The 72,089-nt window shown below is 42.6% G+C and overlaps 2 protein-coding genes and 1 pseudogene across 2 annotated transcripts; 2 read left to right on the plus strand and 1 right to left on the minus strand.

Annotated features, from left to right (window-relative positions):
* Nucleotides 1–11,266: 11,266 nt before the first annotated feature.
* On the plus strand, nucleotides 11,267–41,420 carry LOC147428579 (symplekin). Its single transcript, XM_086496364.1, has 27 exons — nucleotides 11,267–11,594; nucleotides 30,892–31,051; nucleotides 31,162–31,254; nucleotides 31,346–31,460; nucleotides 31,541–31,703; nucleotides 31,770–31,944; nucleotides 32,468–32,602; nucleotides 32,695–33,213; nucleotides 33,317–34,027; nucleotides 34,111–34,179; nucleotides 34,253–34,360; nucleotides 34,454–34,684; nucleotides 34,812–34,859; nucleotides 34,958–35,116; nucleotides 37,362–37,520; nucleotides 37,604–37,666; nucleotides 38,167–38,277; nucleotides 38,386–38,469; nucleotides 38,891–38,938; nucleotides 39,035–39,109; nucleotides 39,192–39,287; nucleotides 39,792–39,872; nucleotides 39,983–40,054; nucleotides 40,137–40,181; nucleotides 40,325–40,408; nucleotides 40,494–40,597; nucleotides 40,677–41,420. The coding sequence occupies exons 1-27, from the start codon at nucleotides 11,377–11,379 to the stop codon at nucleotides 40,810–40,812; spliced, it is 4,062 nt and encodes a 1,353-aa protein (XP_086352490.1). The 5' UTR covers nucleotides 11,267–11,376; the 3' UTR covers nucleotides 40,813–41,420.
* Nucleotides 41,421–44,887: 3,467 nt separating this feature from the next.
* LOC147428580 (uncharacterized) lies at nucleotides 44,888–45,382 on the minus strand. The gene has a single exon (XM_086496510.1). It carries the CDS (start codon nucleotides 45,380–45,382, stop codon nucleotides 44,888–44,890), a length of 495 nt encoding a protein of 164 aa, XP_086352636.1.
* A 703-nt stretch (nucleotides 45,383–46,085) lies between these two features.
* LOC147428581 (uncharacterized) lies at nucleotides 46,086–46,594 on the plus strand (annotated as a pseudogene).
* Nucleotides 46,595–72,089: the final 25,495 nt, after the last annotated feature.

Consider the following 72,089-nt stretch of genomic DNA (forward strand, 5'->3'; position numbering starts at 1 on the left):
TCAGTCACTTGTGCCAACAACGCCTCTTATCCAGTTCAGGGAGTTGGAAAGATTGTGCTCACTGCTGCTAATGGCAGTTCCTTCACACTTGTTGATGCACTTTATGTACCTGGGATCAAGAAGAATCTCTTGTCTGTATCCGCACTTGCTAGACTTGGACTTGTAGTCAAATTTGTGGATGACAGATGTACAGTTCATGATCTCAGTTTTGGTGATGAAATTGTTGCATCTGGGCTTTTGTGCCGTGGGTTGTATAAGCTCACTTTGTATGACAAGTGTGGACAAAATTTTGTAAATGCTGTTGCAGATTCAAGGGCTATTTCAGATGCAAAACTTTGGCATGCACGTTTTGGTCATCTGAATTTTGCCAGTTTGCTGCGTTTGTAAAAATCTGATATGGTTGCTTCTTTGCCGCCTCTTGAAGCACCTGTCAAACATGTTTGTGAAGGCTTCTGGGTAAAATGCAGCGTTCTAAGTTTCCAAAGGATGGTTCAGTTAGGGCCACATGCAGGTTGCAGCTTGTGCATACTGATGTTTGTAGGCCCATGCAAACTCCGTCCTTGGGCAATTACGTGTACTTCGTGACTTTCATTGATGATTACTCTAGGCATGCATGGGTATTTCCGCTTAAAGCGAAGTCCGAAGTTTTTATGTGCTTCAAACAATTTCTGGCTATGGCTGAAAATGTCTCGAAATGTACTATGGGCACCCTCCGTTCCGATCGAGGGGGGGAGTATATGTCTCATGAATTTAATGCATTTCTGGCTAGTCGTGGGATAAAGCACCAATGTACAGTGCCTTATACACCTCAGCAAAATGGTGTTGCTGAGAGGAAAAACAGGTCACTGACGGAAATGGCACGATGTATGGTCAAAAGTCAAGCTTTGCCACATTCTTTTTGGCTTGAGGCCATCATGTGTGCCACTTATGTACTTAACAGGTGTCCTACGAAAGCTTTGCAGTCTATTACTCCATATGAAGCATGGCATGATAGAAAACCTTCTATTCAGCACATGCGTGTTTTTGGCTGTTTGGCATATGCTTTGGTGCCACAAGTGCAGCGCAGAAAATTGGATGATAAGGCTGTCAAATGTATTTTTGTTGGTTATAGTGCTGAAAGCAAAGGTTACAGGTTGTATCATCCGCAAACAAAACGTATTCTGGTTTCACGGGATGTAGTGTTTGTGGAAGATTCTGTTCAGCCCTTGCTGTCATGTACTAGAGATAGTAATGTAAGCTCACATGACATTTATGACACTTTGTTGTCTCTTTTCAGTGGTGGAAATACGAATGTAAGTTCCAATGAGGCAAATGTACAGCCTATGGGGGTTTCTGAAAATGTTTTAGAACAGCCTATTACTAATGCAGATGTACATGATGTACTTGATGAGGAAAGGGCTGAAAATGAGCAAGCTAGAGGTATGCCAAAATGGCTGGTGCACACTTTGCATGACAGTAAATTGGATGCATCTTTGTCTAGTCGTACTCGTTCAGCCTCTCGCCATGCATCTTATGTATCAGATTGTTATGCTTTGGCTGTGTCTAGTTTACATGATGTTGAGGAGCCTCTGTCTTTTGATGAAGCACAAAATTCAGAAAATTGGATGGCTGCCATGCAATCAGAATATGATGCACTTATAGAAAATGACACATGGACTTTATGTGATTTGCCTCTTGGCAAAAAGGCCATTGGTACGAAGTGGGTTTACAAGTTGAAACGCAAGCCGGATGGTGAAATCGATCGCCATAAGGCTCGACTTGTTGCAAAGGGTTATGCACAACAAAAAGGCATAGATTATGAAGAGGCTTTTGCTCCCACTTGTCGTATGACTACTGTACGTTTTCTATGTGCATTGGCAGCTCATTTTGGTTGGGATGTACATCAATCAGACATTGTTACTGCTTTCTTGAATGGTGACATATTTGAGGAAGTTTATGTAACGCAGCCTCGCGGTTTTGTCATAAAAGGACAAAAGGACAAAGTGTGCAGATGTAAGAAGGCTTTGTATGGGTTGAAGCAATCTCCTTGTGCTTGGTATGAGAAAGCTGACACTCATTTGGTTAAACGAGGCTTTCGTAACAGTCCAACAGAAAGCACATTGTATGTAAAGCGTGAGGATGATGTATTTCTCATTGTGGTTCTTTATGTTGATGATTTGCTGATCACTGGACCAAATGAGAGACATATTGCTGAATTTAAGGCTGATTTGAATGCTACTTTCAAGATGAAAGATTTGGGGCTGTTGCATCATTACTTGGGTATACAGTTTAAGTAGTGTGATGGTGGTATTGCCTTGTGTCAGAAAGGTTACATAGAGACATTGCTATGTAAGTTTGGACTTAAGGATTGCAAACCTATTGCCACTCCCATGGAAACAGGTTTGAAGTTGAGTCTACATGATGCTGGCGATCTTGCTGATGTCACTCTTTACCAAACTGCTGTTGGCTGCCTCATTTATGTATGCAACACGAGGCCGGATATTCAGTTTGCAGTCTCACAGGTCAGCAGATTTATGCATAGCCCAGGATCTAAGCATTGGCAGGTTGTCAAGAGGATTTTCCGCTACCTTAGTGGCACTTTACATCTTGGCTTGTTTTATCCCAAGGGGGGATCATTGCCGCCAAACTTACATGCATTTTCGGACTCAGATTGGGCTGGTTGTTTCGACACGCGAGTGTCCACAAGTGGTTTTTGTTTCATGCTTGGCAGTTCATGTATATCATGGTTGAGCAAGAAGCAACCTACTGTGGCCACTTCGAGTTGTGAGGCTGAGTACAGGGCAGTCTTCACAGCTACGGTTGAGTGTGTATGGCTCAGACGCCTTATGGATGATTTGGGTGTTGGACAGGACACTGCCAACACTATCTACACTGACAGTCAGAGCGCATTGGCAGTTGCGAGGAACCCAGTTTTTCCTGCTCGCACAAAGCACATTGAGGTGCATTACCACTATGTCAGGGAGAGGCTCTCCGCAGGAGAGATCAACTTAGCTTATGTGCCAACACAGGACAACCTTGCAGATCTTTTCACAAAGGCATTGTCTCGTGAGAAGCTTGAAGCTTTCCGCAAAGCTTTGAGCTTACTCCCCTTTGTGGACTGATCATGTCCTCAGGGCATGGCACTTCCCTTTACTCATGTGCAAGCTCTTGTTCACCGCATCACTCCAGGGGGGATTTGTTACCATATACATGTGGTAGTGATGTGTGTGAACACACTAGGACCGCTGGGGCATTTTTTCCCTCTTTAGGAGGTTTTTTCCCCCGTGCATTGTATATACGCCCATCACTCTAGGGCTATCTATCTTTCCATTGCACACTAAGTAACACACTCTCTATTGTGTGCCTTGAGCTTCCTTCGTCTTCTCCAAGCTGTGTGTGTTTCTCTGCAACCCTAATTCCAACACATCTTTTCGGTTTGAGGGAAGCTCCAAGAGCACAAGCTGTGTTGTAATTGAAGCTCTCTTCGAGGGAGAATTATAATACAAAGACCTTTTGAAGGGGGGATTGGCTTCAACCAAATCCCCGATTCTCATCAAGTTGTCAAACTTAATTGTGGTATTCTCTTTGAATTTATGTGCATGGTCTTATGTTCTAATGTTTAAATGTGCAATGAAATCAACCTCGCACAACCTTTACTCTTCTGTACAGAATTCTCTTAAGAAAAACTCTCTCCTTTCATAAGCTAGAATTTCGTTGAATCTAAAGTAGGTATTAGATTCTCTGACATTGGCATTAGAGCTGAGGTTTCTCTTTCTTGCCTAAGAAGAGAGGTCCTAAGTAATCTATGAAAGGTTGGAGTTGTTCTTTTAGGGTAAGTGAGACTAGGATTTATTATCTCAACTGGCATGCTTATTTACAGGGTATGGGGGACACCATCAGGAACTATGACCTTAATAATGGAGTCTTTCGGTTGTGCCTATAGCTTAAACCATTATAGCCACTTGATAGGAACCATTGCCAACTTAGCACTATTAAACTCACTCCACTACTCTTTGCAATTAACAATATTCTAAACCACGGGTGTAGTTACTTGAGTGCTAATTTTTGAGGGCTAAGATGAATAGTAGCCAAAGTTTTGGAAGTGCCAAGGAAAGAGCTAGCATACACATACAATGAAATTTAATCATGGCACAATATAATCAAGAGATTGTAATTAATATTGACAACTTAGATCTGGCTCATGGTTTAACATTTGATGATGGTTGCAAAGTTGTCAGCTATCTTGCTTACAAGCTACAAGAAACGATGGGAAACCCTATTTTGCAAGCGGATATTCAAAGCCAAATTCAAGCCCTTCAAGTTCCCCCAAGTGAAAGGAGAGAGTTCGTGCAAGGCCTCCTAGTGAGACCTCCAAAAGAGGAATCTCTTTGGATAATGAAGAGGAGATATCGGCAAGGCAAACTGTTTGAGAAGAAGAAGTGTGTCCTAAACTTTCAAGGGAGAGGTAAGAAAGCGACACCCCTCCTACCTCTGAAAGTGATGCTGCCCCAAGAAGACGACAAAAATGGAGGTCACTTAATCCTCCCAAAAAGAAGAAGAAGTCATCAAGCACTCCATCCTATGCAAATTCAAAGAATGGAGAAAAAGATCCAAGAAAGAGGGAGCAAAGAAAGCGGTCATCATCCTCGCCTTCTCTTCCTCTACCTCTTCGTCATCATTCACCATCTTTTGACAAGGAGAATAGTCACTTGCCACCCAAGAGAGAAGAGAGAAGGGATAAACGAAGGAGTTATGTAGCATGGAAGAGGTCAGTAAGTTGAAACGTTCAAAGAAGAAGAAAAGAACATCACTTTCCTTACCTAGGAAGAAACCTTTGGAGGACCTGATAAAGTGTTCGTTTTTATCCAACAATTTGACACGGCTTTTGGAGATGAAGATTTCTCGGAATCTTCAAAGCTCCGAAATGTTTCCATGCATTTTCAAAGTCAGCCCATCAATGTTCAAAAAGCCTACATGCTCAAGGTGAAGCTCTAAAGACATGGAAAGCTTTGAGGATTGCTATTATGAAGCAATTCTTTGCAAGTGATGCCAAAGACAAAGTCCTCACGGAATGGCAAAGCTTGAAGATAGCCCTATATGAGTCTATTCAAAAGTATGTGGATAAGTTTTGGGAGTTACATCTCAAAGCCACAGTCTACAAGAAGATAGACTTTGTAGAACAAAAGCAACATCTTTGTGTTGGCCTATTTAAGAAGAAGAGTGAGCATGTCAACTCGCAAAAACCTAAAATTATCTTGACGGTCATACATCACACTATGGTTGCCTTCTTGGGGATCCATTTTCAACAAGGGAGTAACAAGGGCTCAAAGCCAACGAAAGCTAAGGAACCGCTTGAGCCAAAGGGAAAAAACAATGTGATGCAGACTTCTCCCAAGGCTAACAACAAAGGAAAGGCAAAGTAAAGAGGCTACAAAGGTAAAAACAAATTTTCTTCTAAAGAGGTTGAGCGTTATAGTAAAGATAACAAGTATTTCAAGTGTGGGGAGCGCAAGGACATGTTTCTCGGGCATGTCCAAAGAGAAATAAACGTAATGGCGGAAGCTCTAAAAGAGGAAGGCCATTGCAAAGGATCGCCACTCTCTTATGCTTGGGTAAAAGTAAGAGAGCATGATGCTTTCATAATGTTTGATCGTGGCTCTACCCACAACTTTATTTCAATTGAGCTAGCTACTAAGGTAGGAATTTGAGATGGGGGATGTAGTAAAAGCATTTGGAGCTTTCAAAGGGCAAGATACCTCATTTCTCCATTGATTGGGAAACCAAGGCTCCATGTGTAGAGCTATGTCTACCAAGAAGATTTCTTCATCTCTCCACTCGAGCATGAAGATGTTATCCTAGGGACACCATACTTTGATCACATGACTGCCACTATGAAGTTACCTGAGAGAGAAGTCATCTTTTCCTCTAGAGGCAAGGATGTTGCACTTGATGTAAATAGTGTGGGAAACACTATACCACATGTACAAACTCAAAATTTTGACAAAGTAATGAAAATCTCTCTTTCTTGTTACCTGGTTTTTGTCAAGGAGTCTAAAAAATATGCATGTGTTCCTAATGAAGTTAAAAATGAAACTAAAGAGGAGTTAGAATTCTCTAGTTTTTAAGATGAGTTTCAAGATGTGTTTATGGATTACATTCCTAGGGAGCTACCTCCCAAAAGGGAACAAGATTATCATTCCATACACCTTCTGCCTAGTAGATCACCTCCTAATAAGCCTCCTTATCAAGTCTCATTGGCTCAACAAGAGGAGACTATGAGGCAAGTGAATGAGCCTATGGAAAAAGGGATGGTCAAGCCTAGTTCATCGGTATAAAAGAAATTTTGTACAAATTTTGGCCTATTTTACTAGTACTTGAACACTCTCGTGAAGCTTTGATGAGGTCTAAAGAGCCTCTCCATGATTAAAGGAAGCTGGTGCATTGGTAAGTCCAAAAGGAAATACCAAGAATTTATATATGCCAAAATTTGTACAAAAGATTGGTCTTATGAATATCTTCAAGCACAATATCTGATAATAACCAATTTGGGATTTATTTCATAAAAGTAGGTAGACCCTTGTAACTTATCGACTTGATCTTCTATCTTGGGGACATGATATTTATTCTTTATGGTTATCCAATTAAGCGCCCGATAGTCCACACACATTATATAAGTATCATCTTAAAGCACACCACATGTCAACCCTCTTTATCTTACAAGTTAATGCTTTTCATGTGAGCTTCTTGAACCTTATAAGGACGAGCTACCCAAAGAGCTGGTAATTGAAGAAACACCCAAGTTTGAAGGTCAAGAAGAGATCCTGCAACCAGAGAGCATTCTACAATATGAGGGGAAGGTTTTAAGAAGTGGTAAGACTATGCGACGATATCTTGTCAAATTTAAGAACTATCCTTTCGAAGATGCAAGGTTGTTGCAAGACATCGAGCTAAAGAATAATGTAAAACTTGTAAATACTTACACTGACTCTTTTCAAAGGTAAGAAATCAGGTGTAAACAAGGTTGTTTTATAAAGAATTTTGTCTCGTTTTTTACTCTAAGTTTTCTTTTAAATGTTCATAAGTTTTAATTGTATGCATACCATGAATCAAGCTTGCAACAACTTAGTCTTTCAAGCACCTAGTAGACCTTGCTAATCTAACGTGAAAGATGATTAGGGCTAAGTAAAGGCATGCTTGCAATAGATAAGCCTTCCAAGCACCGAGTGGAGCTAGTCACCACTGCAGAAGAATGTCGATGGGTAAAAAGGGATCCTCTACCCAAAGGAGCGAGACTATCGTTGACTTTATTTTCCCTACTCCATAGTCGAGGGCAACTAGGATTTCAAGGGAGAGGTAATGTCATGAAATTTAATTTCTAACCTTCTAAAAGTATTTTCCATCTTAATTTGGCCTCTTAAGTCCGAGGAAAATAAAAAAGAACAAGTGAAGTTGATTTAAGTGCTTATGGATTAGCTCGGTCAAAGGCTTGGGACCAAAAGGGGAGAACATAACAGAGCAAGAGTAATTGTTGTGTAGTTATCTCAATCATAAGTACATGTCAAGGAAGGATGAATATTTCCCGAGCAGCCTGGATCAAAGGTACAAGAGAAAGGAGTAATACCTAGATTAATTATAGGAGTCTAAAAATAGAAAGTAGCTATGCTGATTTTATGCTGATTTCGAGTATTCAAAATAGCTCTTTAGACTCCAAGTATGAAGTCTGGGAAGCCTTAGGGTAAATTTCTAACTTGCCATAAATAATCTAAATTTAGCAAGATTTGAGACCACCTTCTTATCACCTTCGAAAGTATGCACAAGAGGTTAAGCTTTAAATCCCAAGGGCGAATTTCATTTTTATCACAGTCCGTCCTATTTTAGCAGATCCTAAATTAGCAGGTAGGCCCGAATCAGCTTCATAAAGCCTCTAAAGATTCATGCAAAGTCTTGTACCCAAGCTAGTTCAATTAAAGGATAAATTTATGGTTTTCAATAAGCAAAATGAAAAGGCTAAAGTCTAAGGTTAGATTAGTCCTTCTTTATTTAGAAAGTTGACTCTAGTCCTTCTTTTCTAAGCTTGGCTAGGCCACGTGTCCAAAGTAGCACATGCTTTGTGTGAACTCAACAAGTAACTGTGGGTGTGTACACTTGCCAAGAAAAGTCCAAGAGAAGGAGGGGCGAGTTGTTTAAGCTTAGAAAGTGGGGACAAGTGTTTGAGTATGCATAAGTTTCATTTTTGGGAGTTCACTTCTCATTTTTGGGAGTTGTCTTAAGGAAAACTCTCCTCTTTCATAAGCTAAAATTTTGTTGAATCTAAAGTAAGTATTAGATTCTCTGACATCGACTACTTAGTCGAAATTTCACTATCATTAGAGTCTCTCTGTCCCTTATGGCCCCTTTATTTCTTTGCTTGTTGCTTTAGCTTCAGTGCTCTCTAGACCAGATTGTTGAACTTCTTCGTCGATATTGGAACCTCATTTCCCCTAAGCTTTTTACTTTTGAAACCAATGAGGAACCAGACACACATTCTTTTCTCTGATGGAAACTCATTCAATTTTTTGGTGGATTCCTTGATCTTCTCTGCATAGCTCTTGATTGAAAGCTTTCCTTGCTTGATTTTATCTAGCTCACACAAGATATTTTCATCACCTCTATTATCGATATATTTCGAACAAAAAGCTTTGATCAACTTGCTATATGTTCTTAGCTTACATGCCAAATTGTGGCAATACCACTCCGTGTTGCGTCCTTCAAGGTTTGTGGAAAGTGTTCTCCCCACTCATCTTCATCAATGTCTTTCAGCTCAGCATATTGCTCAAATGCTTGGATATGAATGTTAGGATCATCCTTTTTCCCACCCTTGAAGATTGGAAAAGCAATTTTTAGAACAATTGAACGCTTAGTGTGTTTGGTTCGATGATGATGTGTGTCATGGTCTTTATGTCGACCGAGAGCGCCTCTCGCTCGTTCTGAATGCGGTCTCCTGGACTAAGCTGAATGCTGAGAATCCCCAAGTTTCTCAGCTTCCCTCTAGTCAAGTGCGCATCCATGCCATTATATTGGGGTCAGGTTCAATGCAAGAGCCTCAGTCTGACTCCTTAGCCAATGTGGTGACATGATCCTGCTTCTCCATGAACTTCGTGGTCGATCTCCTTCCACGTATGACTCTTCAGGGCAGTATTGTTGATAATAACCCCCTAACTCCAACTAGGAGATAGGTTCTCTGTAATGAGCTTTATCTCACCAATGTGATTGCCAAAATGGAATGAGCTGGTCACTTCTGACAACCATTCCAGGTTAGACTTTGATTTAGTTAGATCAAATTATATATTTAGACTTTTGGTTCATATTTCAAATAGCAGACAAACCACACCAAAACTGAAATGGAAACATGAAGACAAGAGACTAGAACTAATACATATTCAAATATTGGAAAGTATACAAATGGCACTAGATAGAGCTACAAAAGAACTAAGTGATGCTCCAAGAAAATGCTCAATAAGTATAAAAGGGTAACTCTTGACTCCGAAATGACTCACTCTTAAAATGAAATAATAGTCCTATTTGTAGGTACTTGAATTGGGCTCTGCCTAAATGTACACTCTGCACTTATTGTGGTAAATCTATGCGGTAATTGCCAGTTCCTAATGACTATACTGCTATCCGATAAGGACCTGTCCCCATCGTCTATACCTCTGCTCCATTCACACTACCTCATGTGCATGTTTCCAACTATGCCAGACATTTCCCCCCACATAAGAGGCACCTTGGCCGACCTACATACAATCAACCCATAACCTTGATACACCACACATCTGCTCCATTCACACTACCTCACGTGCCCACCACGTTGCTCTTCTATCAAATCTTATGTCACAAACTCCCTGGCCCTTGCATGTTAGGCCATGTGGTCACCACATGCACATGCAATCTTCGCATACCAATGAGCCCGCAAACTTGCCATGGTATGTGTAACTTGATAGCTCTTGAAAGCTCGCTTCAATAGTTTCAACAATGAGCACCTCATATTCCACATATACTAATCACCTTTTGCCTCCTTGACAACATTTTCTTGATCATGACCTCGATCACCCATAACAATAACAATTAGCTCCTGAATAACAATCAGAATAAGATTTGAAAGCATGCTAGAGTATTTGCTCTGATTATACCACACTTGACAACCAAAGCATTGTCCAATGCTCCACATGACGTGTTGTTTCAAGAGCCCCCTTGACTAACAGTTCGAAGCCCAAAAATAGCCAAAGATGCTTGTACATATGTTGGACATTCCTTGTAATAAGTGTAGCATTCCAAGAGATTTGGAAAGCAAGCCGTGTCTGCATAATTATTCACATTAGATCATCATGAGCAAGAAGGATAGAGAGGGAGAGAGGCCCTTGGTCTTAATTGGTTGCTCCCCTCTGCCTGCGGTCTTCGTACTGCAACCCTGCTGTGCCATAGTCCACGAGCCATCTCCCCGCTCTAGGTGCCATTAAACAATACCCATACGTGGAGGACTATCATTGTCCGCCACCTTGCCATGTTGTCTCCATGAGAGGCTTTGAGTGTGTGTGTGTGTGTGAGAGGGAGAGAGAGAGAGAGGGAGAGAGGGAGTTCTGCACCTGCATGTGGAGAGAGTGAATCTTGAAAGGAGGGGAGGGAGACAGGGCACAAAGTGCAACGAACCATAGCTCCAAGTTCCAATGGTAAAAAATTCAAAGTTCATTGGGTAATAACGCCTCGAAATTCATTTCCAGTGGAGCAGTCGCCGGTCACAACAATGAATAGATGGTAGTTGGTCACCTAGGGCGCCTTGTGCTGCGCGAGTCAACGAGACCAAGGTTATGCTAGCGTGCAAGAGGCAAAAATAAAACCCACCTCAAGATGCCGAAACCTACTCGAAAGAAGCAGGATCAAGGAAATTGTACCATGTAGTGCGTCATCTCTCTCTCTCTCTCTCTCTTTTCGTGTCTCACAGACACCCACGGTTTCGCTTGCAAAGAGACCGCTTGGTGAAGTGGCCAGTGCAAGGAGCTATTGACACGTGTGTGTGTGTGGGGATCCCTTGCCCCTTTATATATAGTATACTATAGATAGAGAGATATAGAAGTATAGATGCCCTAGGTTCCTAAAAGGCACCTAGCTAGGCTTGAACTTAAGTCTTGCTCGCCTTATTAAAAGAGGGGATATAAAGGGGGAAATGAAGTAGAAATTTACACCCCAAAAAGTCTTGCTCGCCTTATTAAAAGAGGGGATTTATAAAGGGGAAATGAAGTAGAAATTTACATCCCCAAAAGTTCAACCTCTCTCTCTCTCTCTCTCTCTCTCTCGCCTCCTTCAAAATCAGAAGGGACTCTGCTCGGTGCACTGCGACTCTCGCTTGTATGAGCGAGCTACATGGTGGGCATGATGGGTCCGGGGGGTTACAGGGAGCAGGCCCTGTCGCTCTTCAATGATGCAAAGCTGCAGGACAACATTGCCGCAAAAACAGAGGCGCTTGGCCGCCTGAAGGAGACTGTCTTATACCGCGACACCTCGCTCTTAGCAGAGTTTCTGCCCCATCTCATGGAATTCCACACAGATGCTGCTAGCCCCGTTAGGAGCAACGTTGCCCAGTATGTTTCGTTCTCTATGCTTTTTTTTTTAATGAGTATCAAAAGGTTAACGCGCGGGCGCGCGCACACACACACAGAGAGAGAGAGAGAGAGAGAGAGAGAGAGAGAGAGAGAGAGAGAGAGGCCATTTGAATCGAATCAATCTGGGTTGCTATCCGTCTTGTAAGACACCAAAACAAAAGTTCAAGCACCAATCAAAAGAAAAAACAATGTGTACTCCTATTTCGGCTGACCATGGGTTATGGGTGCACTATATGGGCTCACCTTTTAAGGCAAAAGGCTGACAATGGTTCACCTCCCATCTGTCAAAATGCAGCGGAGGGATGAAGACACGAGAGTACATGCAAAGCAAAAGAGCTGGAAACGAGAACAAAAATCCAAGAGAGAGAATGACATAAGCCCTACGGGCACTCTGTGCATACAAGACAGATAGAATGCTTGCTTGCAAGAGGGTGCCCCTTCCCATAAATAAAAAGGAGCACATGGGCTGCCCGGCTCACCCACAACCAGATAATTAACACCCAAGGCCGGGCACAGCCACAAAGAAATTCTCTCCATGGATCTAAGGACGTGTTGAGAGCTCGTTTCTCTTCTTCGCACTAAAGAGAGCCATGTAATCTAATTTCTCTCAAGGGCCATAATTACAGTCCTCCAAATGAACCATCAATGCAATGTGTCTTTCAATTCCACGGATGCAGTGGAGTATGTGTCAAAGTATGTAGTGGAAGATGGAAGCAAGAGAAGGATGACAAAGAGAGAAAGAAACTCAAGGCTAGAGAGAGAGAGAGAGAGAGAGAGAGAGAGAGAGAGAGAGAGAGAGAGAGAGAGAGAGAGAGAGAGAGAGAGAGAGAGAGGAACCAAGCCCTACATGGGCATTTGTCACAGAAACGGAAGCGTGCACTTCATACTTTTCAAAATTAATCAAGCTTTTTCACATGAGAATACCAAATAAAGATAAAGAAGTTGTGACGCAGAAGATGGACACAACACTAGGGACCAAAAGATGGGCTGGTCCCCCCCTTGAAGGAGATTTCTTATTAATTTTTAGACTTTTACAAGCACGTGAACCTGAAACGGAATTAAACGTCCATATCCCGAATATGTTTTGATGCATTAGAATGCATGGATTCATAAGCTAAATTGCTGAAATTTGTCGTACTTGTAGCCACGAATGACTAATCTGTCTTGCACTGTGATCTTCTGGGCGGGGAAATGTTTCTGGAGCTTGCTTCAACGCAAAAAACTGAGCGGACAACCGGTATTCTTGCCTATCTAGGTGCGGCCTTTCCCTGCAGAGACGCACTCAAGATTCGTGGATCATCTGCGGCCTTCGCTGGGAGCTGGGGATCCTCGCACGGCTCTCACAAGAGCTCTGTGCACGAGTTTGCTATTGCGAGAGAGAACGGGCTGAATTGGATGATGAGAGGGAGGAGGCTCTCTGTACTTGTTTGCTTCTGCAAAACCCCCCCAAGAGGAAGCGCTAGCACTATTGTATGCTTGGGCGAGTGCTCTGGACACTTGGCGTTGCATGATGGAGGGAGAGAGAGTTCGTAAACAAAATTCCACGCTGATCGGAAATTTCCACGTCCCGGCAAGAGCTGGCAGAATTGAGTCGGAAGGGATATAAAATCGACCGGGTTGATAATGTCCCAGAATGGCCAGAAAAGTGGGAATTTATGCCCGTTTATAAGTGCAAAGGTTAAAAAGCCTTATAAATTAAATGGCCGGCCACTTGTGGGAATTTTCACTTGAGATGATAACTTTAACACCCTCTCTTTAGCTCATAGTGGATAAATGCAAGAAGGCCAAGTCATTGAGAAGCTACCATGGACACCCCAATGGTACGTCTACTATCGGATACACCTCGGTATTTGCAACCGTCCATAATGTAGAAGCTATCTTGAGCACCAGTTGCCTTTAAAAAGTTTAAACTATAGACCACACTACGTCCAAGAATCCCCATTCATGTTGTTACATGCTTGGACACTCCAAGCGAGAAATCAGTAGCAACACACGAACAAAATCTGCAAATAAGTAGTACGCCTACTATCGGATACACCTCGAGGTTTGCAACCGTCAACTTGTCACCATAATGAAGATGCTATCTTGAGCACCAGTTGCCTCTTAAAAGTTTGAACAATCGACCACACTACGTCCAAGAATCCCCATTCGTGCTGTCAGCTTGTTACAAGCTTGGACACTACAAGCGAGAAATCAATAGCAACACATGAATAAAATTTGGAAAAAATTGAACTTAGAGAGAGAGAGAGAGAGAGAGAGAGAGAGAGAGAGAGAGAGAGAGAGAGAGAGAGAGAGAGAGAGATGAAATGAAATGAAATGTTATATTAACGTCTTCAAAAGGCCATAATGACCTATAGGCTATGAGACCCGAAAGTTACAAAATGGTGGATCTGATACAAAGTCAGAGTACAAAGTCAGAGAGAGAGAGAGAGAAATGAAATGTTATATTAACGTCTTCAAAAGGCCATAGTGACCTATAAGACCAGAAAGTTACAAGGTGGTGGATCTGAGTCAGAGTAACAAAATAACCTAATCAACAGTACAAAACAAAGATATATATTATGGGATTCTAGATAGGTCGATGTGAGCTAAGCCGAAAAACTAAGCAAAAATGGGCGGCTAGTTGGGATAGCTGAATCACAAAAGATCTAGCATCGATCGTTGGCGAATCTCATCAATTTCCTCCATGGTTAGTAGTCTGATCGGGCGTCGTGCATGCCTGGCCAGCGTGCTCTGAATCTTTTGACGTAGCCTCCGTCGATGCTGTGTAGTCCTGCGCAGTCGTGGGTGCCTGGATTTCCCCAGTTCAATCTCTCGGTCAATCAATGTGCCTCTGGTGTGAGACGGGGGGGAGCTCTGCTGTGGGAGTGGCTCTTGCGGCTGTCCCGTGTCTGCTCTGAAGTAGTCTGTAATCCGTCTTTGAGACTGGTTAGCCTCGCCATTCATCAGGCTCTCTCTGTGTCTGTGCAGCTCGAGCAAGAACAAACCTAGGCATCTTTGATCTTCGTATCCCATTACTCTTGAGAGTAGTCCAAAACCCTCTCTGAACAAGCAATGGAAGCGGCCTCGTATCTCGTAGTAGACGGGGCAGCGGCATGTATAATGCAGCTCTGTCTCAGGTTCCATGTCACACAAGGGGCATGTCCTGGCCTCTGCTGGTACTCCGCTATATCTCCCGGTTTCAATCCGCAGCTGGTGAGACGATGTGCGTAACTGGCCAATAGCACACCGTATCCCATGAGACAGGTGGGTATCCATGTATCTGGGTCTCATCACAAAACCATCTTCGGTAAGCTGGAGAAGGTGGTCTCTGTAGAAAGCCATCTTCGTGCCCAGTTCTTGTGCTGGTTGTATCCATGTCCTCCTGGTGTCTAGCTGGGTCAGGTCTTGGCGGATGAGCTTGGTGATCTCCGACTGTGTAAGAATGAGAGATGGTGCGTCCAATGAGTACTGGAATGGTGGCAGCTTGTCTATGCTGAACCCATGCGCCTGAAACCATGATGTCATCTCCCCATACCAGCATGTTGTATCTCCTTGTATGGCTAACTGTCGGGAGGACTCAAGTGCAATGCGAGCGTATGTGTCTCTGGGAAGTTCCCATGTGCGGTTTATGAAGGAGACTGATCTGGTGAGTGCCTCTACCACTAGTGGGGGGGCCGCCAGCTCTGCTCGGATAATGGTCCGTGGTACTGATGCCTTGGCTCTAATGAGCCGCGAGATCATAGAGACGAAAGGCTTCTCCATGTTCCCCCATCCGTTTGTGCGACCCGGCCTCCCGTGGTGATCCAATGAAGGTCCCCATATCCCAGCCCCATAGAGCAATGCTGAAGCCACCAAGGTGTCAAAGAGCCAGAGTTTCGTCTGGGGTTCCTGAAACTGAACCTATGAACACATCCTCTCCAATCTACCCAATGCTGCGTGGGCTCTAGTCAGTCTGGTCTCTGCTGCTCTTCTGAGTGAGAATGTGGGTCCAGTAAAAACCACTCCAAGGTAAGTGTAAGCGTCTGTGTACTCCACAGTCTCTTGGCCGTATGTGAATGTAGGTGCTGATCTCCTGATCCATTGTGGGGTGGTATTAAACACCATAACCTTGGTTTTACCAAGGTTGACAGACAAACCACTTTCGTGGGCAAACGTATGCAAAGCATCCAATTGGCGTTGCATTCCCTCTGGGGATTCGGAGACCAACACAATATCGTCCGCATATAACAAAAGTGGAATCCATGTCCCTGCCAACTGTGCACCTTTATCCCCGTCCCTGTCAATGTAGTCAGAAACCTCATCCACATACATACCGAAAAGAGTAGGAGAGAGCGGGCAACCCTGCTTCACCCCAATAGTGGAGTGAACGGGTATTGAGAGTCCCTCCGGGGTGCGTACATGCCCTACTACTGATCTGTATAATGCCATGATCCCCCAAATGAGCTCTGTGGGTACTCCCATTTCCTGTAATCTGCGCATCAGTCTAGCTCTGGGTACCGTGTCGAAAGCTTTGCGGAAGTCCACAAAGCTACAATAGATCCGTCTCCAATGAGATCTGCCTTCCTCGATGATGGCCCTGAGTGTTAGGATATGGTCAAGAGTAGAGAAGCCTCTCCTGAATCCTGCGTGCCCAGTTGCACGCATTCCTTCCCTCTCTGCCCATCTACTCAGCTGTTGCTCAAGAATGGATGCATACAACCGTGCCAGTGTGTGCCCGATCATAATAGTGCGATAATTCCCAGGCTCCATGGGGTCTCCTGATTTGAAGATAGGTACGATCGTAGATAGGCTCCAAGTGTCCGGTAGGCCCTCACACATGGCACGGTTAAACATAACTGCTAGAAGCTCTGCTAGTAGGTCTTTGGCATGCATGAAATGCTCAGCTATTAGGCCCTCATGATCATATGCTCTCCCAGTCTTCATCCTGTCAATAGCTTTCTTCACCATCTTAGCGGTGAAAAAGACACCTGTATGTGGGCATGGGTCGGGGGGGTTGGGGAGGGGCGGCTGTTCAGGTACTGTGTACAAAGATGATGCGTACTGACCCCAGGTCTCTGTGGAGAAAATAGCGGGGGGGGGGGGGGGGGGGGGGGGGGGGGGGGGGGGGGGGGGGGGGGGGGGGGGCTGCTCATGAAAGAGCCGCCACGCCTCACGCGAGTCTTGACTCATGAATAGCTGATATAGATCCTGCTCGAGTCGGGCCAAAAAAGCCCTCTTCTTCTGCGCACCAGGCGTCGAAAGTCCATCTGTGACTGTCTGTGAGTGACGTCCCCCAACAGCACCTCCCTCTGAAGTCTGGCTCTAGTCTGGCGGCACTCCTCAACGTACCAGCTGTTCTGAGGCATGTTCCCAGATCGGTGGCTCTGCTCAGGCTGGGTGTGTGGGTATGCTTCTGCTGCTGCCTCATGTAATGTCTGTGTCAGTATAGTAGTTAGCTCCTCCAGAGGTCGCCCGGGTCCTCAGTGCATAGGCGTCTGTAGATTCCGTCCATGTATACAAAGTCCGTCTCCCTTGTGAATGTGTAGCGAGTAGGGGCTGCTACTCGTGGCCTGTGTGCTACACTGAATTGGAAAGAGATGGTCATTGACACCAGAGCATGATCCACTGCCACCCCGACCGGTCTGGGCCCAACTGTGAGATCCTGGATACTAGAGATGAGATTCGGTTGTGCCATGACATAGTCCACCGTACTGGCTCCATGTCTGTGTGGGAAGCATGTGAAACCTCCCGCAGCAGGAAATCTTTGTATGCCGTTCAAGATGGCCAATCCATGTGCAGTGCCCATGTCTATCAGGTGTCGCCCATACTCAGTATATTCCATATCGTGTGATAGTCTGGAAAGGCCCGTATCTGCCACATCTCTCTCTCTTAGCATCTCCTCTAAAGTATCATAGAACACTGCCTGGTGATGGGCAGTCCTAGCATTGAAGTCCCCGAGGATGATAATGTCACCATCCCTAGAGAACTCCCATATGTCATCATCCAAAATAGAGAAAGGGGATTGTCCCCTAGGTGGTGCATAAACTGATGTACTTGCGGGAAAGTAACAAATAGCTAGATAGAGGTATCTGCCTGTCTCTTCTTTCAGTCTCACCCACATGTACCTGGCCTGCTCGTCCCTGCGGGCTATATGTATCAGTGGCTGCAGATCCTCTCTAAATAACACTACCACTCCTCCCGAGCCCCGCCCTCTGTGCTCTTAGCGTGTCTCCTGTCTGTAGGCTGTCTCCCACCTATATCCACTGATGTGAGGCATGGATTGCCCCGGGGCCTGGTGTGTCTCAGAGTAGAAGATGATGTCTCTTCCAGTAAAGCTATCCTCAAAAGCACCCACATCAAGACGCATTGATCCATTGCAATTCCAGGCAGCTACTTTGAGTGTGGTCCCATAAGTCTCGCACCGTCATGTGGAGCGTCGCTCCAGTATTACTACTTTTCCGTCTCGGTAGAAAGCGATCTTGCCTTTCTTCCTTGCCGCTCTAACCTCCGGCATTACTTCCTGCATATGAGCGATCTGCGAGAGGGTGAGATTGTCCCTGAGAAAGATGCCAGTCTCCTTAAGAGTTGGTCTTTTCTTCAAGAAAGACTTCTTTGCTTCCATGGAGGGAAAACGGAGGATGAGTGCTCTTTCTTTTGAGGTTTCTCCACTGCCTCCATTTTTCTTTATGTTGCCCACCCACCATGCCCTTGTGTGTGTCGGCTCCTGAATCCCCATCAGGGCTGTGAGTTCTTTTACTTCTTCGTCCACATTGCCTTTGTCTTTAAGACCGCAAATTCTCACATGTAAAGCGTGCACCCTTCTCCTCTGCTCCTCCTCTAGTGTCTGGTTAATGATGTTGTTGGGTGTGGACGTGGGCGTTATCTCCTTGTCTTTCCCTTTCTTGGCCACCTTGATCCATTTCTCGGCTTCGTCCGCCTTCTGTTGGGTTTTTGTAAGAACATCCACCCAAGAAGTCGTCATTTCTTTGTGCTGTTCTTCTCCCTATTTGATGGCCTGTACTTGTTCCTTGATCGTGTTGATTTCTTCAATTACTGAGGGTTGCAGTTCGCCCTCTTCCAGTGTGTTTCTTGATCGGGCTTCGGCGAGTTCTTTCTTGAGTGATGCGATCTCTTCCTCTTGGGTCGTCACTCGGTCTTCCAGCGTGCTTATCTTGCTCTCTTGGATCAGCACACGTCCTTCGAGAATGTTTATTGTGCCCCAAAGATTGCGGTTCAACTTGGTGATGGTCTCTGTCATTTCCTCTTTGCATTTTCGAATGGCATTCTCTAGGGGATCGGCTTTATCGTTTGTCTTCCTCATGCTTGATCGCTGTCCGCAAGGGGGGGGGGGGGGGTTAGATGCACGTATGCACCCACACTAGCAGCGGTCTCGGCGAGTGGTAGAGCGGAGGCGGTACGGCCCGGGGGTGAAAACGTTAGTTACGAGAGAGAGAGGGGTGGGGGGTGGGAATGGGTATGGCAGATATACGGCCCGGGGGTGAAAATGGTAGTTACGAGAGAGAGAGAGAGAGAGAGAGAGAGAGAGAGAGAGAGGAGGGGGGTGGGGATAAGTATGAGTGGGGGGAATGGGGGCGAAAAAAAAATAAAAAAAAAATAAAAAAAAATAAAAAATTTGATGTCCTACGCGTGAAAGAAAAAAGAGGGGAGGTGTGGGGGGGGGGGGGGACATGCTACGCGTAGGAAAGGGAGGGAGACATTCTACGCGTAGAGGTTGAGGGGCTAGGGCAGCGCGCGAGTAGGGCAGGGCGGCGGGGTGCAGGACGAATGGCGTGCGGGGCAGAGGCGGGGGTGCAGGGCGGCGGGCGTGAGGGCAGAGGCGGGGGGGGGGCAGGGCGCAAGCCAGGCAGCAGCGCGCGCGAGCAGCGAGCAGCACAGAGAGAGGCTCAACAGCGCGCGGGGCTGCAGTCGGGCACAGTGGCGCGCGAGCAGGTGCGGGGGGCAGCGATCAGGGCGAGGGGGCAGCGGATCATGCTCTGGAGAGAGAGAGAGAGAGAGAGAGAGAGAGAGAGAGAGAGAGAGAGAGAGAGAGAGAGAGAGAGAGTCGACATGGAATGGCGGAGTTTCGTCCCCAGATGCACTGGCCTCAAAGACCCCTTTTGTTATTTTTTTATTATCACTTTGCCAAGGTACAACTCGGGAGGATCCTCTTCTTTGAGACTTTGCGTCCAGATGCTCTCCAGAGTGAGGCCCCAACAAGTTGTACCTTGGCAAAGTGATAATAAAGAAATGCCGAAAGGGGCGCCAATCTTTGGGGCCAGTGCACCTGGGGATGGAACTCTGCTGTTCCGTGTCGACTCTCCTCTTCTCTCTCTCTCTCTCTCTCTCTTTCTCTCTCTCTCTCTCTCTATCCAAGCTCAATTATTTGCAGATTGTGTTCGTGTGTTGCTTTTAATTTCTTGCGTGGAGTGTACAAGCCTATGACAATGGTATCAGAGCCCATAACGATTCTTCTTCTATGGAGGATCCGATTCTTTCTGCAGCACACATGGGTTCTCATGGAGAATTTGACAGAGACCACCTTTCTGTCCTTTGGTTTGTGGGGAGATGAAGAAAAGATGACTCCCAGCGTGAGGTTTTGGCAAAATTCCAACGGGGAATCTTGACAGAGCAGAGTTCAAACGTCAACTGTAGGTTGACACGCGCATGAGAAGGTTGATCAAGTACTCTAAAGACCCGAAATATGTGAATCACGTGAAGAATTACCTGCTTGACGAGGTTCACTCAAGATAGCAAGAGGCCGTCCATCTTCCTGTGAAGTCAGTAATGAAAGAGAAAACAAAGCCGAGCGCCGAAAAGCAGAAATTGTAATTGCAGAAAGAGTTTGAAAAAATTCTTGAAAAGAAGACGAATCGGTTGATAAAAAGGAAGACGAATCGGTTGATAAAAAGCCTAAAGCACTCTTGGAAGAAGAGGAAATTGGCAAATTTCTCTGGTTATTTGGATCGGGAATCGACTTTCGAGGTGGTGATTAGATCCAAGAAGCTTCCTTTTTGAGGATGACCCAAGTTTTTGTTTATCTTCAAAGAGTCCAGACAATTCGTTGTCCTTTAGTTCCAGTGAGGATGAGAAAAAGCTGAAGAAGTAGTGTGACGCGTTTTAGGGTTAGGGTTTCTGTGCCAAGGTTATAGACGCATTGGACCAATGCGTTCGTTTGGCCCGTCTGAAACTCATTCTCCCTAGGAAGGTGGTCCATGCCTCTTGGTCAAAGCCGGAATCCTATGTGCCGTAATCAGTTCTCTCTGTAAGATTTTTACATTTGAATGACATCTGCATGAAGCCAGGACATCTAAGTGACCTTCGGGTCTGGAACTAACTTGATTGTGTTTTGCAGATTTCTGTTGAGGGGCATAAAAGAAGAATAAGAAGTTACAAAGCTTATCAAATTATAGGTTGTCTCTGAGTGGCCTAAAATAATAAAAAGGTCCCCTAGCAGATTAAAGAAGAACCTTGCACACCAATGACGTGGCTCAGTTGCACTGCTGATGCCACGTATCAACCTGTACGAAATTTCCGCTGGCCTGCTAACGTGGCAGATTGTATGGATTTCTGTTTTTTACGTTCGGTAGATTTGATAGTTTCCTCATGCGCTTTTTGAGACCAGTTGCTTTTAGGAATAAGTGGTTTTGACTTGATGCTTTTGAGGCTCTGCTTTTTACCCTAAAACGTATCCTATATATGCGCTTGAACCAAACAAATCAGCCTTCATTCAACGAGGCTATTATGGTGGACTCCTCGAGAGCATCTGGACGTAGAGTCTCAGGGAGAGTCGATGTCACCAGCGTGTGACTACTATCTATCCTTTTTGTTGATTTCTTTCTTATTATTTATTCATTTTCACTTTTTGGAAACACCCCTCTGGAAATCTAACTGCCCTGCATTGCATAGCTAGTGTGGAACTGTTCAGAGGGAGTCCAGGCCTGAGGGCAAGAGAGCACTAAGGCTGGACAAGGACTATGGTTAGCCAAAGTGGGGTCATTGACTAGCCAAAGTGGAATCCTTTGCTACAGAGGCTACATTTCAGTTCTTGGTGTGGCTGCAGTGTACAAAGAGGGTCAGATGACCTAGAAAGATACAATGGCAACATCTCCTAAAATTTAGGGAACTGCTATTTTGGGACCTGAAAATGTGTTAGCGTCATTACCTCCGGAATGACAAGGGGAACATTTTATTACTCTGCTGTGAAGTCAATTGGGCAACCGGTCGGGAGATTTTTAGGCGGCAACCCCGAAACGGGAAATAGCCTGTAAATGTGCCAAGTGGCACATTTCTGTGCACTTTCCTCATTCAGGAAGAAGTGGCGCTGATTTTAGGAGAAGGGAGGCTCATTTTCAGTTTTTGTCACAGGTTGAGAGCTATGGAGTGCTTCCTTTCCCTCTTATGTACAATGCGGTGCCAGGAGTGATGCCTTGCACGCTATGCACTGCTCTCTCTCTCCCCTATGGCAGTATGTTATGCCCCTCTAGTGGGCTTTTCAATTGACCAATGTACAGTTGTGTGGGTTCATGTGCGATTGCCGAGGCAAGAGCCTCTTGCACAGGTACTGGATTAGCTAGCGGCTAATCCCCCGCAGGTACAGGTGATTCGGAGAGGTTTCACCTGCAAAATCTTGTCCGATTCAAAGGGCAAGTTGCCCTACAGGTGCGGGAGCTCGAGGACTTGCTACGGATGCGACCGGCACGCAAAACAGAGCCCGAAACAGTGAATTACAACCTGCTGTGTATTTTTGCAAGTTTAGGGTTTTGGCCCTAAACGGACCCTAATACCCCCAGGAGATTTGGGGACGCGAAGGGACCACTGTACAGGTGATCTGGCGCATTTTCGGGGCAGAAAACAGAGAATTCAGCGTGCTGCAGATTCTCGCCAGGTTTTGTAAAGTGTCCGAATGCGTCGGGAAAGTCATCCAATGCGTGGGGATACTGACTATGAAGGGTCCTAGTATAGTTATGCTGCCGAAAACGGGCCAGAACAGTTGAAATTCAGCCAAGATTGTGCGGGGCAGCTTGTAGGGAACCACAACCTTTATTCCCTCTTTTAAAGAATAAAGAAATACCGAAAGGGGCGCCTATTTAGGGGCCAATCTGGTGTCGGTCTTCTCATACAGGTGCAGTCTAGCAGCCTGTATCCCTTTCCCCTTTGTTGTGTCTTGAAAGTACAGGTAAAGTGGGCGACAAATTAAATGGGTGAAAGCAAATAAGGTTTAAGTCTAAAGGTCTACCGCCCTTTTTGGATTGAACAGGCCGGTTTCATTCGATGTAACGGGGACGAGTACCACGTGCTGTCACAAATTGATGACGTGGCATGTCCAACTTATGGACCTTTGCTGAGGGGCCTAGGTGCCATTAATAAGAATCGAAGAGCATGTTGACGTGGCTGCTTTACGGACTGTCGTAAAACGTGTTGGTTGCTAATGTGGCAAAACTGTATGGAATTCAACGATTTTCACGATTTCTGCTGGTTGCTTTTGGTAGCGCTATCTTTTGGGAGACATTGCTTTTGAAGTTTAATGCTTTTGAGGCTTTGCTTTTAGCAACCCTTGTAAAACCTTTATAAGTGACCTAAGGGGGCTCACTTCTCAGAGCATCTGGACGCAGAGTCTGAGAGCGAGCACCCGCGGGCTCAGTTGTACTTTGCACACAGATTAATATAAAAATAAATACCGAAAGGGGCGCCAGTCTTTGGGGCCAATACCTCTTGGCAGGGAATTACACCGGGCCGTGTTGTCTCTCTTTTGTTCTGTCAGTTAAATTGAAGTGAATCTCTGCTGTCGTGGCAGAATCTTGACTTGGGGTGTCCAAGTTTGTTACAGTGGTATCAGAGCTTCTTGGGCTTGTGTTCTTACTACCAGCGGTTCATTCAGACACAGAAAGGAGTCCCTTTCTCGTGGGGACCAACAGAGGTGACTGCCTTTTAGACACTTAAAGAAAAGTTGACTACTGGACCAGCGTTGACTTTGCTGGATTTGCAAAAGTCATTTGAAGTATATTGTGATGCTTGTGGTCGTAGTGTGGGAGCGGTCTTAATGCAAGAAAGCCATGTCATTGCCTATGAAAGCCGATTGTTTTCAAGGCCAAGACTGACAACACAGGTTTTTGAGAAAGAGCTTTTGGCAGTGATCCATGCTCTTACTCAGTGGCGACATTACCTACTCGGAGCCGATTTTACGGTCTTCTTTGATCATCAGAGTTTATGCTACTTCTTGTCATAGAAGCAGCTTTCGGAAAAGCAGATGAGGTGGGCTAACATCTTGTCACAGTTTCACTTCCAGATTGTCCATGTTCAAGGACATAAAAACTTGGTGGCAGATGCCTTGTCTCGGAAGCCCCTAGTCTTGGCTATTTCCGCGATTTATCATAGAAGCTTCGAGGACATGGTTAATCTGGACGCGACAAATTTGGATTTTTCCGATGTATTCACTTGAATACAGTACCAAATATGGGAGAATCGAGAAGAAAATCTCTCCACTTTAGAATGTCGGAGACCTAGAGCTAACTGTAACTGGTTCCTAGTCCAAGAAGAACCACTATCCCCACCTTTACGAAATGACATATCAGTCTAAGGATTGTTAGACTTACACCACTCTGCTGCTTCATAGGTCTAGGGCATACATGTACGGCTAGTGTGTCTCCGAGCTGGCCATCCATAGTCTAGGTTTCTCTTGGTTCGACCGCCCGAGTTTGGGTCCGGCCGCCCACTTTTGTCCGGGCGCCCACATATATTTCCATATGTCATTTTTCTGTTGGGTTGTGGGGATTTTTATCAGGCCTTGCCCTACCTCCCCTTGGGCACCTATTTATGGGGCCAGGGGGTACCCACTTCCACACACATCTGATTGTATTGGGTTTTTTGCTCTGGTAGTTAGTGGGGGGACTGATCGCCCCCTCTTCACCATATCTTGCGTTTGTGCTCTCTCTCTCTCTCTCTCTCTCTCTCTCTCTCTCTCTCTCTCTCTCCCCTCCCCCCCCCCCCCCCCCCCCCCCCCCCCCCCCCCCCCCCCCCCCCCCCCGCACACGTGCCCTCTCACATGGTATCAGCAGCTTCAGGCTCTGCCTATTCTGAGGCGCTACATCGCATCAGGTACTCCTCCTCAAGATCAGATCTACCAGCGTTTTTTGCATCAGCCAAGCAAGCGACAGGATGTCGAGTATTCTGTCGCGGAGGACCCCTCTCCACGTGCGTTTTTTTGCAAGAAACATTATGATTAGATCTGCCGATTTCCGTGCTAGCGCTACACTTCTGGGACAGTTTCGTCGCCGGAATGCCCCTCCTCCATTTGCGTTTTTGACCTTCATCTGCGTTTTTTGGGTTTTCAGTCCATTTTCGACAGTTTTATTGGTCACTCTGTGTCGTTGACACCTTCCACAAGTTGCTGGGCACCTAGGGTATACCCATCAAGCCTTTGTTTTTCAGCAAACAGAAGGTTTTTGGTGCCAACAAGTGCAGCAAAAGTGGACTGCAAATTGACTTGCGTTTTTGCAGCAGGAGGGCAACGCGCTTCTAAACATTGGATCTCGCCACCACCTACCTGGCTTTGCATCTGATGCATTGCCGGCGAGTATCCTCTCCGTCTTTATCAGATTTCAGCCATTACCCTTGTTGTTTTCTCTGTTTTCAGCCCTCTGATGGCTATGCACACAGAGATAAACCCTCCTCATACCCCCTGCACCGCTCCGGACCATGCCGGGAGCATATGAGCACGCTGAAGATCGCTGGACAGCAGTGTTTTCAACACTTGGCAGTTGCGTTTTTGGGTGGACAGCAGCCACTTGGCTTGTGTTTTTCACAGAGGATAAAGTTACCTCTTGCCAGAACACCATCCGGTGGTGGTTTGTGCCGTCTCTCAGTGACTGCTGCAGTACACGTTACCTTCGACATTGGCTTGATCATCTACGGGCGTACGATCCTTGGGATATCCAATCATTCTAGCCATCGTTCGGTAGTTGCGCACTCCAAAGGCGGTGGTGACTTGTGGTTTGCTATGGACACACCTATGCACTTATCTGAGGAGTTCACACGAGATATGGCCATGCTCATGGCATATGGGATTCCGACATTTCCTTGAGAGGACACCACCATCTTGGGAGGATTGGAGGCAGGAAATACAGGCAAGACGACGTAAACCTTTCCTCTTCTCAGAGGATATTCACAGCGCACACTTTTCAGTGTGGCTTCCCTACTTCTAAAAGATGATTACAATGCAGACAGCTTGGTCTGATCACACCTCTTCTCTGAGGCCCTTCATAGCGCCGACTGTTGAGTCTGGGTTTCCTCTCATCTTGGATTACCCTACCTACTGATAGGACACCATCCGGTGGTGGTCCATGCGGTCTATCGTTGGGTGCTGTAGCTTACGGTAGCTTGTACAGTGCAGACTGTTTAGTCTGGCTTTCCTTGATTCGAAGGATGTTACGGTGCAGATTTCTACATCTGGCCTTTCTGGGGTTTTACACAGCTTAGCCACATGGCCACATTGGGTTATAGGTTTATGCATTGACAGGCTTCCGGTCATTCTCATGACGGTTCTTGGGCTTCCCCATTTTCTCCAGACGGTTTGACTACAGACACCACAGATCCTATTGGGCAGGACACTTGAAGGTCTATTGGTACTTCTTTCACGACAAGGAGTTGTTTTCACACTCAGTTCGGGACCGTCATGCAGTACCTTCACACTGTATCGGCGGAGTACAACAGTTTGCTACACTGCTCGTGACTACACTTGACCACGGAGATTGCTTGGCGGTCGGGACACCCCAGACTGCTGCTACACTCATGGAGTATTGTCCTTAAGTGGACATTGCAGTAGACATCTTCATCATTTGCCTCACATCTTCGGCTTCATGCAGTTTGTCCAGCATCAGGTGCTGAGAGGGGGTGTTAGACTTACACCACTCTGCTGCTTCACAGGTCTAGGGCATACATGTACGGCTAGTATGTCTTTGGGCTGGCCACCCATAGTCTAGGTTTCTCCTGGTCTGGCCGCTCGAGTTTTTGGGGCCGGCCTCCCACTTTTGTCCGGGCGCCCACATATATTTCCATATATCATTTTTCTGTTGGGTGGTGGGGATTTTTTTTAGGCCTTGCCCTACCTCCCCTTGGGCACCTATTTATGGTCGAGGGGGGTACCCACTTCCACCATCTGATTGTATTGGGTCTTTTGCTCTGGTAGTTAGTGGGGGGCTGATCGCCCCCTCTTCACCATATCTTGCATTTGTGGTCTACTCTCTCTCTCTCTCTCTTGCGCACTCTCACAAGGATAAGGGAAGCAGGTGTGTTGTGAATGGTACAGTCTCTAGGGATCAATCAGGAAGACACGGCATATGAACTACTACTCTGTCACACCACAAATCTGAAAGACGAAGCAACCACGGAAAGTGGTTGGAAGAAAAACATCCGCAAAGATACGAACTGCACTGTGGGCTAAAGCACACCATCCAAAGCCACAAGAAGAGGGCAAGGAAACCAAGGACTAGAGTACACTGTGCATGGTACTTCGTTGAATGGGGCACCGGAATTTGATTGAAGATAATAACTTGGAAGCCCTCCTCTAAAAGAGAAGTATCCTTTGAGGTAACAACTGATTCAACCCCACGTCGGAGTAGAGCAAACACTGTCACTGAAAGCTCAAGAGCTAAAGCTGAGAGCTTTTCTCAAGATAGGAAGCTCCCTTCCCGCTCAACCTTGGGAAAAGAGAATAAGTACCACTAGAAAGAAATCTGAGACAACTTGGAGTAAAACGTGAATCTTAAAGAACTTGAGACTCAAAGAGAATCATACCATCGATAAACTCGGACTGCTAAGTATAGCAAGACCAGAAAGGTCGTCATCTGAGGATCATGTTTGCCAAAGAAGCCGTCAGGGTCCAACAGGTCCTAGCTACTCAAGTGTCACAAACTGCTGACGTGTCAAAGCCCTAAAGAATGGAGCCAACTTACAGATGCCGGCCGAGGGGCCTAAACCCTAAGAAGAACAAGTAACAGAAGAAGAAGTCCTACCAACTTATGGGGACCTTGTCCGATGGGGCTCCAAGTGACATAAAGGATTCGAATAAAGCAGGACATGCACACACACGCAAACTGATTACGTGGCAGATTTTCGAAAATTGCGTTGGCATGGTGACGTGGTCGGATGTACGGATTTCCGTGTTTTGCGCTGACTGTTGTATAGAATTCCGTGATTTACGCTCGCAGCTTTTTGGCATTGCTTTTGAGTTTTGAAGGCTTTTCACTATAACTGCATTTCAGGCCAAGGGCCTTTAAATATGAGATTAGGGCTCATTCTCTAGCATGCTTCTTGGAGAAGGTGCAGAGTTTGGAGTACCGGCTTGTACTGTGTTGATGCAATATAAAGAAATACCGAAAGGGGTGCCAAGGTTTGGGGCCAATACTCTCTGGGGTGGAATTCCGCCTCTCCGTGTCGCGTGTTCTCTCTCTTTCAGTTCAGTTGTTGAAGTGTTGTTGTGACTCTGGGCCTGGACCTAGATGGTTATGCGAGAGGAGCATTAAGAAGTCTGAGCAGTGGTTACTCTCAACACCTCCAAACGATGCAGGCTGCGGTCTGCGGGGCGTTTGGTTGTAAAAGGTCTCTATATCTCCCAGCCCGGACCTTTTTAGGTTATGCGGGAGGAGTGATGAGGGAGTCGTTGAGTATCTCCCGGCCCGGACCTTGTTAGGTTATGCGGGAGGAGTGTTTGACGGCTTTATGTTTCTATGTCTTGTAACATGCATAAGTGAGCATTTGTGTTGCATTGTGATGTGCCAACCACTGAATATTCCTAATTGGATGAGATTGCCTGGGTATGTAATTTTAGTGCATCAAGACACCCGTGGAAGATCAATACGGTCTGGGTGTGATGGCTAATTTTACTACGCCGGAATATCAAGAGTTCCGATCTGGACGAAAGGAGAAGCTAACTCCTTGATCAAAAGGGTCGAAAGGAGAAGCTAACTCCTTGATAAAAAGAGCCGAAAGGAGAAGCTAACTCCTTAACAAAAAGAGCAAATTGATTGTCCCTCGGAATGACCCTCGGAATGATCCTTGGAGATTTTTTTTGAGCTAACTTGAGTTGTTTTGCAGATATGCTGTAATCGCGGACAATTACTCTCTTTCAAGAAGGGGAGATGTCACAAACTGCTGACATGTCAAAGCCCTAAAGAATGGAGCCAACTTATAGATGCCAGCCGAGGGGCCTAAACCCTAAGAAGAACAAGTAACAGAAGAAGAAGTCCTACCAACTTATGGGGACCCTATCCGATGGGGCTCCAAGTGACATAAAGGATTAAAATAAAGCAAGACCCGCACACACACGCAAATTGATGACGTGGCAGATTTTCAAAAATTGCGCTGGCATGGTGACGTGGCAAGCTGTATGGATTTCCACGTTTTGTGCTGGCTGTTGTACGGAATTCCGTGATTTACATTGGCAGCTTTTTGGCATTGCTGTTGCACCAGATGCTTTTGAGTTATGAAGGCTTTTCACTATAACTACTTTTCAGGCCAAGGGCCTTCAAATATGAGGTTAGGGCTCCTTCTCTGGCATGCTTCTTGGAGAAGGTGCAGAGTCTGGAGTACCGGCTTGTACTATGTTGATGCAATATAAAGAAATACCGAAAGGGGCGCCAAGGTTTGGGGCCAATACTCTCTGGGGTGGAATTCCGCCACTCCGTGTCGCGTGTCGTCTCTCTTTCAGTTCAGTTGTTATTGAAGTGCTAAAAGGCTGTTCAGTCTGTTCTTTTCTATTGGCACGTGGTGCCCGTCTTGTGACACAAGCATACTCCCTAAGATCATACCAAATGTCTGCCACTCCCCTGCATCTTCCAAGATCAAATATGTAGGTACAATCCAATACAATATGCCAAATTCCATACAAGCATGGAAGAGCACATATACTCCCATAATCCATTATTGTACTTGTGCAATGTATTTGTGGGATGTATATGTGTGCGTTGCACAGGCTTATGGTCTTGTATGCGTACCGTTCCTTTAAGTGAGCCACATGGTAACAAAGGTTGCTTTGGCCTATTATTGGCAGAATTTATGGTTGCATAAATTACACTTCAAAATACCTCACTGATTAGTTCGAGCTCTTGAAGGAGAGTAAAAGCTGGAAAAATTGCATGACATCAATTTGCTTAATCTTTTGGAAGTTAGCTTAATGAGCAACAAATACACTTCAAACACATTGCCTTATAAGTTTCAACCTAGGAACATGTAGTTATTGCATCTTCAGGGATGAAAGTTAAAGAGTGTAAAAGATGTCATTGAATCTACTAGCTTTTCATTTGAAAGGTTATGGAGGCTTAGCTTTGACATTCCATACTTTCTTGAAAAATCGTTTTGCCCACCTACTGACAGACTTGCATATTATATTCAATTGACCCTCAAGATTCGTTGGGGTTCTGCATCATGCCCCTTTTAATATGCTATGCTACCCTTTCAAAAGGGATAGTAGGATTCGACCTCAAGCCCTTCAAGGAGACGACCGTCAATCTTCTCCCATAACCACTTCAGCTACCTTGTTTGGCTGCTTGCCAATCCAACTCGAGCAATAAAGAAAAAGGCACACAACCTCTGCGCGTCTCTTGGCTCCGCCTTCAATCTCTCAGCACCCGTCCGCCCATCACCCTACCTACCCGTCTGCCCTCCCCTTGCTCATGCCTGCTCATCCTGCTGCGTCGCCCGACACCCACTTGATTCCCTTTTTTTTCAACAATTTCTCCCAGCCTTATGGTTGCGTGATTGAATATACCTCCTAATGAGGGATTTTATGATTTTACCTCAGCCGGTACCCCCTACTGGCTTTTCATGATCAAAATGAGAACTTTTGTCATTGTTTCAAAATTCACTCAGATGGAGGCCATTGTGGGGTGGACTTTTTCAAAATGTCTTTTATTATCTACGCCTTAAATATGTTAGGAACATGTTTTGAAAGGACTGTGTGAGGGGTATACCAAACATCCCACAACCACTTAATTGGCCTTCCTCTAGAGGATTGGGAAAAAGCAACTGATATAACTTTTATTAAAATCAAGATGTCGTAGTATTTAGTCAATATTATGCATGGTGGAGCTGTTGGTTATATTGTCTTGTGGATGACTACCATGAGTCTACACCTCGCGCTTTCGTTTAAAGATGAATCTGGGCTTATCCTAGATTCATCTAGGTATATATCAAGATTTACAGAGAGTTTTTAGGGAAAATCTGATTTTTTAAATCTGTCATGTGTCTTGGTTGAGTCAAGTATGTTTAAAATTTGAACTGACCAGAAGGATTGACCTGTTAATATTTCTGCTGGGTATAGGATCATTGAAGAGATAGGGTTAAAGCATTTAGATTACATTGCATCGATGGTTCCTATACTTCAAGCTTTGTTACGGGATAGCACACCAGCAGTTGTAAGGCGTGCTGTCACAGCTGGTTCAAACCTTTTTCGCATCACATTTGAGCAAGTTGCTAAGCAGGTACTAAATAGGCTTGGCTTGTTTTTTTGGTTGTGAGATTTCTGGAAAGCTTGCACTTTATTGTCTGTATTTTAAGTATCGTCGTTTTCATGTTACTTGGATGTGCCAAGGGCATTTACTCAGGACACGTGGATAATTCACTACAGAACTCGTGGGTTTGCGGTGTTGGCCTTAAAGACGCTATGTATGCAACAGCTAAAGAGGTCACCTTGCAATTTTTTTTGATAGAACACAGATCTGCTCTCTTAAAGTGAGTTGTCAGGGTTCAGACTCATCCCTTTGTTGGTGTGGCAGCATGGTAATGATGGTGTACGATTGCTAACCATAAAGTTTGTAGAAATGGCTATTCTTCTCTTTACACCTGATCCAAACAAGCCTGCTGTGTCTCCCTTACAGCAAAACTGGGATGGTTGGTTATGGCTGCCATTACATGAAACAATTTTTCTGGGTTTGTCAGGATTCAACTTGACAAATGTTTTTTCTCCACAGGGAATGGATTCAATATTTCCTGGATTGTGGGAGGACATCCAGTTCTTGATGTGGAGCGGCTGGGACGGGAAGCTGATGAATGTCTGACATATTTATTGGAGCAACTTTCTGAGCAAGCGTTTTGCAAACTCTCTGGGCCGGTCGCCATTGTGCTAGTTAACAGGTTAGTCCTTTGATAGTTTTGCTGTTGGTGTTGGGAAGGAGCTTAACAGTGAAAGGTGTTTGTCAGTTTGGCTACCATAGCTAAGCGGCGACCAGCTATGTATGGGCTCATAATACCTGCACTGTCAAGACTCGGCTCCATCTGTGAGGGAATAAGAGGACCTCAAAGAGCAAGCATCATTCATGCAGTAAAGAACAGTCTAGTCAATCTCCTAAGATGCACACATGCAGGGGCCGGGATTGTAAGTTTTATTCCTTTTTGGAGTTATATTGCTTAACTTATTAACGGTCCTTGTACAGACTAGGTCTTGAAGGTTACCACGTTGTTGAGATAGATCATTTTGTTTTGTTTATTCAAATGAGTACATACTTAAGGTCTAACACTAGTTAGGAAATGCTTACAAGATAAGCAGCAGTTGATATCTACTCAGGTGAGGTTTGAGAAGCATGAGGCTTGTGCTAGAAGTTATGTTTTTTGTCGTGTACTATTAGACAATGTCATACTCAACTTGTTGAAAACAGGCATATTGTTTTTTCTCGTCCTTTTTTTTCCTGTGGTTGATGTTTGTACCATCTGGCAAATGTTTGTCTTTAGTTCCAGTTACTCTCCTTTTATGTGGGCTGACCTGTGTAAGAGCAGGCACAGGAAAGTGCTTAAAAACAGTGCCCTTTTATTTGTTCAAGACATGCAGTTTTTCAAGTTATTTCTATGCCCAACTTCCTTTTTGGGGGTTTCCACTTACCATCTGAAAACCATGTTGACAGTGGCGAGAGCGCCTTGCTGGAGCATTAAAAGCAATAAATGCTGGAGATCTTGCGGAGGCAGCAATTCGTCAGACAGACAGATTGCTTCGGAATGCAGAGAGAGAGCGTGCATTCCGTGACTTACGTCTTTCCAAGGTCGAGATGGTTTGATTGCAATATGTCTATGCCATTTCACTTCTGCAGTGTTCCTTCTGTTATGTGGTGCCTCACTAAACCAATGAATACAGGAAGAGAAGTTGCAGCCTGTTGATTACAAGAGGCCCTTGCAGGAGAACGGAAGTGTGCCCAGTGATTTGAATGTCAGTTCGGCGAAGCGCTTGCGGGTTACTCCTGAGACTACTCTTTCCCATTCACAAGATGCTCAAGCAGTTAGTGATGACCAAGGTGCCGGGGCCGCACAAGAATCATCTGGCTTAATCCTTGACAGCAGACTAACACCTCTACAGCAAATGATTGCTATGATCGGAGCCTTAGTTGCAAAAGGGGAGCGGGCCGCTTCATCAATCGAGATTCTAATTACAAGTCTCCCAGCTGACATGCTAGCTGATGTCGTCATAGAGAATATGAAGAACCTGCCACCATCTGCACCTGCAGTACCTCCTGGTGCCAACACAAGTGGAGCCTTAGAAACACAACCTAGCACAGCTGCACCTCCAAGGGCAGATGCTGCATTGCCCCCTGCCAATGTTCCGGAGCCCTCTCCTACTGGGCAGGCAGCATCAGACCACAGGCGTGATCCACGAAGGGTATGCGGTTGTTCTCTTCTCATTTGTTTTTCACTTGGGTGGATCTAGTTGTTTACAAGTTGTGGGCCAAATCACATTGTTTATTCCTGACTCTATTTTTCAGGATCCACGGCGGATGGATCCTCGACGCGTAGCTGTGCCTGTTGGTACTTCTCAATCTTCAGTTTCTGTCTCAGTCAAAATTGAGGAGCCAGCAGCTGACTCCCCACGCAATTTGAGTAGCCTGGAAACTGTCCCAGGTTTTAATACCCCCACCAGCTCTTCACAACTTCAGGAAGTTAAAGCAGAGAGCATCAGTACGTTGACTACCCCTCAGCCGATAAGTTCCCCTCCAAGGAATCTTGATATTCCCTCAGGGCAGGAAACTGCAAATAGTTTAGAGCATCCCGTAAGGGATGATGTAGTTTTGCCACTAAATTCTACCCAAGTTTTACAACCAGAAAGTGTTGCTGCAACTGCCCCTACTCTGTCAGGTTTAGAGCTCTCTTCTATCCCGGATCCTATGGATATACACAATCAGATTGTTGCAGCAGAACCCATGGATGTTGAAGAAGCTGCACCAGTAAGCAGTGTTACCGCTGTTCCCTCAGAACTGGCCACTGCTAGCCAGATAGGAACCGAGGGCACATTGGCAACTTCAGACACAGTGATGCCTGCCCCTGCAATGACAATACCTGTTATGTATCTTGATGAGGATCGACAACTGGCTCTATGGAAGGTGCTTTTGTTACGCATACTTGAAAGGTATGTCTTACCTGGATCTACTGGTGGTAGTGGCCTACGCTCTGGACTTCTATGCCGCTTAGTCTCCCAGGCAAGTTTTAGTTTGCTACTTGCTTGAGCTGGTGTTTGCGTATAGTTTGAGGTTAAACCTGATTTTCTTGTAACTTTCTGTAGTCCATGGGGGATGATGAAGCTGTAACGATTCTCCAAAATTTTATCCTTGCAGATTACCAGAGTCATAAGGTACTTTAGTAGGTACGTGAGTTTTACTATATCATAAACAATTGCCTCAAGTTCTCTGTTCTTTTACCTGTAGGGGCATGAGCTTGCCATGCACATGCTCTATCAGTTGTGCACAGAGAAAATGTATGGAGAAGATGATGGGGTTGCCTCTGAAGTCTATGAGAAATTTCTGATTGCTGTGGTGAGTTCTACCTGGAAAAAACCTTGAATCACAGAGTTTGTTTCCTAATTGCTCCTGGCATTGTTTTAGCCTACATTTACGTGTTTTGTGCAGGCACAGGGTTTAAGGGATACTCTGCCTCCAGCAGACAAGTCACTAAGCAGGCTCCTCAGTGAGGCTCCTGTTATCCCTAATGGGGCATTAAAATGGCTGGAGTCCATTTGCAACCCCTCCGAATCAGATCCTATCAATGGGGAGCGAATTTTTCAAGCTTTAAGTGCCATTTGGATTCTGATCTTGCTACGGCCGCCGATTAGAGTGGACTGTTTAGAGATTGCGCTCAAGGTAGAAGTTCTCCCTTTCTATTTGGTTTCTTTTCTTCTAGCATGATTGTTTGCAGACAGCAGAGGTGTGGTTACATTGCAAGCTAGCTTTGGAACGAGTTGATGTTACTGACACTAATTCTTTGCAGTGTGCAGTTCATGAGCTTGATGAAGTTCGAACAAAGGCAATTCGCTTGGTGTGTGGCACCATGCCTCATCTTCTTATGTAGTACTTCTGTTAAAGTTGCAATATATTGGCTCTGGCTGATCTTAGTTGCCTTTGCAATGGGTACAGGTTGCGAACAAACTGTACCCTCTGACTTATGTCTCGCAAAGAATTGAAGAGTTTGCAATCAGTATGCTACATACTGTTGTTGGAAGGGATAAAATGGAAGATGGAGTGAAGAAGTCAGTGGGTCATGAGGCATTGCCTCGTAAGCAACCCATTGAACAGGTGGGTTTTGTGTTTATGATGAAATTGTCAGCGTTCAGAGAAGTTTCTTGTATAACCATTTATAATGCGGGGACCACGAGTGACTTGAGCCTTAGGAATTTGATTTACTTTTGTTTTATGGAGGTCTGGCTGGCATCAAGGAACTCTTATGCCTTCAGAGTCCAGCCAGGTTTCATCTGGCTTCCTGTATTGTCGAAATTCATCTTGTCAGGTTACGTCCTGACATCTTATGTAATTAAGGTCTCATTACAGATTCATAGAAATTTAATGGATACGCCAATTTGTCGAAGTTGTCGAGTTGTGAAAAACATACGGGTTATTTTGCAGAAGTCTTTAATTCTTTGCCCACAGTTACTGATGCAAACGTCTTGTGTGTCATCTCTGCTCATTGTGAGGTTCATCAATTTTTCTCTTCTCGAATTTCAACTGTGATCATTCCATTCGTAAAAGGAGAACTCTGGCAGAGTGTTGACATATTACCGTATTTGTAATAGAGTTGCTTTTGCTTTGTCCAAATCACGGAGTAAAATGCATGGCATTGAGCTGTATGATTGAAGTTGGTGCGCTGCATTATTAAGCCAGGGTTGGCTTGTTTTGCTATTGAGTATAAAAAGTATAAGTAGTCACAACCGACAGCCAAAGTGGCTTGAGCATAAGCTAACAGAGCAAGCATGTCAAAATGTCAATTAATGCAGATAGAAGCTCAGTAAGGCATGGAGTTTCAGTAAAAGTCTTTGTATATAGTATCCTTCATTCACCAGGGCTTTGGAATGTGGTTCATGGTGGTCATGGATGACTGCGCTACTTTTCACACATCTAAGCAATCGCAGATTATGATACGATTTGAATGTATTTTTGGGTCTTTGTCGCACTTTGCTGGTGGTCTTGCCCACATGTTTTTGTACTTCGGAAAAATTATGAGACCATGTGTCAGTTTATATCAAGCATGAGGTATTCTCTAGATCAAAAGCATAAAGTTTGCCTCGTCCATTACCAAAGTATTTTGAAGTAGTTGAGATCAATGAGTAGGTTGATAAGCCAAAATCTTGCTACTTTAGACTTAAGTGGCGTCTTGAAAGCTTCCAGGTTACAGAACTTTATTTTTCCCCAGAACAAAAGGATCTATCTTTCATCTTTCATTACTTGATGACCATATAAAGGGCACAAAACTACAGGTTTAGAAGTCGTTATGTAAAGTAAAACTTCACCAAGTTAGGTTTGAAAGCACTTTGGTAAGCATTTTTTCAAGAAGCAGAGATGAGATCATATTGAAGGGGAAGAAATAGGAGGATACACCATAGGGTGTCGGAGTTTGGGTGGAAAATAAGAACGAGGGAGTAGAAACCGGAGAGTGTTGGAGTCTGGCCGATAAACAAGAACGAACATATCGAGCAAGGAAGCACACCACATTTGAGTTCTGCCAACTGAGATCTTTTCAGAACAGTTAGTGAAATGATAAGGTTGAAACTTATGTTTTCCTGAAGGGCAAGGATTGCACCACGGAGGCAATAAGCTGTATTGGCTTTAGAAGAGACTCCCATCCTTGCCACTTGTGTTGGATGTACACAGACAAAGGCTTCTGAGAACTAAAGTCTGTTAATCATGATGCAGGTGTTTAGTGTGCTGTTATGTGTAGCCAGCTATTTAGGTCATCCTCAGTCATTGTGCTGTACTGTACATAATAGTTGCAGCAAGTTGGAGGTGTTTTATACTCAGTATTGCAGTGTACCTGGTTTTTGGAGGGGTCTCACGAGGCATATGAACTTAGCAGCCTTCAGCATGGCTGATGTAGAGAGAGTTTTTGTTCTTCTGCAGACTCGCTTGATTGTGGCGTTCGTATTTTCACAGACAAATCTTTGTGTCTTTTTTCTTTTTCCTTGGGCCGGAAAGTTCAGCGCGATTCGTCCCTTTAGTTTGAGGATTGTGTTCAGAGAAACTGCTATGTTGTTTGGTGATAGGTAGTGAGGTACTCCCCCAGCCACCTGGGCACCTTCCCATGGGCCCAAGTAGCAGTTGGGCCTGTATTACAGGCATGTCGCTGCCCCGTTTATTCTATCTTTTACTTTGGGTACAATCTGTTTGGTTGCGCTTGGAACTCTGTTATGAAGTGGACCCACTTTATTTGTGAGTAGCTACATATAGATAGAGAGTGACTGTTTTTTTGAGTTTCAATTTTGTTTTTTGAACTCCCTCCCAGCATATTTTAATGAGACAAATGACAGGAACTGTATTTACATTCTATCAGGTTGTCAATGGTGGGGAGGATAGCTCAACAAAGAGTACAGAGAAACGGGCTACTGGTAGGAATGCTGTTGAAGGGGACCAGTATCGAGGAGGCAAGAGCCATGTAACTGTAGGAGAGGCACAACGATGCATGTCTTTATATTTTGCTCTTTGCACCAAGGTACTGCTCTCAATGGCAGCTCAAACACTTGTCTCAGCATTTATCACAGGCCAAATTTAACTCAAGACATCTTTTGTGTGCAGAAAGTGCCACTTCTGCGACAACTTTTTGATGTATATGAACATGCACCAAAAGCAGTGAGGCAGGTGTGTAGAGCTTGTCTAATGCTTTGGTAGTTCTGAAAACGTGCACTTCTATTAGCAGCCCTTACTTTGCTTATCTAGTAGATAGTAAGTCTACCCTTGTCAAAATTTAGCTATAATAAATGTTTACGCCCATTATTTATCCACACGCTTGCATGACCTTGTTGGTCAGGTGCTTCTTTCTCAAGACTTTCCTATGGTGTAGTTGCATGAGAAGCATGTTTTCATGCCCTCTAGTGTAAGTCCAGGAGTTTTACTATGCATTGTTTCAACACTTCTTGTATCCATTGTGCATATGCATTTGCAAGACATGATGCATCCTTCTGAATTCCGGTGTTTTAAAGTTTATAAAAAGACTGAATTGTCTTCCTGGGAAAAGTCTGAGCTTTGTGTAGGTTGTTTCCAGGCTATAGATCACGCTGCAATCAGAATCAGGCACGTACTGTACAATGTTGGAGCAAAGTTTTTGGGTTGTTACATATTAGGGTTTTTGTTTGTGGCAGGCAGCTCATAGGAATATGCCAGTTCTTGTTCGAACAATAGGTTCAACTTCATCAGATCTTTTGCAGCTGCTATCAGATCCTCCTCTTGGGAGCAAGAATCTTCTTCTCCTGGTGGACATCCTTTCCCTGATTGATTGTTTCTTTATTGCTTTGGATATGTCAGGCTTGCGGCCACAGGCTATTTCTGTGTTGCTTAAATGCCAATATCTGTGGTTTCAGGTTTTACACTTGGTCACAGACGCAGATGCACCTTCACCTGCATTGATTGCCATAGTCAAGAAATTATATGAATCCAAAATAAAGGTAAACTTGGACTTGATTACCTTACATTAAGCTGTCATTATTGAGGACATTGAACAATGACATCAATATATCATCGTTGAGTACATGCAAAAATCTGAGCCAAGAACCCTACAACAAAATGAGGTGTACTAGTAAGTATTAGGGCTTCACTTGATATATGGGCATGGTCTCCCAGTTCCCTACAAGACCACTAGATAATTGACCGAAGAAAGAAACCCAAATCGCAAGACGTAAAATACTAAAGACTTTTCTCAGATTAAGGAGTTGATGGATGAGGAACAGTTAGGGGCATGAGGATTTTTTCAAAGCCATCTTGATCATGACACAATCTCAGTCGACATGTTTATTTTTCTGGTCTTTCCAACACTTAAAGCTGTAAAATGTGTTCCAAAACTCAAGATGGAAATTGCGTTTGAAGCAGGATGCAAGACTTCTCACTCCAATTTTATCGTCTCTGTCAAAAGCAGAGGTAAGAAGGTTTCATCGTGTGATAAATGGTCGTCATATTTAGTTAAGGCTAAATTATGCTGGGCTAAAATTTGTATTTTCTGATAATGACATCAAGGTTCTTCCTATATTTCCCCACCTGGTTGCACTCCCATCTGAGGACTTTAAAGCTGCATTGGACAGAATTCTCCAGGTCTTTTCTCATTTGAGAGAGCGCGTATTTTTACTTGGAGTATTTTACATTGGATTCACTTCCTTTATTTGTGTATATCCAGGGTTCAATTCACACTGGGCCTGCCTTGACGCCAGCAGAAGTGCTCGTTGCAATTCATGCAATTGACCCTGACCGCGATCAGATCCCTTTGGCTATGGTACATGCACATTTCTGTAGGGTGTTAACATAGCTGTAGCTGTGTACATGCTTGTGAGGGCACACATTCCAGAGCAGCGAATGCCGCATCTTCAATGCCTGGTTGTGAGTGGATGATGCTGATGGTGCTCCTCTTCTTGGGCCTTTGATTTAAAGCATTGTAGATAATCGCCTTTCTGGTTCATAAAATCACAACTACAAAGATTCTTAGGGTTAGCAATAACATATTTAAGCTGGCAAGACCGAAGCTTTGAAAGGAGAATGTTTTTCCCATGCTGTGTCTAAACAAAACTGTGACCATGCGATTTTTTTTTCCTTTCCCAGATACTTTGGTTTTGCCAGGCTTCTGTTTGCGATCATATTAGCCATGCTTGTTCATTCTTCTGGCAATTGGTCTTTTTAGAGTAGTGTATCATTGGTGTGGCTTTTTAGTTTCGTGTAGTGAGATGTCTTGGACTTGTCCAAGGTGGAGAGCTCATAATTTGACCACGCTATCATTATGTAGGTGAAAGACGCTTGTGCAGTCTGTTTCCAGCAGCGCACGGTTTTCACGCAGCAAGTTCTAGCAAAAGTTCTTAAACAATTAGTAAGTTCTAAGATTCTTGTTCTTTGTCACTTTCAAGCAGATTGCAAGATCGTGCTATGATGGAAACACTCAATATTTGCTGAATTACATTTGGACTTATCTGTTTACAGGTGGAGCAGACACCAGTTCCTATGCTTTTCATGCGGACTGTAATTTTAGCTGTTGGTTCTTTCCGGTCATTGGTAATCTTAAATGTTTCAGGGGCATTGCTTATAGTAAGTTTGATGCAGTGGACTTTTGCACTGATAAAAGAAAATTTTGCAGGTGAGCTTTGTAATGGAGATCCTCTCTCGGCTTGTTAGCAAGCAGGTAGTAATGCATGACCAGCATATGGATAGTGTTTGACAAATGCTTGTTGTTTGAATGCATCGAGGTTCAGCATATGTCGGAACTTTGTTCTATGACATGCCAATATTTCCGGTAAATTAATCTGAGTCTTTTCTGATCATCAGATTTGGAAGTGGCCTAATCTGTGGATAGGGTTTTTGAAGTGTGCTGACCAAACACAGCCGCACTCGTTCCCTGTCCTGCTTCAGGTATGTTTGGGTTGTTTGTTGGGAGTAGTGCAAGGGAACTTCATCTGTTTGTGCTGATGATGCAACCCTGTATTTGCTCAAACAGCTACCAGCTGCACAATTGGAAAAAGCATTGCATAAGCATCCTAATCTAAGAGCACCCTTGATTGGCTATGCAAACAAGCAAAGCGTGCGTGCCGGCTTGCCAAAGTATGTATTAAGTTATGGACATCTTAGAAAACTTTGTTGAAGCTTGTGTGGCTTACAATTGAGTTGCTTTATTTTGCAGGCCAACGCTGGTGGTTTTGGGACTCCTGCAAGACACGTTACCTTCAGAGCCTGCCTCCTATGGTCAGGCAGTACCCGATGTTGCCTCCACCAATGTTACTGAGAGGCAAATGAGAGAATCTGCAGCAACATTGTGAGGTCGTTTACTTGCAGTCCCAGTTTCGATTTCGGTGTGTCGTGTCCATTTCGGAAAGGCAGGTTGAGCTTTTGAAGTCTGAGGCACTGAAGAGAGTACCTCGAAGGACGGTATTTACTAGATTCCGTGCTCATGGACGGCGAGAGTTGTCGGAGGGCATTGCAGCTCTGCTTGTAATGCCTTTGTTCCTGCACTGTCTCAGCTGTCAACTCGTTTCCTGTGAGGAGTCATTCTTTGCGGTATGAATGCCCGAAGGCCTCTGATCTGCCTCCAAATATAGCAAGAGTGCGTGGTCGAAATTCTGCTTTACACCCATTCCCCTTTGTCAATCATGTCGCATATTGCCCTCCCTCTTTAGGGTGTGGAGCAACCTGTAACAGTTTTGTAATTTTACATTCTGTATTATAGTCGTCTGCAGCAAGGTATTTTTTACTAGTCAGCCGTAGTGAATGTTTGAACTTTGCCATTGTTTGCAGCTTTGAGAACTCAAAAGACAAGATAAATCCTATAGTCTGTGGCCCCCATTAGGGCTGACGAAGCCAATTTGTCATTTAAACATATGTTAGCTCACCTTCACAATGAGTTTCCAAATAGAAAGTCATTTGGTGGTGTGGATTTGTAGTGGAAGTTACTTTAGTCATTTGGTATTGCTGTCCGAAATTGCTGCGTTCTATCACTATTTTTAGCGAGTTCCAATATTTTGGATGCTTTCACAATGAACTGAATGGAATGTCCTGACAGCTTCATGCCATGTGATGAAGACATTTCTACTCTTTAATGTGATGCAATGCAGCAATTCCCTAAAACTCTGAATGAGATTTTGGCTAAAGAAGTTTTCAATATAATAGTCCTACACAATCATTGAGGTCCTATACTGACAAGCATACAAGTCTGTTATTTTATGGTAATAAGAGTAAACAAAAACACAATAAAACTCAAAAATACATCGAGAGTACCAGAGACTTTTGAAGCTATCAACAAAGCTACCATAAAGCATAGTCATGTGACCCAGGAAAAAGTGATCTTGTTTATTATCTCTTTTTCTTTTTTCATTGGGATGCAGAAGTGCATGGGCGAATGCAGCTGGCTTCATTTGAGGAGTCTTATATTGATTTACTGGAATTGCAATCTCTCTCTCTCTCTCTCTCTCTCTCTCTCTCTCTCTCTCTCTCTGACCTTCATTGGACCATCATGGGAGGATAGGTCGCATTGATGGATGGGGGGACATGGACAAGCCACTAGTCTCTATGATCTCACGGCTCATTTGAGCCAAGGCTTCAGTACCACGTGCCATTATACGAGTAGAGCTAGTTGCCCCCCCGCTAGTGGTTGAGGCGCTCACCAGCTCTGTCTCCTTCATACACCGCATTTGGGAACTTCCACGAAACAGATATGCCCGCCTTGCACTTGAGTCCTCTCGACAGTTAGCCATGCAAGGAGATACCACATGTTGGTATGGGGAGATGACATCATGGTTTCAGGTGCATGGGTTTAGTATAGATACATTGCCCCCCTTACAGTACTCACTGGATGCACCCTCTTTGACTCTCACACAGTCCGAGATCACCAGGCTCATCTGCCAGGACCTGACTCAGCTAGACATTAGGAGGACATGGATGCAGCCAGCACAAGAGTTGGGCACGAAGATGGCTTTCTACAGAGAGCATCTTCTCCAGCTTACGGAGGATGGTTTTGTGATGAGACCTAGATACATGGACACCCACTTGTCTCATGGGATACGGTGTGCTATTGGCCAGCTACGCACATCTTCACACCAGTTGCGGATCGAGACTGGGAGATACAACAGAGTACTAGTAGAGGCCAGGACATGCCTCCTATGTGACTTGGAGCCTGAGATAGAGTTGCACTACACATGTCACTGCCCCATCTACTACGAGATACGCGGCCGCTTTCACTGCTTGTTTAGAGAGGGCTTCGGACCACTCTCCAGAGTCATGCGGTACGAGGATCAAAGATGCTTGGGTCTGTTTTTGCTCGAACTGCGCAAACACAAAGAGAGCCTCATGAGAGGAGAGGCCAGCCAGTCTTAGAGACGGATCACAGACTTCTTTAGAGTAGACCCTGGACACTCGGAGGAGCTACTATCACAGGAGAGCTCGCCGCCTCACACTGGAGGCACACCACACTCCCGCACGGCTCCCGGCCTCTGTTGGACGCCATGCAATCGCATGGATTCCTGGGAATGGTCATCAAGGGACCATTCTCTATGCCATAAATGGCCAAAGAGCAAACCATGGTGTTTTTTTCTTAGGGGTAAAACCTAGAAGGATTATTGCATTTTGTTCTTCACAAGTTATGTGTCACCATCTTTTATTGAAGGAGGTGGTATTAGTGATGGCATATTACTGATTCCCTGGCTTATTCTCGTCCCCAAAGAGTTGATCTAACGGTATAGTTGTGGGCTCTCAACCTATGGGTTGTGGGTTCAAATCCCCCGTTGGGTCACCAATAGAGGGACATGTTATGCTCACGAGCCATGAGGTTCTTGGCTGGTTGCTACGAGTTCTGTATGTCGTTCCGTGCACGTGGTGCATCAGTTAGGTGGCCACGGTGATGCCTACGCTTGCCTGACGGTACGCGGCCTTTGCCCGACCATGTTTCATGGCTAATATTTGGAAGGGATAAGCACCTTCCTCCTATGGGCCTCTGGTGCATCGAAAAAGAAAAAAAACTTTTCCTCTCTTGGCCTTTTTTTTTTCTTTGCTTCACAATTTTTCCTTGTCTCACCTTGGTTTTCCAAGTGAAAACCAAGTGGCTCATTATCCTTTTAGCATTGATCAATAGTCTTTTTAACATTCTAGGACTAGCCGTATCTGATTCCATGTGTTGGGTACCCTTGTGTTTTTCTTTCATATTCTTCATCTTCGTGTGCATACTTGCAACCCCATTTCCACCAACACCTTTGGGTGTACTAAACCTCATGTAGGTTGTCAGTGATTAAAATTTTATCCGACTCCTTTGTATGTTTCTATCTTTCTCTTCAATTGTCCTATCTTGTTGGAAACGAGCTTGTCTCATACTCCAATGGTAAGGCTTTCATAAATTGGCGAGACTCAAGGTACCTAATGCCTTAAAGCGTTGGAGTCTAGATATATGGTAAAACAGTACCGGGATGTGTGACTTCCTGAGACTCCCAAAGAATTTATCCCCCATGTAACTTCATAACTTTCTCTTATGAAAAGAGCTTAGAAAGTTATTGAGTAGTATAGCTCACAACTCTCAAGAGCAATTCAAGTCTAGCTAGAAATTTTGCCATGTTTGGTGGGGCGGGAGTGATCCAATGGGAGCTAGCAAGAACACCCTTTCTTATAATAGGCAAGGTTGTGACATACATGCATCTAGGTGAGCGTATGTCATTTTAGTAGCTCAATCAAGATGGCATGTATATGCAACCATGAAGCATCACCCTCCACGGCTAACAATCAGGACTAGGACGCATTACCTACTACCTATCCATGATGAGGGAGCTCTGCTATTGTATGTAAGTGGACGTTATCTTGGTGAGTACCTTTGACGGCATTTTTGTGCCATGTTTTTCTATCATATACACAACCCAGCCTACCACAAAGATCATGGTTTAGTTCTCCACCTACAAACTCCACATAGCACTGCAGATGTCATCAATCTTATCAAATAGCCACATATAGAATGTAAAATTGTCCTTGTGAATGCAGCCTCTCCTAGACCTCTGAGAGAGTCATATTGTTGTCTCAGTCTAGCATATGCTATATCTCATGAAGAAGCTCCCCTAGATGCATGTTTATATGTGACTCAACCCATCCCATCACCTTCTTCCAAGCGAACCTCACCACACAGTATAAAAACTAGGAAAAGCCAATTACTTGACATCTTGGCCCCAAAATCTTGGCCTTCATTAAGATTGCATCAATGTAGAGACCAAGTAGTGCTTTGGAGAGTGGGCATATTGCACATATAATCTTCAACAAACGCCCTTTCATCTTCTTCAGGTAGAACTTTAATCAACACTTCATTCAGAAAAAAATTGGTTCACTTAAAACTCTCATAGCTATTTCTTGTAGCTAGAGTTGCGTCCCTTATGATTTTCTTTGCTGCAGTTTCTGCAAGGGCTTCCTGCTCTTCTTTGCATCACCATTAATGTCTTCTTCACTAGAGGAGTTCTCTGCATCGCCATTAATGTATTCTTCACTAGAGGAGCAGTCCACCAAGCAACTAGCCTTTCTTGTTTCTAGCAGCTCGGTCAGCTTCTTAGGGGAAATCTGCAACCGCACCTTGGAAACGGGCGCTTCGAAGAGATCATGGCTAGTTTCTGGCACCTCAGCCAGCTTCTTAGGGGAAATCTGCAACCGCACCTTGGAAACGGGCGCTTCGAGGAGATCATGGCTAGTTTCTGGCACCTCAGCCAGCTTCTTAGGGGAAATCTGCAACCGCACCTTGGAAACGGGCGCTTCGAGGAGATCATGGCTAGTTTCTGACACCTCGGCCAGCTTCTTAGGGGAAATCTGCAACCGCACCTTGGAAACGGGCTCTTCGAGGAGATTATGACAAACGAACGGATCCGTGGTCTGCATGCAATCGTTAAGCAGCCAGAGTTCTAGAAGAGAGAGCAAAAGAGGTAGAATTTACCAGCTGCTTCTTCATGTTCAGTCGATTGGCACTGTCGAACTCAGCTGCTTGACTTTTGAAATCTTGGACCAGTATTTCGTTAGCATCGGCGACTCGGCGGTCTGAATCATTGTCTGAAACCTCTTCTTCAATATAGAGAGTCGCCTTATCTGCTTCCTTCTTAGGCCTGCTATAATTTCGTTGTACGTCGGCACTGTGCTTTCTCATCCAGTACAACAGCAAATCGTTGCATTGATCTCCCCGATCGGCCTGAAGGTCATAGGCGGCCTGTCGCAAGGCCCTCTTCGACCCGATCAAGTTGATCCTCAGCCGCAAGGACTTCCTCCCGATCAGGCTGATGACCTTCAGGCTGATCAGGGAGATCAATGCAAGGATTTGCTCCTGTACTGGATGAGAAAGCACAGTGCTGGTGTACAACGAAATCCTAGCAGGACTAAGAAGGAAGCAGATAAGACGACTCTCTATATTGAAAAAGAGGTTTCGGACAATGATTCAGACCGCCGAGTCGCCGATGCTGACGAAATACTGGTCCAAGATTTCAAAAGTCAAGCAGCTAAGTTCAACAGGGCCAATCGGCTGAACATGAAGAAGCAACTGGTAAATTCTCTTTTGCTCTCTCTTCTAGAACTCTGGTTGCTTAACGATTGCATGCAGGCCACGGATCCGTTCGTCTGTCGTGATCTCCTCGAAGCGCCCGTTTCCAAGGTGCGGTTGCAAATTTCCCCTAAGAAGCTGGCCGAGGTGTCAGAAACTAGCCATGATCTCCTCGAAGCGCCCGTTTCCAAGGTGCGGTTGGAGATTTCCCCTAAGAAGCTGGTCGAGGTGCCAAAAACTAGCCATGATCTCCTCGAAGCGCCGTTTCCAAGGTGCGGTTACAGATTTCCCCTAAGAAGCTGGCCGAGGTGCCAGAAACTAGCCATGATCTCCTTGAAGCGCCCATTTCCAAGGTGCGGTTGCAGATTTCCCCTAAGAAGCTGGCCGAGCTGCTAGAAACAAGAAAGGCTAGCTGCTTGGTGAACTAGTCGTCTAGTGAGGAAGACATTAATGGCGATGCAGAGAACTCCTCTAGTGAAGAAGACATTAATGGCGATGCAGAGACGAGCAGAAAGCCCTTGCAGAAACTGCAGCGAAGAAGATCAGAAGGGACGCATCTCTAGCTACGAGAAATAGCTATGAGAATTGCTTGTAGTTCTCTTACAAGCTGAAATCTGAGGTTACTCCTTTCAATCCACCTCGTTTCTTGCATAGTGCTCGGGCAGCAAGGATTTTCTCAATATTTCTTACAAAATCGGGTTTTGTGCAACAAGCAAGGGGAGGACATGTAATGGTGGGTAGAACAGAGAGTACGAAAATGCTTCGAGGAATATACAATAGAGTGGAGATCCTTGGAAGTGCCTAGAAAAGAATTCTTTGCCCTTGTTGAATCTGTGTTGATTTTGAAAAGGGTATCTGCTTTTTTATTGAAAGTTGCCTGATGAATATGTGGATCCTCGTTGATCCGGATGTGGGCCTTGCCACAACGCGTCTTTGCCTGTTGGGGATCTATGTGATACGATGAACCAGAGTTGGATAGCATCTTTCTAGAACATCTGACTGCGTCTTTTTAAGATGAAAGCCTTTTGAATGTTAATCTTTCTTTAGTCTTATAATAGATATTTTCTTTCTTTAAAGGGACTGTAAGAATGGGACATATAATTATTTGTGAGTTTGCAAACTCACCGTGTGAAATACATTCTTTAAAGGTAGGTAAAGATAAAGATAAAGGTCCAGAAATGTGGGAGGTCTATGAATGTAATAATGCAACATCAACCAAGCGACATCAACCAAGCAACTGGTCTATTTGAAAGCTACGTTGCAAGAAAAGTTTCTTCTCACAATTGACCACCTGCTTTTGGTGTTTGTTTGGTGTTTTTTTGGTGGGGGGTGGGGGCGCGCGCTCACCAAAGCCTTTTCTCCCAACCAGAGAGAAAAAGGGCATATATAAAACTCTTCCGGCTTTTAGGCCAAAATTTTAAGGATTTGCCAGTTTTTACACTAGAATTTGTAAAATTTTACGAGGTTTCTTCGAAATGAACTCTTGGCTCAAAACCTAGCCTGGATTTTGCGATTTTTAGCCGGTTAAAAATACACTAAAGGCCACTTCCATGCCACACAACAGAATCTGGACAAGATTTACCACACTTTCCCGCAACACAAAAGTGCTAATTGAGAGTGAATTGAGTTGAATCTGATAACATTCTTAGCCTCAGCTATATTTCACAAGGGCATGGGAGGGGGACAGGTAGGAACAAGGGTGCATGCCAATCTAGGGCCCCGACATCATGTCAATCAAGCGTCGTAGATCTTGTCGAAAAAGCAATCTTGGGTACTCGAAATTAGTTTAGCTTCACGACATATTCACACATCAAAGCGCGAACTCGTAGTCCAAAGAAAACTAGTGACAAAAACGTCTGCCTTCGGTTTCTGGGTGCATAGTCCTGGTCGTTCTTCTTGTATACTTTTTTGGTGTATGAGGGGAGCGGCCGGGTGTGCCCTACCCGACTCCGAAAACAAAAAATCAAAGCTCGAATGGACAGCTAGAATTTTGATAGCGGATATTGGAAACATGGTTGGGCCATGTGCCTCTCAACCTTTAGATTGTGGGTTATCATCTCCGGAGGGGGGATGTAATCCTGGGATTCCCTTTTACCTGAGATCGGTTTGCTCGAGATGTACAATTCTTGTTCGTAGATCCCACCTGACCCCCTGTCACACTGGGGCACCCAAAGTGCGAACAAGCAGATGTGGCGCCGCCTCATTCGTCCGCCAAAAAGTGGATTTGGGCTCAAAACCTTTGTCAGATGGCCGGCCTCACTAGCCCGGCCAACTTTTCAAAGTGGTGGCCATCTCTCAAAAAGCAGGGCGCGAACGCAAGCCGTGGGTCTTGAACTCTGAACGTCAGTTCAAAAGCCGGATGGAGATACACTTGGCCTACGGTCGTTGTCTGAGGAAGAAATCCAACTTTTAAAATATAACTGAATATCAATTGGGTGCCCACCTCCAAAAATTCTCATCTGTTCCAGGGCATCCTCTACCTCCACAGGCGCTTCCCCGGCTTTAGGGCCGGTTGAAGGTGCCCCCTCGGCCACCCCCACTTTCAGCAGAGGGGTAGGTGAATGACACTTGGGTTTCTTGAACGCGGCCCGGTCCATCTGATCAAGACTGTTGACTCCCTTCTCGAGCTTTCATGGAGTGCCCTTCCTCTTGGCTCCCCTACCCTAGCACTTTTGCAGCTCTCTTGCAACCATGCCCATCATTGCCACTCAGAACAACTAGCTCCTTCTCGCACATTCACAAACCAATCTCCTTTGCTTGGTGGAGAATTAGCTAAATCCCAAACTTGAGCGCCCAATAAAATTGAGGCAACAACACATCTTCACACTCCGTAGAGCACACAAGCTACATGAAAACCAACATGGCACCATCGAGTGTGAGAGAGAGAGGAGATTTATGAGTGTTGGTTAATCTCCTCAACCATACTTGCATTTGATTTTTTCCTCCTACAAGTTCATGAGGATCTTGAAGTAGCTATGTGCCAAGGGGAGGAGGGTGATGAGACTCCCCTGGGCAAAATAGGCCATACATTTCTCAAGGGGGATTTGACATTGGCATTTATGGTTCTTGAAGGCATTGAGAAAGGGAAAGACAAGATCACGGGCCAAGCCAATAACTTGAAGGAGCGGACATAAAGAAGGCACTCTTGCTGACCAAGAGGAGGCCTCTATGGCCCTAGTGCTTCCAGGATATACACCTACACCCCCCCCCTCCCCCCGAAAAAAATTGAGGAAACCATAATTCTTGTGAAGGAGAAGATGTCATTGAGGAGGTCACATACCTTCCTCTTCTTTTATTGTATCCAATTGTGGTTTAAGGTAGATAGTGTTTGTTTGGCGATGTCATTGCGCCTGTTTCAACCCCATGATCCAATCACCATCAACACTTCTTTTATTCCATGTCGATACATTGAGCAATCAATTTTTTCTAAATTGGACATAGGCATACTGTGTAAAGACTTGGATAGCTAAAAGACTAGTGCCCATGTGGCCATGCATGAGCCAGAGTTATCTAAAAAAGTATTTGAGAACTATGCATTGCATGAACATTGTGTAACAATGACCTACAATTTTCTTGTTTTATCTACAATTTACTTAGATGGAGACTAGAATTGATGAGTCAATTTCACTGCTCAAAGAAACCACTATAAACTAGGTTATGTAAGCACTGGTCGGCTTTACAATACCTACATCATCACACGACAAAGGCTATTCATACCTGGGTAGAAAAGGTCGAAGCTAGATGCCATACCTTACCTTGTCTACCAGGAGTGGTAATGGCAGATGGTGGCTCATAATCTTTCTTGCAAAAGCCATTATGTTGGATCCTCGTTATGTGTATTGAGTTCTTCGACTTTGAATCTAGGATCAAACATTTTCTTATGGTATTTGTAGAGGCTCCCTAAGGAAACCCCAATGCAAAGACTCCTCAAAGTCTAGAAAGAGTACATCAATAGGCTCGTAGGCGTCCAAATTCTTAGTCCATTGAACAACCTCATAAAACATGAAACATTTTCCCAAAGACATCTATCTAGTACAAAACTTATAGGCAAAGGATGCATAAGAAACGGTAGAAAGGGACACAAGCGGTAACTACTTATGTGAGCTAAGATCGTATACATAGAAGAAAGGAGAGTGATCAAACACCTCTATCGAAGCAATATGACATTCCTTGCCTTCAATATTTTGGTCCCAAAAGATCACATGCAATGTCTCAATTCCTTGTGTTTTGCACCTTTACTCTTCTCACCTATGACTTGTATATTGAACTGTCATTTTTTTTTTGTTTCCATTGTTTCTTCCCACTTTGGTTTCCCTCTCTCTGTTCTCTCTAACACATTTCCAAATCATGCATATTTTGCCTTGCTCTCTTTTCCTTCTCCAATTTATCACCATCACATGTCATTGTGCAGGTTTTGCTTCCATGTAAACATCAAGGAAGCATTTGAAAATGTTTTCTTGTTTTTTGATGCCTAGCCATGATGAGAATAGGTTTTGCCCATATCGTTTGTTCCCTTTCATTGTTAAGGTGCATGATGACCACCTAAGAAAATATCATATTTTTCTTCATGATCTAGTGATCATTTTTGTTCTAAATTTTTTCGACTGATCTTCATTACATACAATGTAAGCTATGGGACTTTCCTTTTTGGTGATGAATTGAACTAAAGAACTTGGGGATATCTCAAATGAAATTCAAATTTATTGGTATGTGCTTTTGGAACATGGTATTCATTGCAAAGTTTCAATTCTTTTAACAAAAAATTGTGAACATCTTATATTGGGATGAACCATCATTATTGTGTAGAAATAGGGGGCTCTACGTGCTACTCCAACTGAGCAAAGAAGTAGTGGAGAATCAATGGCTTGTCTGTTGATCATTAATGATCACAACTAATAATATGCATTAACCCAGAGACGCAGTCTTTGATATATCCCATACACTAAAGCATACCAACTCTAGCACATTGTTGCTTACTTGCTTGTCATGAAGAAAGGATGATCTTTCTTGATTGCCAAGCTGGCAAGCCTCGCACACTTTCTATGTTTCAACACTTTGAATACTATGATGATCATGTACCCAGCTCTTAGGCTTTGCATTGTTTTTAGCCTTTGCACATTTGTATGTCCAATAAACTTACACCAGGTGTCAATGTCTACCAAAACTCCAAAACCTTATCCAAGCATGGAAGATATCCTCTCGGAGGCATTGAAATCAAGGGAAAACATTCTCTTGACCTTCATTCCTTGTGCCATACATTGTCACTAGAATGTGATTCATTTGCAGACATGATACTAATCATGTATTGCAAAGTCATTGTCCATTTATGCAAATAGTTCACATATATGCCCACCATTCTATGGCTAGCCTTATCTTTGTATTCACGCTATGGGTAATACAACTTCCTACGTTGTGCCCTTGAGCTTCTCCTTCATCTTTTTTTATATCTTTGAGCTACCCTTATCTTTATATTCGAACCCTTCGTAAAATATGTTCACGTGTTGTTCCCCCTTGAGCATCTCCTTCTTCTTCTCCATCTTTGCGTGCATTCTTGTAGTAAAATTTCCAAGAATTGGTACTAGAGTAGGATACAAAATCTCATTGCCAATAACCTCTTGGTTCACTTTATCAAGTCAAGGTGATATATGGTGAGTGTTTGCACAACATAATATCATGTTGGAGACCTTGTTGAGCTCAATAACATCAAAATTGTGATTCAGGCTCATTTTGACCTCCTTTTTCACTACTAGTAGTATTTTATAGGAAATTTTGTCTATTTGAGTAGGTTTTTTGGCAATGTGGATTCTACAAAATAGATACTTTATAGTCTTCTATGTGTTGTGATATACAACACTCATTTTTCCTATACACGGGCACTTTTGTGTCAAGTATAGTCTACTGTGATGATTAACAACAAAGATGTTTTCCACATGTTGTTTCTTGGGGACAAATTAGATGGGGATACCGACCCACTATGGGCACACCTGGTGCAACATGTTCTTATTGAAGAATGCATTTGGAGGATTTTGTAGGGTCATGATGTACAACCAGGTTCTGTGGATGCAAGTTGTGTAGATGATGGTGCGAATTGCAATAGTTATTTATATTATTAGGTTGTTTAGCCCATGCTAAGTAAACACCGGATGCTAGATGTGCACATATGGACTAATTGCAAGGGTTCCACTACTCACACATTCACTTAGCAAAAACAACAAAACAAGCATGTTATAGGCTAATTGCCTTGTATGTGGGAAAGCATGAGGAAAAAATACTTACTTGAAAAATAAGTTAGAATGAAAGAATATGCATGAGGAGGATGATAAAAATATATTTCTTATGGAGACAAAAGATTTCAAGGGATAAATCTTGATACATTTTCTTATATAGCTCATGCGAGTTGTAGAATAACGGACTTTTTGTATAGTATTAATATGATGCATGCATTATAGAGTCTTTGGATTATTGTGGTATTTTGATAGTAGTGCAACCAAGCTTATGTATCATTGTGATTTGTTCACATCTCTTGAGATTGTCCTTAGCAAAAATACAGTCACATGTGCCAACAATGCTTGTCATCCAATTAAGGGAGTTGGTAAGATTGTACTTAAATCGTTGTAAGTAATATTTTTTTTACATTTGTGCCTCCCTGTATGTGGATAAAAAGAATCATTCTTTTGTAATTCCACTTTCTTGTAGTCCACTTTGTGGATGACAAATTTACTGCTTATGATCTCAATTGTGATACAATTGTGCAACTCAAATTTTTTATTGTGGACTATATAAGCTCAATGTTTTACAAACACAATGTCTGCAAGTTTTGATTCTATGGCTGTTTTAAATGCATGCTTTTTGTCACCTAAATTTGATAGCTTGCTGTATTTGTAGAAATCGGACACTGTTGATTTGTTGTCCCTCCTTGACATGCCATTGAAACATCTATGTGAAGGCTATAGTTTGGGCATATTCCACATTCTAAGTTTCTTAAGGACAATTCTATATGAGCTACTTGGAACTTCTAGCTTGTCCATAGTGAATTTGTGACATTTTTTTACAAGATGATGTAGGCCACACCAAAGAAGTTTAGAATGTTTTATTGTGCTTTTAGACATAGTTTTTTAATTTTCTTTTGGTGCATAGAAGTGTGGGCACTTTAAAAAAGTGGCTAAGTGAATGAAAAACCTAAACAAAAAGGGAGTTTTTATTAGGTTTTGGTCATGAGTGAAGTCGAATTTTTAGCTATGGAACAGGAAGTACATGTTTCTGTAGCTTGCAATTGAGGATGGGGGTTTGGTGTGTCTCTCCTTAACACTAGGTTGGTAACCTAACAGGACATAAAAGTGTCATTTCAAGGTTTTGAAAAAAACCTCAAAAACCATAATAGATCCACTCATTTTGTAAAATCCTTTCATGAGGTTATAGTTCAAGGCCTACTACACATGGAAAAAATAAGAAACTTGTAAAATTTCTCATCTTTTGGTCACACCAAGCCTCCAAAGTTGATGGACCAATACATTTTCATCAAAACAGTCATTTCTCATGTTTTGTTGCATAAAAGTAAGATTAGGGATTTTTGTAGGACTTGAGATAAATTCCCTAGTTAACTTTAATGGGTTGGTAATTAGAACATATGATTGCTTCTCACTCACTATTTTTTGTTTTGACAAAAGAAATAGGTACAAAAAAGTTGAATTTTTACCATTCTGCAAACCTATCATCAAAGTTTCTATAGACACGCTCAATACAAATAATATGTGCATGTTTTCTTAGTTCCCTGTTGTCCTTTAGGTTCATAAAAAGCCATGGAGCATGTCAAAAGAATGATACATCTCTTTTCAAGGGGAATCTTGGGGAGAAAGATGAAGTGCTAAATACAGCAAACATGAAAAAACTGGGTTCAACATTATGAGTTGTAGAGTCCCATAGAAATTATTCAATATCTAGCCAAATTTGATCCTTATCACTAGATATGGTTACTACCTACAAAATGCATATAGTTGTCACAAGAAACTAGCAATATTGAAAAAGCTATACTTGATATACTAGAATGTTTCATTTTCTTTCATAATTGAAAAATCAACCATCATTGTGTACTATGAAAAATAGGGTATTAGGTGCGCCAAAACTCAAGGAATATTAGTTTTATGTTAGAATATGCGACATAGAAAATCAAAAGTGAATTTGGATATCATGAAAGCCACCAAAAAAATCATAGAAGAGCCAAAATTGGCTAAAAAACAGGATTTGACAATTTTTCTAATTTGCTCATAACTTACAACTTTAACATTTATTTCTCCCTAGAAGCATCAAGACATGTTGAGGACTACTAAAGATAGTCAGCTAGCATTATAGACCTCACAAACATGAATTCTAGAGTGGTATAGTTTAAAAAAGTTGAAAAAAGCCAAAAATAGGACCCGTTTTTTCACACAGTTTAGGTTCTGAAATGTTGTGCAAGGACAAGGTTAAAGATGGAATTGATATTTCAAAAAAATGTCAAGTTTTTTTCAGCTCATGAGACAACTTTTTAGATAGATAGCACCTCAAAATCCATTTTGAAACTCTTGAAATAATTCAAGGAAAATGGTCACTTACCAGGACATAAAAGTGTCCCAGGACCCCATTACCAACCTAATGTTAAGAGGGTTGTGAACATGAGGTAAGGAAGTTAGGTTGTGTACAATCTCCTACAATGTAGCTAGTCAAGGCTAGGGTTCTTACAACATAGCCCTACTTTTGTATGTATGCACATGTGAGATTCCCCCATGGTTTGCACTTTTGTTTTGAGTTTTACATTATTTTGAATCACAATGGCGTTTCATTTTCTCTTTGAAAGGATTGTTGCTGCCCCTTTTTAGGAACCCTACCCTTGAATATATACATCATAGGAGATTGTACACAACCTAACTTCCTTATCTCATGTTCACAACCCTCTTAAGGAGCACCAGTAGGTCTATGTGCATTGAGATGGAAAATGGATGGGTGTAAGATCACCAACCTATCGGCGACACCAAAATCGGGATGGGATCCTTGACAGGTCTCTAAGCCTAATAAAAATTAGAGTCTCTAAACAAGAAAAATCCAGGGAATAGACCTTTACCATTGACAAGGGCTTGGGTCTATAGCCCTAGACAAAGACCTAGTATTGTCTCACAGCGAAAACGGGACAACATCTTAAAAGTTGAAAACTCTTTCGGCCCTATAAACTTCCACAAATTTGGGCTAAGGTATCCTCAACCAATGCTTTTCCCCCCCAACGGATATGAGGGCACAGCCGCTGGTGGACTCCTCTTCCAAATGAAGAAGTTTCTAAACGTTTTTAGTGTGACGGATAGATAGTTACCTGACTAATTAGGTCCACGCGTCCATGATTGACAACCTTAGTCAATCCCCACTTACCACCCCGCACTCACACATGATTCTTTTGTTTTTTGATTACTATTACATTGTTTTAACATTTAAAATAATGGTTTCTTTTAACTTTCTGTCATAGTGATTCCTTCAATCAAGTATTAAAGACAACATTGAAAAGCATTCTTTTAGCAAACAGACATCTCTAAACTTAAGACAATGTACTGTCAATCAAAAACATTGACCATAATAACCATGACCAGTACTCTTCTTGTCTCAAGATCACCTAAGGGTGGAAAATGGCACCCATTCCTTGTTCACAATCCGGGGTGGATAAACCCCCACCCAAGGTTCGGGGTGCCCATACACCAAACCAATTGCCCATACAACCGGACGGCTCCCCTAGGATAAAAACGGTATCCTAACTTATGTAGAAACATCAAGACATGACACGGAATAGAAACTCGTCGTTCATGGGGGTAACCAACTTATCCGTGGCTGGAAAGCCATCATTATTCATCAATTTATACCAAGGAGTCGAAGGTGTCTTGAGACAAGCTGTCTTAAGGATGATCAATCATATCTTTCCTAATTCAACCAGGCTTAACCCAAACAATTCTTTCCTAATTTACAAACAAATGCATGTAGGTTTCTTGGAAGATGTCTTCCATTTTCCTTCAGTTTTACTTTCCCTAATTCTTTACTCCTTCTTTTTTGTATGCAATGTTAATACTTAAAAAACAAACTTGAATTATTCAAACTTAAATTATAATAAATACCCACTTGGGATTGATCGGGTATTTGTTGTAGCATTGGAGCCTGAACGCTCTCGTCAGTGGGCCTACTACTAGGCTCGACTTCATCATCGTGTGACACTCTAGCTCTTTTAGGAACACTACTCTCATCATCAGATGGAGGATTGGATCGAGTTCTTTTTTGTGCCATGATTTTTTATCCTTATAAAAAAGGACATCTATTTATTAGGTAGATCTTCTAAAAACTTGACTTAACCTTTGAATTCAATCTAATTCCTCTTTTTAACACAAGTAAGGTTAAATTTTTAGTTATAGATGGTAATTTCTTAAACCTAGTAATTTTTTATTTGCTTATATGGGTAAGATAACTTTATCATAGCTTCCATAAGGGTTTTCTGAGCTCCCATAATTTTCTTATAAATTTTTGCATCTTTCTCTTAATTTCCCTTATCTCTATTAAGCTTGAGATCTACTTATTTTAGGCTTAATATGTATTATATTCATTTTATCTTAAAGATTGAATTTCGTCTTTAAAACCAATGGTTTACACTCACACTAATGTTTCTAGAGACTTTTGACAGTAGATTCTATTTATCCTAATTAATCTTTATATAAAAATAGGATTTTTGATCAATTATAACTATTTAAACTAACTAACTAATTATGGTATATTTATCTTAGACAGATAGTGGTATCTCCTAACTCTGGTAATTACCTTGTAAATATCAAAATTATTTATCCAATTTTTGCCTTTTATTTTCAACAAAAATTAGTATGTTTAGGCTGAACTAAATAGCTATATTAACTTTTTCACATTAATCTAAATTTCTTGGCTAATTTAGAATGTATACTAACTCTAATAAATAGGAAATAATTATTTAAATTGATTAACTAATTTTCTTTCTTTAATTTTAGATAAAATCGATATTTTTTTAAACTTAGATAATTAGCTAAATGAATTTTTTGATATTAAGGTAATTATCACACCTTACTTATGAATTATATTAACTTTGATAAATAGCACATAATTATCTAACTTGATTTTTTATTTTTCTTTTTTAATTTTAGTTAGAATTAGTCTATTTTTCCTCAAAAAAGTAACTAAATCAATTTTTTGACCTTAAGATAATTATCACAACTTACTTACAATGTAAAATTACTCTAATAAATAGCACATAATTATCTAACTTAATTTACTAATTTATTTCTTTTAATTTTAGCTAGTATTAGTCTTTTTTGGCTTAGAAAAATAGCTAAATTAATTTTTTGACCATAAGATAATTATCATGGCTTACTTACAATGTAAGCTAAGTTTGATAAATAGAACATAATTATTAACTTGATTTTCTGATTTTTCTTTTTTAGTTTTAGCTAGAATTAGTCTATTTTGGCTTATAAAAAATAGCTACATTAATTTTTTGACCTTAAGATAAATATCACGGCTTGATTACAATGTAAACTAACTCTAATAAATATAACATAATTATCTAAATTGATTTTCTTATTTCCCCCTTTAATTTGTGGATAAAAACAACTAATTTTAGCTTAATTAAATACTTAGATTAATCATTTTTTAATTATGTAAGTATTCCTGTTTCTAATATGTTTCTTAATTTTAATAATTAACTTAAGAATATTTGAGTTATTAAGTAGGTTTTCCATCAGTGTTTTGTTAAAAAACAGCTAATTTTTGCCTAATTAATGACGAAAACTAATCATAAAATTATGATATAATTTTCCTAGCTTCTTAAGAGTCTAATCAAGCTCTAATAATTATTTGTACTAATCTAAGCTTAATTAGTATATTTTCCCTTAATGTAAGACTATATTAATTTCAGCCCTAATATGGCTTAATAATTGATTAGATTAATATCCCTAATCTTAATCTAGGTAATCAACGGAATATTAAGAGTTAAAAGAGTAATTTATAATATAAATACGTTTAATCTTCTTAATTAATTAGATTAATTAAGAAAAATAGAGGTAATCTAGCATAATTTTGCTAATTAAAAAGAGATTAGGCTAATTACCATTGATAATCAACTAGAGTTCTTGCTCTCTAGTGATTTTTGAGTAGAGTTCTCTCTATGTGAGGGAGAAATAGCCAGGTGTCCGAGTCTAAGTGAAATTGTGAAAGGAAGGGGTCCTATTTATAGGTTTCAGGCAGTCACATGCTGGAAATGGCAGTAAGCTTGTATCCCAAGGTAGCCCTACAACTCATCTAGTGCCCATTGCTACTATTTGTGTCCCTGGCAGGTCAATGATGACCCCTCCCAGCACCTGTCAGCTTTAAGAATCAAATCTGCTAAATTTTGACCTGGTTTTTTTGCTTAATTGGTAAATATAGGCCTTAGTAAAAGTCTATGCTTAAATGATTACTACAACCATCCAATTTTTCTTATCAAATTAATTGACATTGAATCTTTCGGAGGGACTAGTGGGGTCAGTTTTTGTTCGAACTTAATTCTGAAAATTTCTAGCCCTGGGTTTGCCGTGCTTAAGATTCCAAAAATACCATTTTTTATTGCTTTTGAGATAGTGTTTTTACTTGATTGTATGGTCAATCCTTTCTCCTAAAGCTTTGAGTTCATTCTCGGCAGCTAGAAAGGTGGAGACCTTACAGTGGGGCCCATAGAGGACAAGTCCTGGGAGCAATATGGGGCATTTATACATACATACACATACACATACACACACATAAGTGTGTGCGTGTATGTATACACAAACACACACACACACACACACACACACACACACACACACACACACACACACACACATGTCTGTGTTGTTGGAATTAGGGTTGCAGAGAAACGCACACAGCTTGGAGAAGACGAAGGAAGCTCAAGACACACAATAGAGAGTGTGTTCCTTAGTATGCAATAGAAAGATAGATAGCCCTAGAGTGATGGGCGTATATACAATGCTCATGGGAAAAAACCTCCTAAAGAGGGAAAAAATGCCCCGGCGGTCCTAGTGTGTTCACACACATCACTACCACATGTATATGGTAACAAATCCCCCCTGAAGTGATGCGGTGAACGAGAGCTGGCACATGAGTAAAGGGAAGTGCCATGCCCTGAGGACAGGAGCAGTTCACAAAGGAAAGTAAGCCCAAAGCTTTGCGGAAAGCTTCAAGCTTCTCACGAGACAAAGCCTTTGTGAAAAGATCTGCAAGGTTGTCCTGTGTTGGCACATAAGGCAAGCTGATCCCTCCTGCTGAGAGCCTCTCCCTGACATAGTGGTAATGCACCTCAATGTGCTTTGTGCGAGCATGAAAAACTGGGTTCCTCGCAAGTGACAATGCACTCTGACTGTCAGTGTAGATAGTGTTGGCAGTGTCCTGTCCAACACCCAAATCAGCCATAAGGTGTCTGAGCCATACACACTCAACCGTAGCTGTGAAGACTGCCTTGTACTCAACCTCACAACTCGAAGTGGCCACAGTAGGTTGCTTCTTGGTCAACCATGATATACATGAACTACCAAGCATGAAACAAAAACCACTTGTGGACACTCGCGTGTCAAAACAACCAGCCCAATCTGAGTCCGAAAAATCATGTAAGTCTGGCGGCAATGATCCCTCCTTGGTATAAAACAAGCCAAGATGTAAAGTGCCACTAAGGTAGCGGAAAATCCTCTTGACAGCCTGCCAATGCTTAGACCCTGGGCTATGCATAAATCTGCTGACCTGTGAGATTGAAAACTCAATATCTGGCCTCGTGTTGCATACATAAATGAGGCAGCCAACAGCAGTTTGGTAAAGAGTGACATCAGCAGGATCGCCAGCATCATGTAGACTCAACTTCAAACATGTTTCCATGGGAGTGGCAATAGGTTTGCAATCCTCAAGTCTAAACTTACATAGCATTTTGTCTCCATGTAATTTTTCTGACACAAGGCAATACCACCATCACACTGCTTAAACTGTATACCCAAGTAATGATGCAACAGCCCCAAATCTTTCATCTTGAAAGTAGCATTCAAATCACCCTTAAATTCAGCAATATGTCTCTCATTTGGTCCAGTGATCAACAAATCATCGACATAAAGAACCACAATGAGAAGTACATCACCCTCACGCTTTACATACAATGTGCTTTCTGTTGGACTGTTACGAAAGCCTTGTTTAACCAAATGAGTGTCAGCATTCTCATACCAAGCACGAGGAGATTGCTTCAACCCATACAAAGCCTTCTTACATCTGCACACTTTGTCCTCTTGTCCTTTTATGACAAAATCGTGAGGCTGCGTTACATAAACTTCCTCAAATATGTCACCATTCAAGAAAGCAGTAACAATGTCTGATTGATGTACATCCCAACCAAAATGAGATGCCAATGCACATAGAAAATGCACAGTAGTCATACGACAAGTGGGAGAAAAATTCTCTTCATAATCTATGTCTTTTTGCTGTGCATAACCCTTTGCAACAAGTCGAGCCTTCTGGCGATCGATCTTACCATCCGGATTGTGTTTCAACTTGTAAACCCACTTTGTACCAATGGACTTTTTGCCAGGAGGCAAATTACATAAAGTCCATGTGTCATTTTCTATAAGTGCATCATATTCTGATTGCATGGCACCCATCCAATTTTCTGAATTTTGTGCTTCATCAAAAGACAGAGGCTCCCCAACATCATGTAAGCTAGACATAGCCAAAGCATAACAATCTGATGCATAAGATGCATGGCGAGAGCCTGAACGAGTACGACTAGACAAAGGTGCATCCAATTTACTGTCACGCAAAGTGTGCACTAGCCATTTTGGCATACCTCTAGCCAGCTAATTTTCAGCCCTTTACTCATCAAGTACATCATGTACATCTGCATCAGTAATAGGCTGATCTGTAACATTTTCAAAAATCCCCATAGGCTGTACATTTTCCTCATTGGAAATTACATTCGTATTTCCACCACTGAAAAGAGGCAACAAAGTGTCATAAATGTCCTGTGAGCATACATTACTGTCTCTAGTACATGACAACAAGGGCTGAACAGAATCTTCCACAAACACGACATCTCGTGAAACTAGAATACACTTTGTTTGCGGATGATATAACCTGTAACCTTTGCTTTCATCACTATAACTAACAGAAATACATGTCACAGCCTTATCATCCAATTTTCTGCGCTGTGTTTGTGACACCAAAGTATATGCCAAACAGCCAAAAACACGCATGTGCTCAATAGAAGGCTTTCTATCATGCCATGTTTTAGAAGCTGGACACACCCTACGGAAACTAAGTGCTCGACAGATTATCATTTTGTAATTATTCCTTTATTGAGAAAACCCGACATTTCACCTTGTAAATATTGGGGCTTACAGAAGTTTCCAGATTGTATCCCAGTTTTGACATTTAGATTGAGTAGATGGTTAATTTGGAACTTTAGGGTTTGAGAATTGTAAGGTATTTATACCACTTTTTGACCTTAATGAAAGACCTTTTGTCATTTTAAAAAAGCTTGAAGTCTGTGAGTGAGCGTACTGTGTACGAGAGAGAGTGTGAGCTTCATCTTGATGCTACGTGTGCACCGGTGGTCGGAATCGAGTGCGGAGAAGTGCAACGTGTTGCCTCCGACAAGAGCTACGCGCCGATACCTACATTGCACGCGTACGGTCCGGTTTTGCGAGCTCCATCTACGAGCTTCATTTGGTGATTCGATGAGCATATGTTGTCCGATTTTGCATTGCAGGATATCCACGCGTTCACATTGAGTAGAGCTACACATTAGGCACTTTAGATTTTTGAAACGAAGGCCTGAAAATTTTGGCCAGACATCCTACGTGATTTTGCACCGGGTGTTTTGGGTTGGGGTTTTGGTTCATAGACCTTAGGGAGAGCGACCTACTGGTGTTAGTAGGGTTTCCTTCGAGATAGTTTGATGGGTGTTCGGCTCTAGAAAGCGTTGTAGGAAGTTTCCTCTTATGCACTCCTGAAGGCTATGACTTAGACATTGGGGAGAGACCTCTGTAGGAATTAGTTAGGGGAGTCGGTCGAGTGTAGGTTGACACCCTATGCTTGCTTCCACGCGCCTGCGGGTCGAGCTTCGTCCTTAGCTTACAAATCTTGGCAGGTGAGTTCTCGCTGTGCTGATGTTCGTCGCGGCGTATCCGTCCAACATTGGCGCCCCTGCCGGGGACGAAAACCTTAGGTAGGTGACCGAAACTAGTCCTTGAGGATAGGGATTCTTTGGCTTGCCAAGAGTCTCGTTTTACATTTAGATAGGATCAGAGGGTGGAGGACTCTATAGGTCTTAGAGGGAGTCTAAGGAGCGTGTGTTTAGCCTAGATCCTTCAACTTAGGTAGGTTGAGATAGTTATAAATATTAGTTGAGTTCTAGAGTAGGAGTTGGAGTGGTAGAAGCGGTGAGAGGAGAGGTTGAGAGTCCGGAGAGGCCAGAAAGCAACCGAAACACCATTATCACCATTTCACATGATGAGTAGGAGTAGAGTAAGTAGGACATCATGATTCAGGATCTTGAGCACTTCATGCATGTATACTTGCTTGGTAGATTCATCACAAGGTTGTAAAAGACGCAAAAGTGTTAGGGCCACATTACACGGCCAAGCATTAGCACAATTTCAGCATTTCGCGTGGATATGCTGAAATGCAAAAACGGACAACATTTACTCACCGAAACTCCAAAAGTAGCTCGTTAGCTCGCTTAGTGTAGAGGCAATGGTCTATATTGCTACGTTTGTAGCCTTGAGAGAGCATGAACGAGTAGAATTTACGATACCACTCCCTTATGACTGTTTTAGAACACAAAGAGTCTTTTCTAACTGACACACCAAGTCTTCATTGCCCTTCTCAACAAAACCTTCTGGTTGCTGCATATACACTTCTACTTGAAGATCACCATGTAAGAACTCCATCTTGACATCCATCTGGTCAAGTTCCATGTCATCTTTAGCAACCAACGCAAGTACACACCACAGAGTAGTCATCTTGACAGCTGGAGAAAAGATCTCATCAAAGTCAATACCCTGTTGCTGCTTAAATCCTTTAGCAACAAGTTGGGCCTTGTACTTGAATTTATTATCATGAGGTGTAATTGTTTGCTTGTACACCCATTTGCATGGTAATACCTTTTTACCTTTAGGCAACCAAACCAACTTCCAAGTTTGATTCTTATGTAGCGAGTCCATTTCTGATTGCATAGCTTTCTCCCACTTTGCCTTGTCATCCATTGACATGGATTTCTTATAGCAGGAAGGCCCTCCGCAATCTGTCAACATAATGTAGTCCAAGAGGGAGTAAATCTATCAGGAGGCCTTGAAACTCTTGTAGACCTTCTAATAACTGCTTGAGCCGGTTGTCCCTCAACAGCATCTTGTACTGCAAGAGGATTTTGCACTTGTTGTCTGACATTAGGCATTTCAGCCCTATTGTGGACAATTCCATCTTCTTGGAAGATAACTCTCCTGACCTCCACTGTATGCACAGGCTTCTTATGCATCTTTTCTTCATTGAAGTATACGCCATTACTGCGAACTATCTTTTTAGCTTCAGGATCCCATAACCGAAATCCCATCTCGCCATGATTGCCATAGCCAAGAAATATGCATTTCTTTGACTTAGGAGCCAACTTGCTTCGAAACTCCTTTGGAACATGGCAATATGCTTCACAGCCAAAGACTCTAAGATGCTTGTAAGAAGGTGGCTTCCCAGACCAAAGCTCTTTAGGTACCTTCTCATCTAAAGCCTTGTTAGGAGATCTATTAATAAGATGGACAGCAGTTGCTAACACTTCCGCCCAAAATCCATTAGGTAACTCTGCATTAGGCAACTCTGTATTAGACAACATGCTACGTAACTTCTCTTGTATGGTACGGTTCATCCTCGCAGCAACACCATTTTGTGGAGGGTTATATGGAGCAGTCAACTCTCTCTTGATGCCTTTGGAATCACAAAAATTCTGAAAGGCTTTAGTGACATACTCACCACCATTGTCTGACCTCAAGCACTTTACTTTCTTGCCAGACTGATTCTCCACTAATGCCACAAAATTTTGAAATTTTGAAAGACTTCATCCTTCTTCCTGAGAGGATATACCCACACTTTCCTTGAGAAGTCATCAATGAATGTAACAAAGTACAATGAACCTCCCATGGATACGTTAGGCATAGGTCCACATATATCACTATGCACTAACTCTAATGGCTCACTTTTTTGAGTGCTTCCCCTTTTGTGTGGTGACTGTGTTTGTTTACCATAAAGATGATGCTCACAAACTAAAAAGTATGAGAAATTGAAGCCAGGCACATAACCAAAACGAGATAAGATTTTCATTCCCTTTTGAGACATATGTCCTAACCGGCGATGCCACAAAGAAACACTTGGCTGCTCGGTTACACAAATTACATGGTTTTTAACATTGGATACATGTAGCATGTAAAAAGTTCCAGACTTTGAACCATGTGCTACCACTAAAGAACCTTTGGTGACCTTCCACGAACTATCACCAAATGTGCAGTAATATCCTGCGTCATCCAATTGTCCAGTACTAATCAAGCTTTTGGTAAGCTTCGGCACATGTCACATTCTTGAGCATGAATGAAGAACCATTCTGAAATTTCAGCTGCACATTGCCGACACCAACTATGTCGCAAGCAAAATCATTGCCAAGACGAACACGACCTTTACTGGCTGCATCATATGTACTGAACCACTCTTTGTGAGGAGTCACATGAAACGATGCACCTGAGTCAATAACCCAATCCTGTAAAGCATAGTCATCAGTGGAAACCAAAAATGTTGAATCCATGGAAGATGTGAGATAAATATCTCCATCAAAATCTTCAACAAAAACATTGTTGATCTCTTCAATCTTTATACTGCTTTCCTTAGTCTTGCCTTCTTTCGACTTCTTGTATTTACCTTTCTCTTGTTTCCACTTTTGATAGTCTTTCTTCATATGACCCTTTTTGTGACAATGATAGCACTCAATGTCTTTTTGGCCACGTGATTTGCTATGAGATTTTCCTCTCTGAGTCTACTTGCCCTTTTCATGTGATCGACCACGAACAACGAGAGCATTACTAGTACCACGAGAAGTATCAAGATTCTTCATGCTAACCTCTTTAGTAAGCAAATTTCCCTCAACATCAGCACATGTTAAACCATCAGGAGGTGCTGAGTTACTTATGGCTGTGCAAAAAGTATCCCAACTTTCTGGCAGCGTAACTAGCAAGAACATTGCTTGACCGAATTGTCAAAATTGACTCCCTGCGCAGAAAGCTTACTGAAAATTGTGTTGAACTCATTGAGATGGTTGCACATGGGTGTGCCCTCATCCATATTCAAATCAACTAACTTTTTTAGCCAATAAACCTGTGATGCTGCACTTTGCTTCTCATACAGGTCACGTAACTTCTTCCACAGCTCATAAATAGTCTTTTCCATGTTCACATTGAAGCACACATTCTTTGACAAAGTCAGCATGATGGTGGACCTAGCAAGCTCATCCAACTCCTACCAATCATACTCATCTATATCCTCAGGCTTTATCCCTTTCATCTTTATCGGCCGGATCTACTTCTTCTGTACTAAGACATTGTAAATTTGTTCCTTCCAAAATGGGAAGTTAGTGCCATCTAACTTCTCAATGTTGAACAAAGAGTTCTCCGATGATGAAGCGATCACTCGACAAGGAACAAAAGTGATAGATCCACTCCACTAAAGAAGATGATAGAAAACTTGAAATTTTTTGGCAGAGTCTCCCCTGCAAAACTGACTTCTGAACCCAAAACAAATGTGTACAATGACTGAAATGCTGATCAAAGTGGCTAAACCGGCAAGATAGAATCTCAAATAACTATCATTGTCAATGTCTCCAACTCTAGAAGAGTGTCTCTGACCAATTGAACATTGTCAAAGGCATACATATAAAGATGACAGCAATGCCAACAATGGCGGGTCAGCAGATGCACACCAATACTGCACTAACCGCATAAACATACATCCTATGTCGATGCCGAAACTATGGGGATGTCGGGGGCTCGCTCCAAAACTTGTATCACCGAAAGGATCTCCACATTTGAGAATCCCCCAACTCAATAAAACCTTACCATGACCCTCAACAATAGGCTTTGCATATTTCCATCACAATACATAAACCGCATAAGATCTTACATCAACCACAGAAACCCTTTTCTGTAACCGCTGCGGCGGTTTGTCTGATATAACAAACCCTCAAGACTTTACATCAAATATGCATGTGACAGACATTACAGAAAGAGTCTGCAATGAAAACCTGTACGCAGAAGAACTGATGAGGGTAGACCACCCTGCTGCATGTCTGAACTGAATATCTCTCATAGAAGGTGGGTATCTTTACAGGTGTCACCTAGAAGGCTTTCAGAATACGTGAGTGCAGGTTGCTTTAGTGCAGTTTCTTCAAAAGTAACCAATCTTTAATTTTCATTATATTACTTTCAATACCTATCTTGTGCTTGTTTAACATCAAAACAAGCACAATGTAGCATAGACATGTGATCCTATAACAAGTCCTTGACTTGCAAGATCTATTCTAACCTCACCAAAATTGGTGCATGAGGTTGAAAGCCATACATTAACATAAAAGGACTGAACCCTCTAGAAACATGTTGGGCACTATCGTAAAAAAACTCTAAGATTGGAAGATAGTCTTTCCTATTGGATTGTTTTTCACTTACATAATCATGTACCATATCCTTTATACCTTGATCAACCCATTCAGTTTGATCATTTTGCATCACTTTCAAGATGTTCAACCATTCTTAAACATAACTTAGTACACAACTTTTGGAATAATGTTCGACAAAAATGGCTATTAAATTGACGATAGCAATCACTTACGATGTTGATGGATAAACAATATAATTTTTTAGAGGTTCTCCACAAAGAGCCTTTTCGAAAGTTTTTATTGTAGCCTTTGTAGGAATACATCTACTCATCTTGGTAAGGCAGTCAACCACTAACCAAGTGGCATCATGTCCATGTACATTAGTCAAAATTCCTATTATGAAATATATGGAGATATTTTCCCACTTTCCATCAAGATGTTCAAAAGGATGAAGCAATCCTCTTGCATTTAATCTTTTTTCCTTATTGACCTATCACAGTTGGCAATTAATCACATAATATTGCATGTCTTTATGCAAGTGTGGCTAGTGGAATTGGCGACATACGAGTGCATAGGCCTTTCTTATCCCAAGATGACCAACACTAGGACTACCATGACACTCATAAAGTATTTGGCGCCTAATGTCATTGTCTGTCAGTACACATAATCTACCCTTGTGAGTAAGTAACCCTTATCAATGGAAAAATGATTCCATCTATTAAGTTCATTACTAGTTGTAGTAGAATTTTTTGCAAAGTTATCTTTCAGACTAGCTTGAGCATTGGTAAGATCCTTTTTCATGGCATGACTCCACACCTTTGAGTAAGACTAATCATCCTGTCATTTTCCCTTAAGACATTGCAAAAATTCACTTTGAATTTTTCCAATTGTAGGCATGTGGCTTAAAGCATCAAGTACAACATTGTAGTCACTTTTTTGATACCATGCAGTTATGCTCTTGTAGAATTTCATCCCACCTGGCCTTGCATCCCTTCAAGTATTTCATTTGTGCAAACCACTTTATGCTTTTATGATGATCCAAAAACAATCTCAAATTGAGCACCTTATAGTAGATAGTGTTGCCATTGCTTCAAAGCATGAATAATGGCATAAAGTTCATGCTTATAAGTGGAATAATTTTGTTCAATAAAATCCGGCTTCTTGCTTTCAAAAGTGACAAGCCATCCATCTTGTAGTAGCACTGCATCTATGGCTTTGTTGTTTACATTCGTGTTAAGCACAAACGGTTTAAGAGGATCAACAATAGCTAGAATGTGTGTCATACTTAAAGCTACACTAAGCTTGGCAAAACTACATTAGGCCCCAAGTGATAGCCTTGCCTTAATTCTTTAATCGATTCATCATAGGAATCCCTATCTTATCATAATTTTTGATGAATTCACAATGATAGCCTACCATACCTAAAATAATATGAAGTTCTTCCAAGTTAGTTGGATGAGGCCATTGTAAAATTTCATCCACCTTGGTTGAATCCATTTGAGGACCAAGAAGAACAAGGAAAATTGTGAGGATGGCAAGGCCAAGATAGAGGAAATAAATGTTTTCACTAGTGATGAACGATATTCTATTTGCCACTTCTCTAACTAAATGTTTTTTGACAAAAAAAGATGGCTTAGTAACCCAAAATTGGATCTTCGATTCTAGTTTGTCATTTCATGTTACTTCTCATAGTGAATGGTTTACTATCTAAGATGATAGAACAGGTGGACGCGCACATTTGGGCAACTTTGCTTACGATATTGTTGGTGCAAGGGATATATATTTGATTCTTGCCAATGGTTCTCCATTTATGATCAAGTATATGAGACATGTGCCTACTCTCACCAAGAATTTGATTTCCAATGGGAAGTTGTATGATTGTGGCTATCATTGCATATTTGGCAATGGCACTTGGAATATTTAGAGAGGATCTTTGGTCTTGAATAGAGGAGACAAGTGTGGTAATATTTACCCTTTGTACACATATTATAGTCCAAGATATTCTATAAATATAATCAAGCAGTCAAATATCTACTTGTGGCATAGCTGATTAGGCCCTTTGAGCAAGAATGGAATGAAAGACCTATCTCATTTAGGCTACTTGCCTGTCTTCAAACTTTTAATATTTGAATTATGTGAGCATTTTTTTATGGACAGTATGCTAGAACAACCCATTCCAGTCTATTAAACAAGAAGAAGCTTGAAAATCCAGATCTGGTGCATTCGTATATGTGTGTGGGCCTATGCCTCAAAGCATAAGGATGATGCACTTTGTATCATGCAAAGATGGGATTTCAATTGTACAAATTCAAGAGGAAGCTTAAGTGCTAAGTAATAATGGTGGAGAGTAAGTCTTCAATGAGTTCTAGAGTTTATGTGATACAAATGTCATTTGGAGAGACCTTATTTCTCCTCATACACCTACCCAAAATGGATTTCTCTAAGAGATGAATTGCACAGTTCAAGATAGAATTTGCAGCATGTCATCTCAAGCTAAGTTTTCAGTTGATTTTTGGGATAAAGATCTTAAGGCTACAGTTCATTTGATCAATCAATCATCAAATAAGGCACTTGATGATGGCATTCTAGAAGAATCTTGGAGTGGGTGAAAGCCATCATATGATCATTTGCGAGTCTTTGGTTAAAGGGATTCATTCATGTACCTAAGGAGCTTAAAAGTAGGCTAGAGAAAAAATCTAAAAAATGCATTCTCATTGGCCATGGAGAAAGTGGCAAAATGGAGAAGGACATTGATGTGAGGTATCACTTCATTCGTGAGGTGCTTGAGGATATAGAACTTGTCAAGTTTCACACAAATGATAACCCTATTGGTCTACTAACCAAAATTCTATCCTCTAAGAAGTTTTCACACTACCAAGGGCTTATAGGTATTGGGTAGAGTTTCAAACTCTTCTTACCCAATGCATATGTCCATAGATTGCTTAAAGGCACATTGGCCTCTAAGTGGGAGGTTGTTGGGTAAAGTGCCATTGTGCCAGAGCTATACATTGTTGTGCGCGTCTGTCGCACGTGTCAATGCAAGGGACTTGCCGATACACTGTGTGCGAGCCACAAGTGGCTCCAGAGTCCAAGCACACAACTAGACTAATCTAGCAAGCTCAAGACAGCAAGGGTGTGTCACTCACCGCCCTAAGCTCGCCTTCTTGGAGGATTCCTCGCCGTGAAGAAGAAGGAGCCGCCGTTGCACCGCACTCAACCGCTTTGCCATCGCCGTGCCATCGTTGCAATGCTTGATCACACACACACACACACACACACACACACACACACACACACACACACACACACACACACACACACACACACACACAAACTCTCTCTCCCTCTCATGCATACACACACACAAGGAGATGATGAAAAAGAAGATGGAGATGGAGCAAGAGCACTCTTCAATTGCACAAATGAAAGAATGAGAAATTTTTAGGTTTAGGTGACTTTTATATGAACTCGCCCCATTCACACTTGGGCGCCCATATTTAGCCAACTAACCCTTGAATGTTCCTGTTAGAGTGCGCCTCTCATCGGCGATCACTCTACCCTTTTTCTATTGGACCGACAAGCCCGGTCCCTGACTGTACTAAATAAATAATACGGTGTCTGTCGTAGGTGATAGGGTGTCCATGAGCCGTGAGGGTTAACATGCCCCCCTTCCTGTTGTGGATTTCGTCCTCGAAAGCTATTGAGTTGAAGCTCGTTCGTCGAGGTGGAAGAGCATTTGAGATGAATTTCCTTAGCCTTGTTCAGTCATTGCAAAATCAAACAACATTGGCACAGTAATTGCATTCTCATATACAATTAAAAAGCATATGCAGTTGTAGTCAGACAAATTGATTGGTAACAAAATTTTAAACCATTTGTCAGCAATAAACATTAAATTGTAATATAATCAAACGCATAAATAGTTGTAAAGGTAAAAAACTAAACAAGTTTGGAGTCGCTAATTTAACGATCAAAGGCACTAAAGATCGACTATTAATACCATGGGTAAGCTTCTCAATTTTCTCTGGTCACTTAAGTTGTTTAATCGCGAGAGGCTATACCTAGAAGACCTCGTAGTAGTTAAGCTACTCGCCTGAATTATTTACTTTTCTTTGAGCCCCCAAAGTCTTTTCACAGTGATTCGATTTTGATGCGCGTGCTTATTTTGTATGCATTGGGTTTTTTGCTAAAAGCGCCCACACTGGGAACCTCTAGTGCTCTAGTACCATAGGCGATACATGTGAGTGGAGTACCAAATCAAGCTGAGATTTCTCTTCCAGCTTAAGATTTTACATTATGGCACTTTGTTTTTTTTTGGTTCATTCGTTTCCACCATTTTAACTTTGTAACTTTGGGGGGTCATATAACACTATTACCCTCCCCAGGCTCATCACATTAGTAAACTCCCTTATAATACTTAAGCTAAGGGTCAATAGGGACTAAGCCCACTAGAAAGCCCTAGTATATTTCACACCATGCTGCCTAAATCGGATTAAGAACCTAAGTAGCCATTGATTATTAGGAAGGCATTTCCCCATGGTATTAAGAGAAGATCTGTAACGCCTAGTTGGTCAAACTAGCTTAGTCGGACTGCTTGATTTTTAAACCTAGACAAGTGATTATGACAAAAAATTACATTGAATCTAATGTTTGGTACTAAGCAAATGCACTGAATATTATGCTACCAATCACAATTAAAGCAGACAAACATAGATGCAAAAAAGATAAGGAACAATGCTAATGGACAAAAAACACCTGTTTGTGTTGATGATCACGCTTGGTTTGAAGAGTGAACGAGAGAAAGATTCCATGAAGGTCCAAATCCTAACCACAACAACACGTTCTTGTACACACTATGAAACACAAGAATACCTCTAGGAGGCACATCAATGGGAAAAAAGAACTTTGCTAATCACTAAACTCTAAAACAGAAACACTCCTATCGTACTAATCCTACCTACCCTCCATCACTCGAGTGATGAGGATCAAAGGTGTTTGATGACATAGGTTTCTGTTTTAGTGTACCGGATGTGAATGTGTAGGTCTGGGTCAATGTTTTGATTTTTATTGTGCATACTCGTTTGCTAATTGCTCTTGCTCTTTATTATTTTTGTTTTTTGTGAGTATAAGGCTTTATGTATACATTTCCTAAGATTGGTGATTGAGAGGTCAGGGAAAGAAGGGTAAGAGGAAAATAATTCAATAGGCTGACGTGATTGAAGACTTCCCCCCTTCCTTGGGTAAATCATATTGTTTGAAATGTGCTTGTCACCCTTTGAAACCAATTGTTCCAGTTGGTAATAGGTGAGGATTTTTGCCAGTAGTTTTCTATTACCTTAGGTGCC

The sequence above is a fragment of the Adiantum capillus-veneris genome, chromosome 23 (genome assembly GCF_014529385.1).
Source record: "Adiantum capillus-veneris isolate H3 chromosome 23, ASM1452938v2, whole genome shotgun sequence".
Classification (NCBI taxonomy): Eukaryota; Viridiplantae; Streptophyta; class Polypodiopsida; order Polypodiales; family Pteridaceae; genus Adiantum; species Adiantum capillus-veneris.

Coding starts and splice junctions, on each gene's coding strand:
- LOC147428579 (XM_086496364.1), top strand. CDS start 11,377: ATGGTGGGCATGATGGGTCCGGGGGGTTACAGGGAGCAGGCCCTGTCG. Junction 32,603..32,694: donor GTGACTTACGTCTTTCCAAG/GTCGAGATGGTT, acceptor CAATGAATACAG/GAAGAGAAGTTGCAGCCTGT. Junction 38,278..38,385: donor GCAAGAATCTTCTTCTCCTG/GTGGACATCCTT, acceptor CTGTGGTTTCAG/GTTTTACACTTGGTCACAGA.
- LOC147428580 (XM_086496510.1), bottom strand. CDS start 45,382: ATGCAGACCACGGATCCGTTCGTTTGTCATAATCTCCTCGAAGAGCCC.